This window comes from Ixodes scapularis, unplaced genomic scaffold (genome assembly GCF_016920785.2).
Source record: "Ixodes scapularis isolate PalLabHiFi unplaced genomic scaffold, ASM1692078v2 ptg000854l_1__unscaffolded, whole genome shotgun sequence".
In the NCBI taxonomy this organism is placed as follows: Eukaryota; Metazoa; Arthropoda; class Arachnida; order Ixodida; family Ixodidae; genus Ixodes; species Ixodes scapularis.
Genome location: NW_024610056.1, coordinates 83,525 through 144,761, shown reverse-complemented (window position 1 = coordinate 144,761; position 61,237 = coordinate 83,525). Strand labels below are relative to the sequence as shown.

The window sequence follows — 61,237 nt, the reverse complement described above, 5'->3', positions numbered from 1 at the left end:
TGCAATCTGTTGACCAATTACAATTAGGCGAGTCGCGTAGGTTGATAATAAGCCAGCACTGATCAGTGATGAGGAGCTGTTGTGCACGGTATTGTGTAAATCGTCTAAGGACGAAAAAAAGACGTACCTTCTCCCCATCTCCCGTCGCTAGTGGACGCTGGATTAAGCTCGTTCCTAAACCGCGAGGGGAAAAGACGCTGATCCAGAGGCACGAACAGCTTCACGCACATTGCACTCGCTGAACACATACACACGGCGTTGGTTCTTGGTCGGTATCCAAGCGTGCGAAGGCACAGAGACACGGCACTTCGGCGTGCCAAGGATGCTTTGAACACGCCGCCAGCCCTTCCTTTCGACGCGTTGTGCCTTTTTCCTGCGACACTGCACTTTCGTAAAATTTTCCACGTGTTCACAACGGAAAGTCTCAACAATACACAGAGTCTTCAAAAAACTTCTTCGGCGAATGACGACGAACGAGTAGAAAACGTGTCTACAGCACGCTGGAAAACCGCAGCAAAGGCTAGCAAAAACGGCAAATCGTATCCCAAGCGAGTGAAGCCCGGTGGCTTCACTTGCGCTGCAGCGAACAAGCGGGGAAGCGCGATCCAGCAATTGTCATAGAGATCAGTGGTGCACGCCATAGAGATCATACATACTAACTCTAGAGGAAAAGGTCCGCCATTTTCCCATACATTCTGGCTGCCGCAAGCGGCGGATCATGCAGGCAGACCCTCGGGGTCCCAAACACGGTTACATCATCAGAGCAGTTTCGTGAACTTCAACAATCCACGAACTTAGCGGTAGAAAGATATTCGCGTTCCTTTCGAAGCTTTCTTTTTGCATAGCGCGCAGATGTACGGCCTCGCGTTAACGCTAAACTGGTGGGGCGCGGGTGGGCGCGGTTGAGGAATACGAAACTGCGCAACCACCAGATTTCCGAGATTTCGACAGAAGGGAAGTTAATGCAGCGTAATGACTTTATTGCTTTTTATAAGCGTTATAATAGCTCAGAATTTAGTTTACAACGTTAAATTATCACTGTTTATATTGCTGAGAGTTTTCACTCTTCGCGTTTACCACTGATCTCTATGACAATTGCTGGATCGCGCTTCCCCGCTTGTTCGCTGCAGCGCAAGTGAAGCCACCGGACTTCACTCGCTTGGGATACGATTTGCCGTCTTTGCTAGCCTTTGCTGCGGTTTTCCAGCGTGCTGTGGACACGTTTTCTACTCGTTCGTCTTCATTCGCCGAAGAAGTTTTTTGAAGCCTCTGTGTATTGTTGAGACTTGCCGTTGTGAACACGTGGAAAATTTTACGAAAGTGCAGTGTCGCAGGAAAAAGGCACAACGCGTCGAAAGGAAGGGCTGGCGGTGTGTTCAAAGCTTCCTTGGCACGCCGAAGTGCCGTGTGTCTGTGCCTTCGCGCGCTTGGATACTGACCAAGAACCGACGCCGTGTGTATGTGTTTAGCGAGTGCAATGTGCGTGAAGCTGTTCGTGCCTCTGGATCAGCGTCTTTTCCCCTCGCGGTTTAGGAACGAGCTTAATCCAGCGTCCACTAGCGACGGAAGATGTGGTGAAGGTACGTCTTTTTTTCGTCCTTAGACGATTTACACAATACCGTGCACAACAGCTCCTCATCACTGATCAGTGCTGGCTTTATATCAACCTACTTAATTGCACTTGACGTTTGAGCGCGGCTCGCCTAGTTGTAATTGGTCAACAGATTGCACACGACCATATCGGCCGCGCTTCAAAGATTTTCATTCTCGCAGTCTTGTACTTTTGCTTTCGAAAACCCCCCTGGCTCCACAACGTTGTCCTATTCGTGCTCCCACGGAATCTATTAGAGTAGATTTGGGACATAGCCATGGTTAAAGGGACACTGACAGGGTATTTATGCTCGCCGAGGTTTTTAGTTGTAGGTGACATATGAGAGCTCAACTACCCAGAACAGAATTTGCGGCTCGAAATTCGGTTTCTTTCCGCCCGAAAACCGCCGATCAAGAATTGGCCGGTTCGAGTCTCGCTCACTCTCTTTTTCGCGGTCACGGGCCGTTTTCTAAGGTATCGATGCGACCACCAAATTTAATCAAAGTCATGGGTCACTGAAGGCACACACTCAATATTAAAAATAGAAAAAAATATGTAGGTTTAGAAAGAGTTATATACGTAAAAACAGGGGACGGGACAACACATCTTTCAACTTTCAACAAACAAATGAATTTATTGCCGGACGCTTCGCCTTCGGAGCTCCACTATAGGAGAGGGAAAGTTAAAAGGAGGGGGAAGGGGAAGGAGGGTGGGGGGGGGGGGGGGGCCAAGACAAGGACTTGGGAGAAACCGTGGGAAAGGACAGCGGAAAGGAGAGGAAGGAAGGAAGCATCCCGATTTCCCTCTCAGGAGCAAGGGGCGCTCGCCCGGCCCGCCAAGGCCGTCAACTCCGGTCTCAGGAATGTAACCTCTCTCTCGGACAGCGACAACGAGGCCGAGGAAATGTTCTTCGGCGCCTCTTTTATGGCGAACGCCTCCACGATCTCGCGCCCGTAGCGGTTCTTGTTGGCCCCCAGAACACGCGCGGGCGGGAACTCGGGGGCGCATGGAGCGCAAACCTTGAGGTGATGGACCATTGGGTGTTGGGAGTCCTCGTCGTTTTTTTCTATTTCTCTCTCATGTTCGCGCAGGCGGTCGTTGAGGCAGCGGCCCGTCTGTCCGATGTACTCTGCCCCGCACGAGAAGGGCACTGAATACACCCGTCCGACCGCGCAGGGAACAAAGGGGGCCGCATGCCTCTTGGCGCAGCTGATCTTGGGAGGAGGGGGAGTGTTTACCAGGCGGCACATGGCGCTCAACTTGAAGGGGCACGAAAAAGCAACGTCCATGTCGAAACGTCGAGCCACTGTTTTTAGTCGGTGGGCGGTGTTGTGGAAATATGGGATGGTTGTATACCTCTGCCGGGCAGGCTTCCGAGCGGCGGTTTTTTCAACTATTAGTTTTCTGAGCGTGGAGGCCAGCAGGTCGCGCGGGTATCCGGCGTTTGTGAGGCGGCTGAGCCGGCTGAGCTGTCCCTCCAGGCTAGATGAGGAGAGGTGTTGACAGGACTTTCTGCGGGTGGAGGAGATGAGACTTTTTGCGATGCCTGCTTTTACTGTCTTTGAATGGTGGCTAGTAAATGGTAGCACCGGCTTCTGCGTCCGCTGCTGGAAGCGCCAGCAAGTGCCTCCCTGGGTGGCCACAAGGCGTAAGTCCAGGAACTGGAGACCCTCCGCCGAGGGGTCCTCCCTGGTGAAGCTCAGGCCATTTGCGTTATCCGTGAAGGCTTTCTGGATGGCGGCTGTGGGCGCGCCGGAGTCGTGGAGCACCAGATAGTCATCCACATATCTGAACACCTGGGTTCCTGGAGCGACGCTGTCCAGTTGCTCCTTCACGGCCTGATCCACGAAGGAAAGGTAGACTTCGCTGAGCGAAGGTGCCAGGCAGGACCCGATGCAGACACCCGATTTTTGTAAATATATTTTCCCGTCATGCTCCACCATGGTCGACCGAAGATATACCCTGATTAATTGCAGGAACGCGCTGAGGGGGATGCCGGAAGAGTTTTGGAATTTGACGATGCCCTGTGTGGTGATGGCTTTTTCTACCGCATCCAGGAGGATGTTGAAGTCGAGGCTGTAGTACATGTCGGTGATGTCTAGGGAGAAGAAGGTGGTACCTGGGCCTGATGTGTGGAGAAGCTGGAGGGCTGGGAGGAGTTCCTGAGAGCTGCCCACGCGGAAAGGCTGGTCCAGGGGGACGGCTGCCAGGTGCTTCTGCAGGTAGAGAGCCAGAGGCTTCTGCCAGCATCCATTTTCTGATACGATGCTCCTCAGCGGGATCTCCGGCTTGTGGGTCTTGGCGGTGAAAAAAACTTTTAGATACTGGTTCGCAGGGGCTGACACTCTCGTGAGAAGCGACGAAAGGTTGTTCGACCTGCAGATGTCTTTGACTTCCGAACGGAGGGTGCCGGACGGTCTTTTGTTAACGAGGACGAAGTTTTTCTTGATGGCGAGTTCAACCTTTTCACCGAAGTTAGACTCGTTCATAACCACAAACACTCCCGTCTTGTCTGCCTCCAAATGCCTCAGGTCAGACCCCCTGAGTTCATTCACCACTTGGGGGAATTCTGGTTTGGTTGGGTGGGCTGCTCCATGCATGCACACCAAACGGGAACCAACGCCGAGGAACTCTTGTCGGGCCGGCTCCGGAATTCTCGACGCGATCTGGTGTACCGCTGCGAGCTGATCCACTCTTGACGGTGTGACAGGGGGAGCGAATTTGGGTCCCTTTGAAAGCAGTGCCTCGGCTTGCGGTGATAGTTTCGAGCCCGAGAGATTCAGCGGAGGCTGAAGCTTGGGACACTGGTTCGCTCGTTTTTCTGTGGATGCAGTCGCAATTACGACCTTCCAAGATGAATCCAGGAGGTCTTGTCCTGACTTGGTTAGAAATATGTACGAAGGGTGAACTGTAAAGCGGGCACCGAAGATGCCCGTCATGAGACCGGGAAGTGACCTCTGCATGACAAGGATTTCCTGCGAGAGCTCACTGCGTGCTATCTGCATGACTCTGTAGTTGGCAGTCCAGCTGGCAGAGTTGAATCCAAATACCTGGTGGACGGCGGGGTGAGGGATGGTCTTCCTGAGGTAGAGTCCAAAGGATCGCAGGCGCAGGCGAAGCAGATACAGTCTCGAGATGAAGAGGGCGGCACGGAGAAAGGGGCCTGGCTGGAAACCCGAAGGTCCGACGCACGGCAGTTGGGGACGTGACAAACACATAGCTCTCGTAAATAATAAACTTCTTAGTGAGCGCGTTGGTAATGATGTAGGTTTAGAAAGTCAGGACAAGACCTCCTGGATTCATCTTGGAAGGTCGTAATTGCGACTGCATCCACAGAAAAACGAGTGAACCAGTGTCCCAAGCTTCAGCCTCCGCTGAATCTCTCGGGCTCGAAACTATCACCGCAAGCCGAGGCACTGCTCTCAAAGGGACCCAAATTCGCTCCCCCTGTCACACCGTCAAGAGTGGATCAGCTCGCAGCGGTACACCAGATCGCGTCGAGAATTCCGGAGCCGGCCCGACAAGAGTTCCTCGGCGTTGGTTCCCGTTTGGTGTGCATGCATGGAGCAGCCCACCCAACCAAACCAGAATTCCCCCAAGTGGTGAATGAACTCAGGGGGTCTGACCTGAGGCTTTTGGAGGCAGACAAGACGGGAGTGTTTGTGGTTATGAACGAGTCTAACTTCGGTGAAAAGGTTGAACTCGCCATCAAGAAAAACTTCGTCCTCGTTAACAAAAGACCGTCCGGCACCCTCCGTTCGGAAGTCAAAGACATCTGCAGGTCGAACAACCTTTCGTCGCTTCTCACGAGAGTGTCAGCCCCTGCGAACCAGTATCTAAAAGTTTTTTTCACCGCCAAGACCCACAAGCCGGAGATCCCGCTGAGGAGCATCGTATCAGAAAATGGATGCTGGCAGAAGCCTCTGGCTCTCTACCTGCAGAAGCACCTGGCAGCCGTCCCCCTGGACCAGCCTTTCCGCGTGGGCAGCTCTCAGGAACTCCTCCCAGCCCTCCAGCTTCTCCACACATCAGGCCCAGGTACCACCTTCTTCTCCCTAGACATCACCGACATGTACTACAGCCTCGACTTCAACATCCTCCTGGATGCGGTAGAAAAAGCCATCACCACACAGGGCATCGTCAAATTTCAAAACTCTTCCGGCATCCCCCTCAGCGCGTTCCTGCAATTAATCAGGGTATATCTTCGGTCGACCATGGTGGAGCATGACGGGAAAATATATTTACAAAAATCGGGTGTCTGCATCGGGTCCTGCCTGGCACCTTCGCTCAGCGAAGTCTACCTTTCCTTCGTGGATCAGGCCGTGAAAGAGCAACTGGACAGCGTCGCTCCAGGAACCCAGGTGTTCAGATATGTGGATGACTATCTGGTGCTCCACGACTCCGGCGCGCCCACAGCCGCCATCCAGAAAGCCTTCACGGATAACGCAAATGGCCTGAGCTTCACTAGGGAGGACCCCTCGGCGGAGGGTCTCCAGTTCCTGGACGTACGCCTTGTGGCCACCCAGGGAGGCACTTGCTGGCGCTTCCAGCAGCGGACGCAGAAGCCGGTGCTACCATTTACTAGCCACCATTCAAAGACAGTAAAAGCAGGCATCGCAAAAAGTCTCATCTCCTCCACCCGCAGAAAGTCCTGTCAACACCTCTCCTCATCTAGCCTGGAGGGACAGCTCAGCCGCCTCACAAACGCCGGATACCCGCGCGACCTGCTGGCCTCCACGCTCAGAAAACTAATAGTTGAAAAAACCGCCGCTCGGAAGCCTGCCCGGCAGAGGTATACAACCATCCCATATTTCCACAACACCGCCCACCGACTAAAAACAGTGGCTCGACGTTTCGACATGGACGTTGCTTTTTCGTGCCCCTTCAAGTTGAGCGCCATATGCCGCCTGGTAAACACTCCCCCTCCTCCCAAGATCAGCTGCGCCAAGAGGCATGCGGCCCCCTTTGTTCCCTGCGCGGTCGGACGGGTGTATTCAGTGCCCTTCTCGTGCGGGGCAGAGTACATCGGACAGACGGGCCGCTGCCTCAACGACCGCCTGCGCGAACATGAGAGAGAAATAGAAAAAAACGACGAGGACTCCCAACACCCAATGGTCCATCACCTCAAGGTTTGCGCTCCATGCGCCCCCGAGTTCCCGTCCGCGCGTGTTCTGGGGGCCAACAAGAACCGCTACGGGCGCGAGATCGTGGAGGCGTTCGCCATAAAAGAGGCGCCGAAGAACATTTCCTCGGCCTCGTTGTCGCTGTCCGAGAGAGAGGTTACATTCCTGAGACCGGAGTTGACGGCCTTGGCGGGCCGGGCGAGCGCCCCTTGCTCCTGAGAGGGAAATCGGGATGCTTCCTTCCTTCCTCTCCTTTCCGCTGTCCTTTCCCACAGTTTTCTCCCAAGTCCTTGTCTTGGCCCCCCCCCCCCCCCCACCCTCCTTCCCCTTCCCCCTCCTTTTAACTTTCCCTCTCCTATAGTGGAGCTCCGAAGGCGAAGCGTCCGGCAATAAATTCATTTGTTTGTTGAAAGTTGAAAGATGTGTTGTCCCGTCCCCTGTTTTTACGTATATAACTCTTTCTAAACCTACATCATTACCAACGCGCTCACTAAGAAGTTTAAGAAAAAAATATGAAACCCATTTTTTGTGGCTTCTAAAAAGCTGTAAATACGTTGATTGAAAAAAAAAAAAAAGATCCACAGACAACCGGAAGCATTCTGTGCGTTCGTCGTTTCGCGTATCGTGGGACTCGCGGGGACGGCGATGGCAGCGGACGACGGGCGTGGGACCTCTATTTCAGAACTGTCGTTCGCGGTACCGGCGAATTCTGTCTACCGTTAAAAGAGAAATTTGGGACTGATGAAAAGAATTGGTATTCATCCCGTACGACACGCCCGGCCGCCAAGCCGATTTCCACGAAGACGTCGCCGAGCCGTCGCTCCATTCTGGGGGCTGAAGACAACGCTCGCGCAAACGTCAAGCACGACGTGTCTACTTCGAGTTGAATATGCACACGTACGATTTCTTTACTAGGTGCGAATGTCCCCAAAGCGTGGTGCTTCCCGACTTCGACCCGGGAGTGCTTTTGCTAGAGAAAATGGACAGCAAACTTTCCAACTTACAGTTTACCGGCTGAATTATTACTAAGGAAAGAGATCCACCAGAAACGAGTAGCCCCAGTAGCTCAGTGGGAAAGACGTCGACTTCACACGCGGTAGGGCCGGGTTCGATCCCCCGTGAATTTTTTTTTTTTTTCAAACATTTTTTGATGTTTACATATCTTTTTCTTTTTTTTTTTTACAATCATCACTGAAGAAACGAACAAAAAAATAACAAACAAATGTTGTGGACGATACTTCGCTGAATTAAACGGTATGGGATTTTCGTTTTGACACCTGCGAACTCAATGTAATCACTTTCCACAAAATGCAAGGAGCATATAAATCGGGTAGCGTCCGCTTTCCGAGGTGCCCGTAAATGTTCTACAGGAATTGCAGCCAGCCATTGGTCCCGATCCCGTTGATCTTTCGGAAACTCTGTCGCACAATGCCACTTTGTTTCGGATGCAGGACATGTGAGCCAGCTCTTCACGCAACATCTTGGGTTTATTCTTTTCGGAGCCGATCATGGAAATTCACCACGGGCACTCACTACTCATCTCCGACTCCTCAATGTACAAAACAACTCATCTTGGAGTACAGAACAACGAGCGGAACAAACATAACTGCAAAAGAATCGCACGGCAAGCAGTTCCCGCACGCCGCATCGCACGCCGCATGTCGTGTCGTCTGCTACCGGAGAGAAAAAAAAAAAAAAAACAAAAAAAACGCAGGGTCGGGTGTAGCCACGTGACTTCCGCCAGTCGCTCTCTTCTCTCCACTTCTCCGACCACCGTCGGGTTTCGGTTTCGAGCAGTTGCGTCTTTTGGCTTTAATAAAGAAATACGCTACTCTGTTGCAAAATATTAATTGGGTAGTCCTCCGACACCATAATGAAGCGCCTGGCAAAAAATAAAAAAAAAATTTTGGGGGGTGTCAGTGTCCCTTTAATATAGTACATAAGAACACGTACAGATCTCCCCCTTTTATTGATAGCAACTCACCGGAACAGCTGGACGATCCAGAACTCCGTGGCCGATATATATACATGATCTAAAGGCTTCTACGCGCGACACACGTTCATAACTTTGGCGCGGCGTCAATTCTTGACCGGTATCCAAGCGTGCGAAGGCACAAAGATGCATCACTCGGCGTGCCAAGGAAGCTTTGATCACGCCGCGACACCGGCGACACTTGTTTTCGACGAGTTGTACCTTTTGATACGGCTTCACGCACATTGCACTCGCAAAACACATCCACACGGCGTCGATTCTTGGTCGGTATCCAAGCGTGCGAAGGCACAGAGACACAGCACTTCGGCGTGCCAAGGAAGCTTTGAAGACGCCGCCAGCCCTTCCTTTCGACGCGTTGTGCCTTTTTCCTGCGACACTGCACTTTCGTAAAATTTTCCACGTGTTCACGACGGCAAGTCTCAACAATACACAGAGTCTTCAAAAAGCTTCTTCGGCGAATGACGACGAACGAGTAGAAAACGTGTCCACAGCACGCTGGAAAACCGTAGCAAAGGCTAGCAAAAACGGCAAATCGTATCCCAAGCGAGTGAAGTCCGGCGGCTTCACTTGCGGGAGCGGCAAGCGCGATCCAGCAATTGTCATTGAGATCAGTGGCGTTTACCATGGCAACGTTGCTTTCTTTCTCTCGTGTTCTGTCGCTCTCTTTCGCGATCGTTCACTCGGGACCCCGGGTGTCGGCGCACGGGATTTGCCACTCCTCCTCACCCACCTTTACCCCCTTGGTGCACTCACGTCATTCACAAGGCATAGAGATCATGCACAAGGTAAAGAGCGGACTAGGGGTGTCGCGAACTTTTGTCGAACCAGAATTTTTGGTCGAACTTTCGGGGTTCGACTGGGTAGAACCCCGAAACCGGTCGAACCCGTCGAACCGGTTCGACTGGGTCGAACCGGTTCGACGAACCTTCGACTTTTCACCAAATTCGTACCGGTTCGACTTTGTTTGTGGACAGTGTGGCCAGACCTTGATACAAGCATGTAATAAAAAACAGTTAAAGGAAAAAAAAAAGAAGGAAAGGGAAAAGGAAAAGTTTTTCTTTCCGGAGAAGTGGATGGTTTGCGCCTGTTCGTAGGAGTGATTGAGGGGGCGTCCCTTTGCCTGTTGTCTTTGGTTTTTTTTTTTTTTCTGGTGTGTTGTGTCTTTGAAAGGGGCATGTTGAGTGTTTGGGTGACCTTGTGGTTGTGAGTATATAAGGATGTGGGACTAAATAAATCTTTTAGAGGGAGGAAGTGGCCGAGTGGGCTAACGCGTCTCAGCTCGGAGCGTGGAGCGAAAGCTTGCGCTGGGAATTTCCTGGGTTCAATCCCCGCCGCCCCCGCCCGTTTCGATCTGGATGAGTTTCGTACCGGCACGCGTTCGTGTGATCACTACTGCGTGATGCACGTTAAAAATCCCAGGTTAGCGGTTGTACCGCACTGGCTAAATTTCTCATCTACAGCTAAGAGACCGATTACCCGTTGAGGCGCATCTCCATCAAGGCTGTATAAACATAAAGAGCAAGCCAATTTTTTTAAATCTTTTAGCTGCGTTTGAGACGTTCTCTTCTTCACTTGTCTCTGTCCCTTCTACTTTTAAGTTTCTGTTTCTACCCCAGTCTCGGGTTAAGTTCCATCATGGCAAGCATGTCTAGGCAAGCATGTCTAATCAATGAAGAAGTTAATAACTTAATTTTTAGTACTGTATTAACTGAAATAGCCAAACAGCGCTGCACTTAATTCATCTCTTAGCCATTAGCATCCAATCCGAAGCCAACGGGCCAGCCTGTCGCGCATGCGCACACGAGTCGAACCTCAATAGAAGGTTCGTCGAACTTTCCACTAAAAGTTCGAAAAAGTCGAACCTGGTCGAACGGCACCATTTTGTTCGACCGCAGCGCCCTCTCCACATATCCGGGAAGTTCCGCAGGGTTCGGCGGGGTAAAACGAGGGAGAGGGCACGCGCCCGACTCCGGTAGCAGACGACAAATCGGGACGTTGCCGTTCTCCATCTTTGGGCTGTATCGCCGGGCAGTACGGAACATCGAACTCTCGCTCGTGGCTGCCGTTGTGAAGTGGTTTCCGTTCTTATACCCTAGTTACACGGGCGCTTTGAACTGTCGTTGAGTTCAATCACAGTTATCGGCCCCAACTGTGATTGAACTAAACTGAACTGAGATGGTGCTACACGGCTCTCTAGAACCCAGCTGAAGCTAAAACGAAACTAGTTCTAGTGGCACGTGATCAGTCTAATTATTAAAGTAATCTACTCGGAGAAACATATTTAATTTACTATAAGTATATCGTACGTTATGTTCAATACCTTGTTGCTTTTTAGCGGCGTTTACATCAGTGCCAAAGCAGATTCAGGGCTAAGTTGCGCATATTTTACGCTAGGTGGAGCTAGCTACCACCCACTACGATGGCTGCACCCATTACTATTTGTCCATTCACACAGCTTGTCCCGCCGCCATCTTCGCTCGTTTGGTTATGGTGGCTGGAGAGTTTGGTGGCTTGCCGGCTAGCCGGGATCGTTGTTTTAGCGGCAGCTGGGACGCCTAAAGCTATTCCTTCCCGGATATTTTGCTGCTACGATTCTTTTTAGACGCCTCCACCTGCATTCCGAAAAACAGTAAGTGCCTTGGAAACGATGGTCGGCGGCAGCGGTCCCGCGGACAGGCGCCATTTTACCTCAGTTGGGCAAGTCCGTTCAGTTGAACTGAGGTAGGGGAGCTCAGTTGAACTCAACTGTCATTAGCGGCTCGATGACAGTTGGCGCCGCCGTGTAACTCCGGCCGATCGCGATTGAGTCAACTGTCGGCTCCCGTGTAACTAGGGTATTAGAATAGTTGTGGCTACTCCAAAATCAGCCTATAGCTCTCTGTTGTTCTATTTCGCTAAATGATCAACTATCATATCTATTTTCCGTTACTTAAATAGCAGTTCAGTCAGCCGGCAGTACTACCCTCAACTACTGCGTGTATTGCGGCAGGAGAGCACGTTTTATTTATTGTTTCAGACTTCCACTCATATTCGCTAAAGGGCCTACACTAGTACGAACTTAGTATAGTAAAAAAGGTACAGCCACCGGATACACTTTTCGCTGGAGAGGCACGCCGGCCGGCCACTCTGACACAGTTTTCCCTATTTTTTTTTTATTTGCACGCAGATAACAGCGCAAATGGACTCTGTTAGTCTTTTTTATCTAGCATAGTATTACACGACAACTGGCATATCAAAATCTGCGCATCTGCGCTTGAAAATTCCAAAATGACGCGATTTTAAACAGAGTTTGCACGCCAGCCGGACGCTAGCTACGCCCACTCGGCGGAGGAGACGAGATGCGGGGTGAGAGGAGGAGTGCATTTTTTTCTCTTTTACCCTCTCTGCTATGACCCTAATGGTGTTTCACCTTATGATGTACCGCAGCAAAGGCTACAAGCGCGAGCTCCTTCCTATGGGGGGCATCTCGGCGGCACAAGCTCTCGTGACTTAAAGGGCAACTCCGCTTCTTTTCCAGTAGTGCAAAACTATACAGTTCTCTTTGTTATCATCTACAAAACCCCCATGGCAAATATTACGACGGAATTCCGCCTAGAAGTTCATCAAAATCGCTGTCAAAGTTTGACAAGCACGAATCCGCTGGTTTTGGTTGAGACGTGCGGGCCAGACAACACTGCCCGGCTGCATTTCCGCTTCCTCCAAATTCCTTCTCCCGGCACGTCCGCGACGTCATCAAACATGCACAGCTTCTTTTTTTTTTTTTTTTTCCGGGGAGAGCACATGTGGCGCCAGCGCCGTGAAAGACGTGAGTGACGCGCTCGGCCGGCCCGGATAAGCCGATCGCCTCGTTGAGCGCGGCTTGTGTTACATCGCATACTTTTGAACACCAAGTAAAAGGAGGAGAGGGAAGCTGCTTTTGTAAGAATTTTGAGCGACAGGTTAATCTTCTATAATCTTCTGGGAGGAGAATAGCGACGCCTGTGCTAATCCAGGAGGCACAAAGGAGGATCCTGATAAGAGGGAAGCTTCTTCTTCCCCTTTGTCCGGAAGTGCTCTTTTTAGCCTCGACCGCAAGGAGCAAAAGCGAACAATAATCTCGAACCCAGACGCTCACGGGGAGGGGGGGCTGCGTCGGCCTGCGTCGCCGCTTCCCGTTGAGGGCTTCTTCGCTGGTGTGCCACACTACCGTTTCGCCGGCATTGGTCCTGTTTACCGCGGTATGTGAGTATAGTGCCCGTAATGTGAGAGCCGTGTGTCCATACGCCACTTTGCCGCTCTGTGTTTCCATCTAGCCGAGCCAGAAAACATCTCGCGACGAGTTGACCGCGCCGCGAGTGACGAAGAAGCAAACATGGCGACGGTTTGTGCGATTGCTTTGGTGGCTCCGGTGTTGAGTGTCTTCAACGTCCTCGTGAGAAGGTTCCCCTGCCCTTCAAAGTTATTGCAAGCACCACGAAAGATGTGGAATCGTCGTCTCAACTACAAATAAGCAGGCCTTCACGAGCAACAACGGTGCCGAGCAGACGCTCGGCACAGTTGTGTCAGGCTCACGCAGCCAGCGGCACAGTTGTGTTGGTTGTGTCGTCAGATGTTCAACAACGCCGAGGTATTTTCATTTATCATTTGGCATGGCTTCAAGAGTGGGAAATTAATCTATTTCGCGGATTGTTAACGCCGAGGCGAGTGCCCTCCGTTGCAGTGCCGTCGTCGCACAAAGTGCAGAGAAAACCGGGTGGCGATGGCGGCGGTGCTCTTTGATCTTGCACCGTCGGGTTCATGAAGTCCGGAGTAAACATACGTACGTGCGTCTGCTGGATCGGCGTTTTGGACTTCCTCAAAACTCTTTCTCACGCGCATTTTCCTTGTGAAGCTTAGTAGCTCATTACACCTCATCGTCGACTGCGCTCATTTGACTACGACGGACGAGCCTGCGTGATGTGAATTTCACTGCCTAAGATCCTTGGTGTGCTGTAACGAGGGCTAATAAAATATCACCGCGAACTTCTGAACAAACGAGTCGAAGTTTCGTCTGCTATCATAACTGATCGCCTGTCACAATATTAATCAGTAGCGTTCTAGACTCCGCCCCCACAGGCACCGTGCTTCGTTGCCCGATAGTAAAGGTCTCCTGGTACCTCGTAGAATTCCAGCTCCCACTTCCAAGTAAGTACCATCCTTTAGAACTGGCAATTAATAGTTTCGAACCCAGACGCGCGCACTGTGTGTTTGTGTGTGTGTGTGTGTGGGGGGGGGGGGGGGACGCGTGCTAACATACTCGGAGCCCTCGTTTACGCCGCTTCGCAGCGGCAGACAAGGCGCCACATTAAAAAAGAAAGCTAATCCGAGCTGTCTATGTAACTAGACCCATTCGCTAGTCATTCGATGAAACGTCGTGGTCTCGTTTTCATTGGCTAAAACGGCGTTCGATCAAGTGAACGCCTCCCACTTATTTCGGCTCGGCAGAGCCGCGCTGCCGCAGAAAGGCAAGCAGATCGCGAAAATCGGTCTCGAACGTGCCACGAATGTAATGTCGTATACAAGAAGCCAACAATCAAGCATTTGAAAGCTACAAGAGAGCGGTAGCGAAATATTTACTACGCAATGAACCCGGACTGAAACGCGGATGTCAAGGGTCAGCAGACACCGAGAACATTTAAAGGGCAACTCCGCTTAATTTCAAAAATTTTGAGATAGTGGCCGATTTTGCTTTTTGAAGCACTCAAAAACAATCCCCGATATTTTGTTTCGCGAAAAATAAAATATTTTTGTGTAATTTTACTCTAGCCATGATCACAAACCGAAACCGAAACGGTGGCAAAGCCGGACAACATTGTATATTCGGCATCACTAAGCATGTACACCCACGTGATATACAAGGGGAAGAAGGAGCTCCCCTCTTATCAAAATCCTCCTTTGTGCCTCCTGGATTAGCACAGGCGTCGGTATTCTCCTCCCAGAAGATTATAGAAGATTAACCTGTCACTCAAAATTCTTACAAAAGCAGCTTCCCTCTCCTCCTTTTACTTGGTGTTCAAAAGTATGCGATGTAACACAAGCCGCGCTCAACGAGGCGATCGGTGCCGGGCCGGCCGAGCGCGTCACTCACGTCTTTCACGGCGCTGGCGCCACCCGTGCTCTCCACGGGAAAAAAAACAAAATTGGGGAAAAAAAAAAAAAAAAAATAAGCTGTACATGTTTGATGACGTCGCGGACGTGCCGGGAGAAGGAATTCGGAGGAAGCGGAAATGCAGCCGGGCAGTGTTGTCTGGCCCACACGTCTCATCCAAAACCGGCGGATTCGTGCTTGTCAAACTTTGACAGCGACTTTAATGAACTTCTAGGCGGAATTCCGTCGTAATATTTGCCATGGGGGTTTTGTAGATGATAACAAAGAGAACTGTATAGTTTTGCACTACTGGAAAAGAAGCGGAGTTGCCCTTTAAGACAAGAAAGGTTTTCTCTTGTTTTCTTGACCGAGATAGGTTCTCGAATGTTCACGAGTTACGACATCTTATCTGTTGAAGAACGGGCCGCGGAGGCTTCTGGTGAAGACATCTTTCACGATGTGCCGGTGCATTCGGACGGCCTGCCGCATCCAGCTCCCCAAAGCAACGCCGCCAACGCAGCCCCCCCCCCCCCCCCCCCTCCTTCCTGCCAGTTCTCTCCGCGTGGTGGCGCGAGCGTAGATAAACATGGCGGCGCCCTGGAATTGGCGCGGACACTGGTCTATATCACGTGGTTGTACATGCTTAGTGATGCCGAATATACAATGTTGTCCGGCTTTGCCACCGTTTCGGTTTCGGTTTGTGATCATGGCTAGAGTAAAATTACACGAAGAATATTTTATTTTTCGTGAAACAAAGGATTGGGGATTGTTTTTGAGTGCTTCAAAAAGCAAAATCGGCCACTATCTCAAATTTTTTGAAATTAAGCGGAGTTGCCCTTTAAGAGCAGCTGCCAATGCTATGAGCTCGTGCTTCTAGCCTTCGCTGCGGTACAACATAAGGTGAAACGAAGTATAGAGCGGACACCGTGGGGCGGACACTGCCATAGGCCCCAGCGACCCAGATAGACTAGGGAGGCTAATAGCCCCTTCCCTGGCAAATAGCGAGCGCTCGGCGCGCGCTCGCCGAGCGGATTCTTGTTTCCCTCGCGAGATGAGAGCAATCTCTCCGTGTGCCGCTTGTAGATCTGGAGCCTGTGGGGCGCTCGCCGAGCGCTCCGTGGAAAAGTGGCGGAGCGCGTCGAGCGGTCCGAAGTAGTTCTCCGCGCAGCCTTTTTCGGAGGAATACGATCTGTAGTCGCCACTCGTAAAGTTTCAGTTTCGTTATCGACATTCCCGCGGGGAAGTGAAGGAGTTTCGCGGTTTTGCTGGTTGGGCTTCCTTGGTGTGCTTGTTTTCGTTCCCCTCGTCATGACCGACTCGCCCGAGCATACTGCGGTGATGACATCGTTGCAGTTAATTTCAGGAGGTCTAATAGAACGCAGCGACAGCGACGAAGATACCAGCTTAGCTCCAGGTCGAGTGACGACGTGGCAGCCGTTCTCGGCGAACTGTTTGCCGGGTCGTTTGGCTGGCCAGCGGTGAGGCCCAAGATACCGCTTTACGTCGAAGGCGTTGTGCGCGCCAATTCGGATGAAGAGCTAGGTATATGTCGTTTGTTCGTTTTGTGGTCTCTGTAATGTTATTGGAATAATTAGAAGACAACACGCCAAATACTCCGCAGATGGAAGTCGCCTTCGGAGATGACGATCGCTTTACGGCATACGTGTTTGGTATTGCTTAAAAGGATACTGAACCAAAGAATTTAGTGCCCATAATAAGTGGCGCACGTTCTTTCCACGAGCCAGCAGCCACCGGTGTGCGCGAGCATACGCGTCAAAGACCTCCATTCGCGCTTTAGAGGACAGTGAAATGCATGGGCTTCGGGCGAAAGGGGAATAAAGACAGGCTTTTCATCCCTATAGGTGAAAGCTACGTGCTTGTTAGACCAATTAGACGCTTACCTTTTACACCAGACACTACTGTGTAGGTGAAAAACTTGTCTTTATTCTCCTTTGGCCCAAAGCCCATACATTTAACCGCGAATGGAGGTCTTTGACGTCATTTTTGTTGCGTGCGCTCGCGCACATCGGCGGCTGCTGGCTCGTGGAAAGAACGTGCGCCACTTATTATGGAAACTAAATTCCTTGGTTCAGTGTCCCTTTAGTAGCATCCTACGGCTCGTAGAAGTACTTCTAGTTGTCTTAATCGGGCTTATATAACTGTAAGGAAAAATAAATTGCGTCTTAACGTCGTGGTCACCGTTAGTCAAGTATATAGTAAACAATCAATATTCTGTCAAAGCACAAAGTTCCGATCAGAACTTCATGCTTTCAGCAAGATAGTAATGGGAACCGCAACTGTTCAAAAGCGAGAACAGACGCTCTGGAAGCGGTGGCGCTGGGAGCGCTACGCTCGATTCGCTCCGCAGAGTGCCACTGGGATGGATCAGTGAACAAAAGGTAAGGGCGCAAACGAGCTGGTGGTGGTTAAACATTTCGACAAAAACCCCGAGACTGGGACAAAAAGGGACTGTTGCGATAGGCCTTGGCGAAGGTCACGTCCTTCCTTCGCCTTCCCTTCTTTTCCACCCGGCGGGGTTTGGCCTTCGCATTTAGGATCGGCGACCGGCCGTCTGAGCCGTTGTTGACAGAACACGTCGCCCGGCGCCGCGTGGACGCCGCCACACCTGGGAGCGGAGCTGAGCCGGATTCTTCTCTCTGGCTGCGGGGGTCAGTCCATCCAGGAACCAGCTGCCCTAACGGGGGAGGATTCCGGGGGACGACGCCGGCGGTGGGACTTCCGGCCGAGTACGTTCGGCTCAAGTTTTCGTCCGGCGCCACTTGCGGATTATCCCGCTAAACCTTTCCCGAGCCACGACGCCGCATAATGAGGGGATCATCTCCATCACGGTCAGCGTCTCACGAGCTGACGGCGGACCCTTCGTCACCAACTCCTGGCGCGGCTTATCGAGGTCAAGAATGCCCCGGCGCCGGATCGGGAAGCCCGTCCGACGCTGCAGTGTGTGCGTGTATGTGTGTGCGCGCTCGGGAGGATGAGTGGGGGCGGGGCCTGAACGTGACGTTCGTTGGCAGTTCGGCCATCATTGGCTGCCAACCGCTGGAACATAACAGCGACTGTATAAAAAGAGCAAACGAGAGGCCGCGAGGTGTGCGTCTCAGCTCGGAGCGTGGAGCGAAAGCTTGCGCTGGGAACCTCTTGGGTTCGATCCCCGCCGCCCCCGCCCGTTTCGATCTGGATGAGTTTCGTACCGGCACGCGTTCGTGTGATCACTACTGCGTGATGCACGTTAAAAATCCCAGGTTAGCGGTTGTACCGCACTGGCTAAATTTCTCATCTACAGCTAAGAGACCGATTACCCGTTGAGGCGCATCTCCATCAAGGCTTATAAACATAAAGAGCAAGCCAATTTTTTTTCCGCGAGGTGTGCTCTCCGACGAACAAGAAACTTCTGTACATATGTAATTAAACAGAGTTTATCGCGAGACACCCTCCCGTCTCCTGATGTCCCTGCCTGGAGTCGGCCTGCGGTTCCTGTCCTCGCCTGGCCCTGCCTGAGGCTGCCTGGGGAACTCCTCGGTCGCCACAACTGGTGGCAGCGGCGGGATGACGTGCCTGCTCATGGTTCCTGGTACGGGTGAGTGCTTTGCAATTTTCCCTTGATTTGCCAGACCTTTTGCTCAGTGTTAGGTACGCGAGTAGAAGGCTGCCCTTTCGGCTCAGAAAACGCGAAGTTCAAGCTGACTGAGTTAGATAGGGGAGGGAGATTGCGACACTCGGGATCATGGAAGTCAGTAAGCTACGCATTCCTGAGTTGGTGGCGGTATGCGAGGAGCTTGGTATAAGCGTGGGGCAGGCAAAGCGAAGGAAGCCGATCATGGAGCTACTTCGCGAAAAAGAAGTGTTCAGGAAGCTTGGGAGCTGATTCGGGAGCGGGACGAAAGAGCGAAGGCTGAAAAGCAGGAGCGGGACGAAAGAGCGAAGGCTGAAAAGCGGGAGCGGGACGAAAGAGCGAAGGCTGAAAAGCAGGAGCGGGACGAAAAGCGCGAACGTGAACGCGAGAAGCGGGTTCGTGAATTGGCGGAGAAAAGGCTCGAGATTCAAACGTTGATGCAGGAAGTTCGGTCTCAAAGAAGAACGGTAGTAGTAGAGGTCACAGACTCGAAGTACCTAGCAGCGACATTTCCTCACTGGTTCACGTACCAGGGTGATCCGAAGCCACGAGAAAAAGACCTTGTGTCCAGGAGGGAAAGAGCGGTTGCACTAAGCGGAGCTAGAACGCGGCAGGTAGCGGCAGAGACGGTGGGTCAGAAAGAAAAGGTTGAAGAGGAGGAGGACAAAACATATTTATTAATCGTTTTACGCTGTGGGGTGGATCCTCAATTCAGGTACCCATGTGCCGTCCTGGCTCGATCGGCCCTCTCCACTAGCAAGAGCTGATCTTGAGGGAGGGAGCTGGACAGCAGTGTCTCCCACTGCTCGGGGGTAGGGGAAGGAAAAGGGGGTGACATGTCTGGGTTATTGTCGCACTCCCATATGATGTGTCTCAGGGTGCCGGGTTGGTTGCAGAATTGACATTGGGCATCGAATTGTGTGGGGAATAGCAGGTGCATCCTAATTGGATGGGGAAATGTGTTAGTCTGTAGTAATCTGAGTGTGGTTTCCTGACTTCTCGTGAGGGAAGGGTGTGGTGCGGGTAATGTTCTTCTGTTGAGCCTGTAATGTTGTGTAATTTCTTGATAGGTCGTGAGGGGTGTGGGTTCCAGTGTCTCCTCCGTGGCCTGGTGGGCGAGGTCTCGGGCCGTGAGATGGGCGTGTTCGTTGCCTCTCATGGAGGAGTGGGCTGGGGTCCACACAATGTCGACCTGCCTGTCCGGTGCCTTGTTTTCTAGGATACGTAGCGTGACAGGTGCCACCCAGCCCGACTGGAAGCTACGGCATGCCTCTTGCGAATCCGTGATTATTGTGGAGGTTTTCGTTTGTGTGAGGGCGAGGGCGATAGCAAGCTCTTCTGTTTCTTTAGCCGTTCCCCGTGGGACGGAGGCACTGGTCAGGTACTTCTGCCCGTCTGTCACCACCGCCACCATGGCTCGTTTGCCGTTGTAGTTGGCTGCGTCGGTATACGTCGTCGTGGGTATTCTGGAGTATGTCTCATTTAGTGCTCTTGCTCTTGCTGCTCTGCGGCCCTGATGGTGGTTCGGGTGCATGTTTCGAGGGATTCGGTAAACAAAGATGTGTTGGCGCCACGATTCCGGGAGTGCCAGCGGCAGGGTCTGGTCCCGTGGAACCTGCTTGAGTTTAATCAGCAAGTTGCGGCCGGTTTGAGTGTGAGCGAGTCGTGTCCTTTGACTTGACAAGTGGCCCTCAATGAGTTCCCCCACGGTGTTATGTAGCCCCATACGAAGTAGCTTGTCCGTAGATGCGTTCACGGGTAATCCGATTGCCTGTTTCAGCGTCTTGCGTATGAGCACGTCGAGCTTGTCTTGTTCCGCTTTACTCAGGGTGACGTAGGGAGCAGCGTAAGTTATGCGCGAGAGGACGAAGGCTTGAACTAACCTGACCGTATCGCTCTCTCTCATGCCTCTGTGTCGGTTCGTGACTCTGCGTATCATATGCATGACTTGCTCAGAGGTTTTACTGAGCTGTTGCACCATTGCGTCGTTCTTGCCGTCCGCTTGAATTAGCAAGCCCAAGATCCTGAGGGACTTGCTTGGCTTGATGTCGTGCCCTTCGAGAGTGACGTGGATGTTGTCGTCGTCCTCCTTGGTTCGCCGTCTCCTCACCACGAGAAGCTCGGATTTCTGTGGCGAGCAGGACAGTCCGCAGCTTTTTGCGTATTGATTCACCGTCTCGGCGGCGAGCTGGAGCGTGTCCTGCAAGCCTCCGAGGGAGTCGGTGCTCGTCCAAAGGGTGACATCGTCCGCGTAGAGGGCATGGTTTAAGTTCGGTATTCGTCCCAACTGCTCAGGGAGGCTCAGGAGCGCGATGTTGAATAACAGGGGGGACAGGACCGAACCGTGGGGAGTCCCTTTGCATCCCAAGTTGATGGGTGCTTTGGAGGTAATGTCCCCGATCTTAAGTATGGCTGTGCGGTTAGAGAGAAAGTCACTTATGTAGTTATATGTCCTTTCCCCGCAGCCTGTCTTGACTAAGTTTCGGAGGATCGCCTCGTGTGCTACGTTGTCGAACGCTCCCTTCAGATCTAGAGCGAGGATGGCTCTCGGGGAGTTACGTGTGGCTGGGACAAGGATGTCCTCTTTAAGTTGAATAAGCACGTCCTGGGTACCGAGGTGTTTCCTGAATCCAAACATCGTGTCCGGCATTTGTTGCGTTGCATCGAGGTGGTTCTGAAGTCTCTTCAGTATGATTCTCTCCATGATTTTGCCAATACAGGATGTAAGAGAGATTGGTCTTAGGTTCTCAATATGTGGCGATTTGCCGGGCTTTGGGATGAAGTGTACCTTCGCCATCTTCCATTGGTCCGGGATTTTTCCTGTCGTCCAGAAGCTGTTAAAGTGGCTGAGCAGGGTATCCGTGGTGCGGTCGTCTAAGTTGAAAAGGAGCTTATTAGTGATTTTGTCTGGACCCGGGGCACTGTTCCGCCTACTATCCGCTATTGCGTCTCGTAGCTCGTACAGTTGGATATCTTTGTCTAGTTCTTGATTGGGCGATCCGTCATACGAAGGGGAGGAATAGACTCCCCCCGTCGGGAGGTACTTCCTTGCCAGGTCCTTCAGGAGTTCTTCGCTGCTACCCGTGTAGGCATTGAGTGTGCGCGTCATGTTTCTGTTAGACTCTCCTCTACTTTTCAGGGGGTCGATTAAGTGCCGAAGCAGATGCCATGTTTTCTTTGTGGTCAGGGTGCCTTGTAGGCCGTCGCATTCTTGTAGCCAATTCTCCTTGCATAGCGCAGCTGCGTATTCAGCAGCCTGTTGGTTTATGAGAGCTATGCGCTTCTTGAGCTTTCTGTTGTGTCTTTGCCGTTTCCATCTTCTTGTGAGGCTGCGTCGTGCTTCCCAAAGATGAAGTAGTTTAGGATCTACATACGGTGTTCTGTATGAGGTGGCAATAGTCTGAGTGTGCGTTTCGGAATCTTTTAAGGCCTCTTGGATCAGTTCTTCGTAGGAGAGATTTTGATCGAGGTCTTGCGAGTTTCTGTCCTTGCGGAAATTATCCCAGTTGGTTATGCGGGCTGAACCGATGTGGGCCTTGTAGCTTTTGTCCTTAATTAAAATATGGATTATGTCATGGTCCGATCCTAGGTTATCCTGTGTATTAGTCCAGGTAATGTCCAGAGTTCCTGCCAATAAAGTAAGGTCGGGGCTCGTGTCTCTGGATACGCTGGTGCCCGTTCGGGTAGGCGTTTGGGGGTCATTGAGCAGGGTTAGATGGTCCTGTTCGATGGATTCGACTATTGCTTTTCCTTTTTTGGAGTTGTGAGTGTATCCCCATAGTCGGTGTGGGGCGTTAAAGTCCCCCACGATTAAAAGGGGTGAGTCCTTTGCTATTAATAGGGCTTCCCGAATAACTTCTCGTATTCCTGGTTGCTTCCGCGATGGCCGGCAATACATATTGAGTATGAACAGATTAGATTTTTTCTTCGTTGACTTCGAGATAATTTCTACGAGCGTGTGCTCGCAGTACTTCTGCGTCGTGAGATGTTGCATTGCCGCAATGCAACCTTTTATGAGAATGGCTGTGGATTTTTCGGTTGGGTCAGCATAGGTGATGTATCCTGGAAGATGAGGGCTTCTATTTGTTTCTTGTAAGGCAACTATTTCTGGCTGAGGGTCTAGGGAGGAGACGTATTGCTGGAGTGCTCCCTGCTTGTCTTTTATACCTCGGCAGTTCCACTGGAGAGCCACCGTACCGTTCGTGTTATTGTTTGGGCGAGTCGTCATATTGCTTGGTTAGGTCCTTGCTTTCCACCAGGGATTCTCGTTCGTACGGGGTGGGTCTACGGCCACTGCGTGAGTTTACTGTTTCAAGGCGTTCGATGCGGATGGTGTGGCGCTCTATTTCTTGCTTAAGAGACTGTACATCTTGTTTTAGGTCACGCATATCTTGCTTTAGGGGCTGCACATCTTGGTGTACTGTTTGTATATCTTGTCGTAGGGCATTGTATTGTGCATCCAGGCGTGTGGTAAGCGGCTCCAATATGGATCTTATGGTTGCCTGAAACCACTGGGGTTGAGCGACTTGTGAGGCATCTGGCGTATGGACCTCGCTCGTCGCGGGAGCCTGGGGTGTTGTTTTTTGTGCGTCGTTATTTGGGGATGGTGGTGGTGGAACCACATCCATTTGTGTTTACTCCCTCTCTGGGCGGTTTGGTTTCTTGCGTTTGTCTGTAGTGTTCCTCATCTGGGCTTTCTCTATTGTTTCTAGTCTAGCTTGGAGTACTGCTATTTGTGCTTTGAGTTGTGTGCATTCCGGACACGGTACGGGTATGGGTGAGGGTGTGGGTTGGACTGGTGCTGGGGGTTTAGGAGTACTGGGAGCAGTGGGAGACACAATTTGTGTCCAGCTGACTTGCTTGTTGTTGCTCTCGCGGGGCCGGGGTTCCCTGCTCCGGGAGGTAGACTGGGACCTTGGGCCCGAGCTGTTACGCCGCCTTCGAGTCGGGGTCCTGGAGCAGTCTCTGGGCCGCCCGCGTTGCGGTGTCGGGTCCCTCCGCACGGCTCGCTCTCTCGTCTGCCTCGCGAGCGCTCTCCGTCGGAGAACGTAGGGCTCAGAAAACCGCTTGGGACAGCCCCGAGCTGCCGTGAGGTGAAGTCCGTCGCAGAGGGTGCACAGAGGTTCGCATGTGTGGCCCTCGTGAGGGTCTCTGAGGCCGCACTGGTGGCACACATTGACTTTTGGTTGTGGACATGCCGTGGATCGATGTCCGGCTTCGTGGCATACGGTGCACGCGGGAATTGTCTTTTTGTACAGCGAGACAGGGTACTCCCCGCCGAATAATGTCACGAAGAAGGGTACCTTTAGCCCCGCAAAGGTGAGTATTACCATCTTGGATTGGCCCAGTCTGCGGCAGGTGTAGATTTCGAACTGGCTTTGGTCGGAATTCGCGAGGATTTCGGCGTCGGAGAAGCGCAGCGGCACTCCCCGAACGAGTCCCTTGGATGAGACATCGGGCGCCAGGCCATACAGGGTGACCATATGAATGGTGTTGCCGATCTTGAGTTGTTTCAAGTTTCCTAGGGCCTTGGCTGCATCTGAAGAGGGTGTGCTGATTGTGGCCGTATTTTGCGTGGCATCCACGCGAACCCTAAGATTGGCTTGGCGCCACGTGAAGTTGATCGAATTCAACAGAGCCAGGGAAACCTCGGCTATGTCCAGATTTGCAAGCTTGAGGCCGTCTTGTGGGCGCAGAACTAATTTAAAATCATCGCGGGGAAGTGGATTGGGCCTGGGGGCGGCTTTGCGTACTGGCAGGGGAGTTGGAGGTTTGGGCACGGCGGCTGGGCCTACCTCATCGTTGAGCTTGCGCTGGCGTCGCTTCTGTGCCTTGGTGACAACATCGATCCAAGTTGAGTCATGTTCTGAGGAGAGCTCTGAGTATTCACCTTCGTTGGAATCGTGGTTCATCGCGATATCCTCTTCGTCGTTTGAGTTTGGGCTAGGGGAGTCCGCGACGCGGCCCCCGTCGGCGGCGGACGAGCCCGACGTTGGGAGTAATCTTGAGAAGTTGGTCACAGAAATGTTTCCAGGCATACACTACAATGAGCTGAGTCGGCTGGTAGCGTTGAAGTCTGGCTGGAATCCGATTTTCCTCACAAATAGTTGAAATACTGCGGAGCTCATGCGGAATGCGTCCACTCCGCCGTGAGTCTTCGTCTTTCTCCCTTGAAGATGAAGAGTTCAATTTAACCGACGACCAGGGTCTTCGTGCCGACGGGACTACGGACGCCGTTCCGCACAACGCCGACTCCAGACCTGAAGCGCTGGAAGTTGGAGGGGATCCCGCCAAAGGAAGAGAAGAGGCCTCTCAAGCATCTGACGTCTGCTTCCTGGGGGACGAAGACAAGGCCAGCATGGTGATGCCGCCGCGGAAGTCTATCCAACTCGAGGAAAGCAACGTGGAGAAGTCAGCGGATGGGGAGGCGGAGCAGGAAGTGGGTCGTCCTGGCCGTCCCCCGTGGAACTCCGAGACCAAGCCGGGGCTGGATGAGCGAGACCAGAGTCAGGGGTGCTCAGAAAAAGCGTCCTGTTCGAGCCGTCCTTCTGGAAAGAAGGAACAGAAGAGGAAGCAGCGCAGGGTCAGTGTTTTCCGTCCTGCTCCGAACGATTCTGATCAGCAACGTCAACAGAGGCGCGACGAGTCGAGCCAGAAGCAGAAGTCGTCCAGGCCGGAAAGGGGAAGCGCGGAGGCACCCATCCCAAGGATCCATCAGCCGGCGGCGGCTGCAAGAGAAAGGGATCCAAGGGGAGCGCGGAGAAAACCAGGCTGGATGAGGAAAATCCGGAGCAGGGTCCCTCGAAAACCTCGTCTCCATCGCAGAACGACATCGGGTGTCCGTCCAGACGGAAAAGACATAGGAGGAAGAGGCAGCCCGAGATCAGCGTTCTCCGTCCTGGTGCGGACATTTCTGATGAAGGGCAGTTTTGGAAATCTGGCGAAGGCGAGTCTCGCAGAAGGGAGCTGTCGTCGAGACTGGGACACAGAAATCCTGCGGATATTCATCCCAAGGAAGTATTTACGGACAGCGGCTGCGAAAGCAAGGGGCTTGGCTGCGACAAGGAAGAGTTAAGTCTGGGCAAGCGAGAGGATCCGAAGCGCAGGCGGTCCGAGAGGTCATCCCGATTATGGCACGGCAAGTCTGATGGCGACAATTCAGGCGCCGACATGAGCGGGCCGTTCACTCAAAAAAGACACAAGAAGAGAAGGCTGCGCAGGGTCGGTGCCTTCCAATCCGGCCCGGCCCCATCCAATCAACAACGTCACCAGAAGCTGAAGAGGAGCAACTCCAGAAAGAGAAAGCCGTCGTCTGGGCTGGGAGACGGAAATCGTGAAGATATCCACCCCAAGAAAGCACCAACCGACAGCGGCTGGAGGAGCAAGGAGCACAGCGGTGACGCTAGGAAGCCAAAGCTGAAAAAGCAAAAAGGTTCGAAGCAGCGGCGCTCAGTGCGCGCAACTCCAGAAAGTTTTCTTCGAGGCCGGAAGAAAGCAAACGCCAGAACACCTATCACAAGGAGCCATCGATCCAGACCAGAAGTGCGAGCAACGGGCCTGGAGGCGACATCAGCAAATCTAGACTAGATGCGGAAATGACGAGACAGAGCCGCTCGGACGAGAAGAACGAGGGCTGCGAAGAGTCACGCAGCGTAAGGAAGCCGAGAGTCAAGCCGTCACATTTGTCTCCTGCTTCCACGACGAGAAGAGATGATCAACAGAATGCAGGAACCTTGCTGGACAAATCCTCAATCTCGTCCAAGTACCTCGGGTCCTATGAGTACGTGCTCGCCTCGCAGCTTGTTCTTCAGCGGGAGATTAAGTCAGATGCGGAAATCAAGTCAGAACTTTCCGACTGTGACTTTGAGGAAACTTTCGAGTCTGGGGACCAGCGCTTTTCTGGTGAGAGTGGCACCGAGAACAAACTGGTTGTAGGTTAGAGCGCAAGTTCTCGCCAGTGAAAGCAGACGAGGCAGAGGCCGCCAGAAAAGGGGAAGGCTTAATTTGAATGTCTTTTCCTGAAGTCGGCTTAGCAAGTGGTATGAACAGCTTTTCTTTTTTTTCGGGAGTCTGAGTTTTGCGTGTTGTTCGGCTTCAGTTCGTTGTGTCGGAGGTAGAGTTCTTTTAAAGCGGTTTTATCCTCGGTATAGTTTGCCTTATGGAGGAGGCGCTTGAATTTAATAGGTATATATCCTATGTAAGTTACGTAACGGTACGTAATGTGTTCTTTTCACGGGAGTCCGTTTTCGCGTTTTGTTGAGCCGCAGTGCGATGTGTTAGCAAGCTCTAAAGTTTATTTCGCTTCACGGTAGTAAGCCTTCGAGGCGAGGTAAAAAGGGGCACAGCTAAAAGAGGAACGCTGATTATCTAAGCCGGGGCTTCTAAGACGTGAACGAGCTCCATGATCGGATTGTACAAATTTGTAAAGTTTTTTTGTGTGTTTCAATTCCTTGGAAAGGGTCATCTTGATTTTGTGATTGTGTTTTTATGGCAAAGCACGCTACCATAACTTTTGTTTCTGTTTGCCTGGTTTGGGGTATGGTTTACTTTAAAGGGCTTATTGACAGCCTGAGCTCGAGTGTCGAGTGAGGGAGATTTTAGGTAGTAGGTGGAAGGGGGTTGCCTTTATTTTTTTTTGGTCTGGCGGATCGGGGGAGGAAAGCGAAGCACTTGTCGCTACTGGGATCGTGACTTGCTGTGTTTGTCTCGCCCACGCCTTCCTCTTGTGACCTGAGTTGAGGTCCCCCACTCCAGAGATTTGGACCCGACCCTCGCCTACGTCTCAAGGCAGGAGATGATCACCGGACCCTCTCCCAAGAAAGCGAGGCACTCATCGAGTTAGCGCAGCAGTGTGGGACTGCTGCCCTCCTGATGAGCTCAGTGGCGGCGGAGGTGTTGTTGCGATAGGCCTTGGCGAAGGTCACGTCCTTCCTTCGCCTTCCCTTCTTTTCCACCCGGCGGGGTTTGGCCTTCGCATTTAGGATCGGCGACCGGCCGTCTGAGCCGTTGTTGACAGAACACGTCGCCCGGCGCCGCGTGGACGCCGCCACACCTGGGAGCGGAGCTGAGCCGGACTCTTCTCTCTGGCTGCGGGGGTCAGTCCATCCAGGAACCAGCTGCCCTAACGGGGGAGGATTCCGGGGGACGACGCCGGCGGTAGGACTTCCGGCCGAGTACGTTCGGCTCAAGTTTTCGTCCGGCGCCACTTGCGGATTATCCCGCTAAACCTTTCCCGAGCCACGACGCCGCATAATGAGGGGATCATCCCCATCACGGTCAGCGTCTCACGAGCTGACGGCGGACCCTTCGTCACCAACTCCTGGCGCGGCTTATCGAGGTCAAGAATGCCCCGGCGCCGGATCGGGAAGCCCGTCCGACGCTGCAGTGTGTGCGTGTATGTGTGTGCGCGCTCGGGAGGATGAGTGGGGGCGGGGCCTGAACGTGACGTTCGTTGGCAGTTCGGCCATCATTGGCTGCCAACCGCTGGAACATAACAGCGACTGTATAAAAAGAGCAAACGAGAGGCCGCGAGGTGTGCTCTCCGACGAACAAGAAACTGCTGTACTTATGTAATATAAACAGAGTTTATCGCGAGACACCCTCCCGTCTCCTGATGTCCCTGCCTGGAGTCGGCCTGCGGTTCCTGTCCTCGCCTGGCCCTGCCTGAGGCTGCCTGGGGAACTCCTCGGTCGCAACAGGACGGACAAACACAAAGTCTCAAAATTTGAGACTTTGTGTTTGTCCGTCACCGATCGCTCACGGAGGCCGACCGCTCGACGACCGCTAGCGCAGAGCGCTCGGCATTTGCCAGGGGAAGACCAGTGACAGGTAGCGCTCCTAGCGGGCGGCATTAAGCATAATCTGATTCCGGTTCCGGTTAAGTTAGTTTCGGTTTCAGTTTGGGCGTTTTCTTTTCTCCGTTTTTTTTTTTTTTATTAATTTGGGAAAATGCAAGAGAGGTTAGCCAGAAAATGCATTCCGGCTGACTACTCAGCATGGGAAGGGGAAAAGGAAGAAAGATAGCACTAGAAAGGCATATGTTATGGGTTGCTATACAAAAGTCAAAGTTCCGGTGTAGAACAATCAAGGTACAGCACGAGACTTGTACAGTAACAGGAGAGGACACTCATACATCACCGCACAGGAAGGTTCTTATCACAATGTATGTTCAACACATTCAGTCTTAGCATAAATCGTAGAAATAATGAACAGATTCCTTATACAGTCTGTACATTGAAAAGGTGAACGAATGTGTGTTCATATTCTGTCGAGGTCAGCTCACGTTTCGTTCTTGTATTTATTTTTGTTATGTCACAAGATTATTTACAATCGATATCTTACAAGATTATTTACAGTCGGCATGTTACAAGATTAAAGTCGGTGTGTTACAAGATTATTTATAATCGGTCAATCAAATTGGTCATGTGAAGAAATGTTATTATAGCATCTAACACCCTTCGTTGATGCGGTTGTTGTTCCCAGGCACCTAAGACCTTCTCAAAACTGTATGGTTCGCTGGTAAGTTGTTGGATTCTGGTCAATAGTGTCAAGCGCTCTTCATTATATTTGGGACAACTAGAAAAAATATGGTTTAGATCTTCTTCCACGAGACACTGCTGGCAATTCGGGCTTGAGATCTGTCCATACTTATATCTTTGTTTATTCGTGTAGGCGACGTTCAAGCGGATGCGGTGGTAGAGTGTTTCTATGTTTCTTGGTAAATTTCGTGGAGATATATTTCGGAGGCACGGGTCGATTTTAAAAAGTGGCTTGTAGTGGTATGTTGAGGATATCCAGAGCTTCTTGAATTCCTCCTTTCCAAACAAACTAATATGGGATCGAGCGTCAGTTTTTGTAAATGGGACGACCTCCGCAGTATCCATATAATGTCCTCTAGCAGCAGCAGCATCTGCGGTCTCATTTCCAGTTACCCCTATGTTGCCTTGGTATCCACTGTAACACTACATGATGTCCATTTCTTTTGATAGTTCCATAAGTAAAAAACTTCAAAACACAACTGTGGATTTGATGAAGTGGCAGGTGAATGCCTTAATGATTGCAGAGCAGCGCGTGAATCAGTCAGAATGACCCATTTTTGTGAGTCCGTTTGCGAGTTATAATAAACTGGAGTGCCATCTTTATTCCGTGCAATTCCGCAGTTGTTGAAGGAACACTATGGGAAAGTTTGTAACTACGAGTTGTCTTGAGTACAGGAATTACTATTGCAGAGGATGATGTGCCGGTATACGAAGATCCGTCCGCGTATACGTGTATGTAGTCGAAATACGTGTAGTGAATATGGCTTAGTGTGTGTTGCAGCTTAACGGTTTGCGGTTGTACTGTTTTTTGGGTGAGGCCTGGTACATTAATATGAATTTCTGGCATTGGTATTGTCCAGGCAGGACAAGATGATGTTGCATAATATTTAGTCGAAACTGGTATGTCTGAACACAGCGCTTCGATGGCTTTACCGTATCCCGAAGCTGGTCTTTGTGGTTCAAATTTACGAGAAAATGCCTTTTGTTTCCTGATTTATGTCTTAAATGCACTCGTAGTGTCTCTTGCGTACGCATGATTGCCAGGGGAAGTGTTCCTGCTTCTGCTGTTGTACCATTAACTGATGTTCCCTCAGGCACACCAAGACAAATTTTTAAGGATTTGTTTATTTCCGCTTGCAGACTTTTGGTGTTCGTGATCGAGATGTCTTGTAGGACAGGCAAGCTATACCTGAGAAGGGAATTGATCAAGGTGTTCTGGAGTTTCAACATGGATGAGCATGACTTGCCCCATGTTTTCCCTGTCAGACAGCGAAGTACATTGCACGCGGAACCAAGCTTCGACTTAAGGTATTTTATATGCGGAGTCCAAGTTATGTTTTTATCAAGCATATAACCGAGAAACTTGTGTGTTGGCTCCTATGGGATGGTATTCCCAGCCAAGACCAGAGGGAAACGTTTTATAGACATTCGTGTGAAAGCCATTGCCACTGTTTTCTCTGGAGATAAGCACATGCCACGTTCTCGTAGGAATCGGCTAACGTCGGCAAGAGCCTGTTGAAGTCTTCTTTGACTGACAAATCGATTTGAATGTGTTGACCAGATACATATGTCGTCTGCGTAGATTGATAGATGTATTTGCTTCGAAAGTTTCCGTCGCAAAGACATTAGTGTGATATTAAAGAGCGTAGGACTTAGGACGCCTCCTTGTGGAACCCCTCGTTCTATGATATGGTCTTTTGTGTTTCCTTCAATTGTTTGCATGAATATAGTTCGCTGTGTTAGATACTCTTTCACCCAGTTAAAGATTTTCCCGCCGAATCCATGCTCAGCCATTGCAGTCAGAATTGCTTCATGTGTGATGGAATCAAATGCCTTTTGAATGTCTAAAAATATGGCGAGAGTCTTTTCCCCATTGGCAATGCCTTGCTCAAACGAACTAACGAGATCGATCACACTGTCTGTTGTGGAACGTCCTGCGCGAAACCCTGACATTTCTTCTGGATATAAGTTTGAGTTTTCGATATACCATGTCATTCGGGTCGGAATCATACGCTCGATTATCTTACATACGCAACTGGTGAGCACGATTAGTCGAAACGATTCTAGTTCGAAGGAAGATCGTCCAGGTTTTAGAACAGGGATAACTTTGCCCCGCTTCCAGTCAGGTGGAAGCACACCGTTAGCGAATGATTCGTTATAGTATTCGAGGAGTCTGCGTCTTGAGTGTTCATTCAATCGTGTGAGTGCAGAGTACGTTACGGCATGTGGACCAGGGGATGACCTTTTTTTGGAGTCCTGCAAGGCGTGACCAAGTTCCTCAAGAGTAAAAGGCATGTCAAGGGCTATCTCTTTTGCCGTCACCGAAACAACTGCTGGATGTTTTTGAGTGCTGGGGTAGGAGGAGTTCTGGGCAATGAGACTGCAAATCGCCTCAGCAATCTCTATATCGGCACAACCTTGGCGCAATGCAAGGGCTCTGAATGGGTATATCTGTTGAGGAGGTGTTCTGATCCCACGTATAACTTTCCAGAGCAGAGAGAGGTGTTTTTTTTTTTTTTTTTTTGCATCCTGAGACGCGCAAAGTTCTCTCCATCGACGCCTGCTGAGTGTATCGAGATAGTTACGTACCTTCTTTTGCGTCCTTCGTACATTGCGATAATCTTCCGGGTCCTTTGTTCGTCTGGCTTTTCTTTCTGCTTGCCTGCTTATTGCACGCAGCCTTTCATATTCCACATGAATCTCTGTGCGATTGAAGGGCAGCGTTATTTTTCGTGTTGCTAACTTGATGCATTGTGATATAGACGGTATCAACTCAGCATTCGTGGTTGCTGCCGTAATGCAATCTTTTGCGAGCATAGAAAACTTGTCCCAATCCGTGACGGATATCGCATGCCGTTTCCTGTTGGTATCAAACCCGCGGACAAATGTTAGAACCGGTAGATGGTCACTCCCCCTTGCTTCCAGATCAGTTGACCAAGCAACACGTTTTATATAGCTAGCTGAGACAAACATCCAAATCAAGAACGCTACTCACAGATTCCCCGTGGTGAAATGTCGGACTTCCATCATTCAACAATACTAAATTCAAGCCACCTGTCACACCATTAATAAGGCGTCCTCGCTGGTCGTTTTTGGCGCTGCCCCAAAACTCATAGTGGGCATTGAAGTCTCCACACAACAAATGTGGGGAGGGAGTACTTTGTACAATAGACTCGAGTCGTTTGGAGTCGAAAGGTGCCCGTGTCTCGATGTAAGCGGAGATGATTGTAATACGACGCGATTTGTTTTTAATAGTTGCACAAACGTATTCATTAGTATCATTGGGGGCTACATCAACTACGTCATAAATAAGATCTTTTCGTACACCTAATAACGCGCCGCTAATCCCGCATGCCTTTCTTGAGGCTATAAATGTATAGCCCGAAATTTTGAAATTTGAATAATCACTAATGTTAGGTTCTGTAATTGCAAATACAGGAAAGCGGTATTTCCAAACAAGTTGTTTAAAATCAAAGTTTTGACCGGAGGCCATTTGCATTCCACTGAAACACAGTCGTTGAGCTCAAACTATCTTGAAAACATTCTACTTTATCCAATTAATAATAAAAGGAGTGAGCAGATCAAGACCTTTCTGGATTATTGTGGCCCATTCTGACTTTTGAGTATTCAGGAAACGGCGCATCATGTCAACAAACATTCTGAGTGCTGAGCTGCAGAAGGATTCGTCGGTTTTTGCAAAATTAGGTTCCGAGGTGTCTGATGTCCTCGATGTTGTATTTTGACGTACTTGGGAATGTTCTTTTTCTGCTGTTATCTCTGGTACTAGTTTTCTCACCGACGGTGAATTCTCTGATTTCTTAGCGTCGTTCTCTAAAGTAGGCGACTGCCGAAAGTTGGTGGCTTTCAGAGATTCACTGTATGTGCGGTTCACAACGATGGGCCGCGACTGACCCGGGTTGGTTGGTTTTTCTTTCCCTGTGGGCGTTGATGTAAGCTGAGGAAAGTCATCTAGATTGCTGAGTTGAGGTTGTCGCTGGTAGGCAGTATCCTGTCGGACAAGAGTTTGGACGGTATCAGAGGCTGTGGTGTGTCCTTGTTTGCGAACTTCTGCTAGCCTTTTTTGTTCCTCTCGTTTCGGGCATGCTTGAGCTAGAGCGTCGTGGCAGCTGCCGCAGTTGACACAGTTTGGCTCCTCTGACTGACAGCTGCTTCGGTCGTGCTTTCCTCCACACCGGCTGCACATTTTTTCTCGAAAACACGTGACAGATTTGTGCCCATAGCGGCCACAGTTCGCACACTGTAAGGGACGCTCCTCGAAGGGAAATACTCTGTAACGGACGTGAGATAGAAGAGCATATTCTGGCAGCTTTGTGAAAGCAAATTGCACCTTCACGATACTAGACTTGCCAAGTCTGCGAGCGTATAAAACCGGCTTCGATTGAGCACTGAGTCCTCCTTGAAGTTGAGCGTCAGTGACCTCTGGATCTACCCCCTTGATGACACCAACTGCAGCTGAGCGTGGGCTAGGCTCGTAAGCCTTCACGCCCACGTTACACAGGGAAGTAACCTTGAGCAAGGTTTTTGTAGCCTGCGCATTGCGTGTATCGACGGCAATCAAATTAAGGCGTGTGTTAGGGCGAATCATTATGATACATTCCTGACACAGCTGCTGAAGTGTCTCCGAAAGTTTTAGGCTATTGATCTTTGTCAGGGGGGTTTCGGGATCTACTGGAACAAAAATAACTGTCAAACCTGTTTCTTCGTTAGAAGCTGAAAGCTGACTATTTTCCCGTGTTAGGTAACTGTCTAGGAGAGGACACTTGCGTTTGCGTGATGAGACGACCGTGAAGTTGGCCTCGTCGGTGCTTGGGGCTTCATTCATAGATTCAGTGATGTCCTCGGGCTCGTGTTGTGCAGGAGTGATGTCAGGAGACTGTGAGTAGTTGGTGACGTTGTAATCAGGAACTATTGTTTCTTGAGTGGTGGTCGGAGTCGATGAGTAAGAGTGGTCCATCGCCTGGTCTGGTGAGGCGGAAGTCCTCTGATCTTCATGGTGGCTTTGTTCCATCGCTGTTCGCTTTCGGGTCCTTGGCGGTTGGGTTCGTAGGTGCTCCTTCTTAGCCGGGAGAGCTTGCAAATTAAGGAGCAGAATTGAATGTCTAGGAAAATAATTGAGGACAAGGTTGCTGGAACGTCTGCGTTCTTGTCTGCTTCTTCGTCCTTCTTCCTTCTTTTCTCCGGTTCTCCGGTGCTCTTCTCTCTCTTTTTCCTCCCCGCCTCGCTCATCGCTCGGCTCTCGGGAGCTCCTCAACCCCCAAAGCCGCTGTTTCTTTTTTTTTTTTTTTAATATTGACGCATGACGCACTTTTACTTCAAATTTTACGACAGAGTCCATGAAAAATGTGTCAAACAATCTATAAACTTACTTCACAAAGCAGAGGTGTATTTCTTCTTCTTTTTTCTATTGTAAAGCATTGAAGTTACACAATCGCCACATTGACTTCTGGCTGGTGGAGCGATTTGGGGTCAGCAACAGTAAGTGGTTTAAAACATTTAATTGGACCATATTCGTGTATACATAATTTATTTCAGAAGCTCTGTATGTTTTATACGAAACAGATACAAAAATAAAAGAATATGAAGGAGTTCGGTATATAGTACACTTCGTAATAGATTCTTAGCGGAACCAAATTAACAAACACATTCCACAGAAAACATGCTGAATGATCCATTCACTTTCACGCCGACTCGGATACCGGAAATAAGTGCAGAAATAAATAAGACATCGCTATCATTACGTATCATAAGAGTATAATAAGAGTGCGAAGCACACACCGGATAGTACAAATTCCCGATTTTCGGTAAATATAAAAAACACCAATTCGCATAGCCTCAAACTCACTGCGGGCGAGCCATCACCAAACAATGAGAACTCTATTCAAAATCTGACAAGATTCAGCGTCCAGAAATTGTTCAGTAAACAAGTATGGCTTCAGAAAAAGCGGCCAAAAAGCTATGGACAGTGGATACAAAAGTGGATACATTTTCTTTCGAATATTTTTAGCCCCTATACACTATTTTCTATATGAATTCTGCAGAAAATGGTTTAATATTTTTGTTAGGGAGTCGTTATACACATTTGCTGGAAAAAGGGAAAACAAAGGTTTGGAGAGCAAGGTGTACCGTTCAATTAATAAGCACATTCTGTTTCTGGTTTGGCAACCACCTCCGTTAATACACTATTAACAGTCAAACCTGTCCAGTTACTTACTAGCCACTGAAGACTGCAACCGAACTTTGTCCAAATTCTGGTTAAGAAATCAAACATGCCAACACAAGCGTATTCTGCAAAACAATTTTAAAAACCTTTTCTGGCACTCTTTTGACCAAAGGCTAAAACCACCCAGACCTCAAAGTGAGCGATACAAAACGGCACATACTCCTGGAACATGTGCCACACTCTCTATTATGGGAAGAAAGTGATGTTCTATTTGCAGAATGAAATTAAAGGCAGCCTGTGATGGTACTACTAAGTTCCCGAAGAGTTTTCCAGGCACGTGATATGCTTTACGAACAAGAAAGTACTGGTTAGGCCTGGTCAAGTTATCAGACTCATTCGATAGCAGCTGAAAACAGCCACAGCTGTGTTGTCTGTTCAAGCAAAAGCTTGACCCAATAGCCCCAAACGTAATAAGTGGACGAGCCATCAATTATGTTAGACCTGATGTCTGATGCCAGCTCAGAAATATCCTCTAGTGGCGGGAAATTATCAATTGGAAAACATTTCACATTGTCTGAAATTGAACTTTCACTCGTGGAAATGGAGCGTGCTGGTTAAGTTACGGTGTTTGTGGAGAATAACATAGAGGACGAAAACAGGACGACACGTGTCGTCCTGTTTTCGTCCTCTATGTTATTCTCCACAAACACCGTGAACTTTCATGGTGCGAAGATATTGGCTACTCCTTGAGGAGGTCAGCCTTGTCATCCTCTACGTTTCCATTGTCCGACAGTTTGAACAGTTTCTTTATCCCTAGGTGTTTTAGCCCTGAGGTGAACCGATGCACATTTGGGTTTATGTTGCAGCCCAGCATTTGTCTTATAGCTCCAGAAAGTTTCTTAAGTGTGTCTTGCTGCAGGCGTCGTGTAAGTAAGAACTTGAAGTCATGGCTGTTTGAAAGCTGATCCCAGGGCATGAGGACACTTTTTATAGTAACTTGCCACCCTATGATGGCTTGTGGCTGCCTCCTAGTTTGGAACTTTTATGCTGAAATCCATCCGAGTTGCTGGAGGAGGAAATCAAGTATTTCAGATTCTCCCTTCAGAATGACATGACGCAACTTCTGCCCGGTCTTCTTGAATTTTGAGCTATTTAGACAATCAAAAAGTATGCACATTTTATCACAGAAATAGGCTGTAGCCATGGCTGCCTCAGGAAGCTCCTTGGCATAAAAAAGGGACATGATTGCAAGAAATAGTGAGGCACTCAGAACCTGTTGGGCAGAACTTACTTCCATGTTACAGAAATGTTCTTGAAAAATGCGTCTCTCAGTAAGTTTCGGAGCCCATTGCAAGCTCATCTCATGGGTAGAGCGATAAAGTTCAAAATATGGGACCACTCAGCGACCTCATTGGTAATGCGAAGTTTGTGTGCTTGGAGATTGCTCTTGGCTGTTTTGGGGAAGTGCGGAACATCGAAGTTAAAGTAAACATGTTCGTTGTCCACTTAAAAAAATGGCTTATCAACACACACACCGAGCTTACGTTTGAAGCCCCCTAATTACACACCACAGCCTTTACCGTGAAGCCAACATACTTAAGCTCCCGAATGGGAGAAACGAGGAGACTGCGTTTAACAGAAGACGTTGTTGGAGTGTGCCCCACAGTGTATGCAAGGGGCTAAACCCACCTCCTGGGAATTCCCGAGAACTCAACAACCAAGGCTCTATCTGCAATGCTGGAGGTTCTTTCAACACCGTCATCGGTAAATCCATGGACGATTTCCCGTGCAGGGTCGTAAGTTAAATTCGTTTTTAAAACATCCTCATCGAAAATCAGCATGCACACACGTTCAAGCGCAGCCCGATAGCCCGGCGGAAACCACCGCGCGAGAAGCTCAAACCGATCGGCTCCACAAATTCATGGCGAGCATGCGAGCACGCGGGCGGTCATGCGTCACCTTGATTGATGCAAAGTCGACCGAACCTGATGCAGCAGAAAGCACAGACGGACGGCACGCACGGCACAGACGAACGACGCACGGACGAGCAGAGGCCAAGCAGAATGATGAAGAGGCCAGAGGCGACGGCGTGCAGGCTGGCAGACCATGGCCAGAGCCGTATAGACCTTTTCATCTCAGTAGTTACCCGACCGGCGGATAGAGGGCGCTGACGCCCTCGCCACCATTGGGTGGCTTCACTTTGATTGGTTTCGGTTTCAGCGTGGTCGTGGCTGTGTTTATGTGTTCTGTCAGTTTTGCACAATTTCGTGATACAAATGTACCCGTTATAGCACACAACTAATAAAACTGTGGTACTGAGACAATTTGAGAACTACGAAGTGATTTCGGATCATATTCGCGGACTTTTTTACGAACACTTTACGATGCATAGGGTCATGTTCGTCGTTAATTTCGATCAGGCTCGGCAACGAAACGACTATGATGCACAAGGAGGATTCCAATCGTCTACGGCCGTACCCACTGACCCTCTTGAATGGTGAAAAGTACATAAAGTCGCCAGTTCACTGCTCGCTCCGATTTTCGGGGACGCCAACTTTTTCTGAACTTTATAAAGACTCGAAATGTATGCTATAATAATGCAGATATACTAAAGAATCAGTGATATTGTCTCAGACTGTTTTCTTTAAAGAAATTAAGTACTCCATAAATATTTCGATAGTCCATCCTAGGTCGGGTGAAAAATTCCTTTAGCTATTGACCCTACTAAAGTACTTATTAACAGCATTTTACAACGTCGGCATTCGAAAATTAGATATTTGTTTTACTGGCATTTGATTACAACGTGCTTGGCACCTGAGATGAGTGACAGGCCCATCAATTGAAGTCTGAAATTTTTTCTTTCAATAAATTTTACCAAATAAAATTAAAAGGTCCGAGAGAAGTGATCTCCCGTACGTTTGGCTGAAGTCGAATGCTAGGCACGACTTCATGAGCCTGTATAGACAGATCTCCATTGAAACTGATGCGATCTAGAATCAACAACACTGAAGTCGGGTGATTTCTACATAGATGCTTATTTTCGGCATAACATAATGTGAGCCCTAGGCACTCTCAAGTTGCCCGTGATAGATTTTTTTTTCACAGGGGTCTTTGTGCTAAAATAATTAGAATAAATAAGTTAAACGTTTTGTTAAAAAAATGTCAACACCCTTTAATGACTGCAGATATGGGACCGAACATGGTGTAATTCCTCTAAACTCATAAATAAATCAAGCAAACGTTTATATTGCAAAAACCATTAAGAACGTATAGGAGATTTAGGTGTAATGTCGTGAACAAACAAATTGCTTGATGGGGACGTCACCATTTTCCCGAACATCATATAAAATGTGAGTTAAAGGTTCGTCAATTATAAATCTTATATATCCTATCAGTGGCGGATCCAAGGGGGGGGGGGCGGTGGGGGCGATCGCCCCCCCCCCCAAACGCCTCGCCAGGCAACCCCCCCCCCCCCTCCGGGGTCCTTCGTCAGCTCGAAGAAAAAACATAAGCAATAAACACGAGGGACAAAAGATTAAAACCGCGGTGGGTGGACGCGCCTGCTGGGCGCTTCCTAGGTGGGGTTTATCTCCGTCAAGGTCACATTACGTCTTCCCGACAGGGACGGCGCCAGGAGTTTCGAAGTGAAGAGACAGTGGGGAGGCGCAGCAAATATCAGGGTCCTCGACTGCAGGCACTCTTCCAAAGAAGGCCAGCACGTCGAGCACGCGTGGGGAAAATACCTTCAACATATCTAGCCCCCTATCTCTCTCTTTGTCTGTCTCCCTCGCTCTCTTTGGGGGTTGTCTGCGAAAAATTTGTGCCCTGAAAGCTCCCAAACGCAGACGCCAAGCAGCCTTCCTCAAGGGTACGATCCTATACACAGCGGATTATCCTCCCTCTCTAGCGGCCGCCTTTTCATCACTTTTTGTTTGATGGTTTCTTCTTGGTTCTGGGCTTGTCTTTTAGCATGTCTTTTGGCATGTGCGGAGGGGACGTACCAGGAGGAGACGTTCCAGGGGGGAAGGAGGGGGGGGGATGCAGCTTGTACAACCAGGTGACCAATTGCTTTTCTTCTCAACTAAGAGAGGAAGCAAATGCTTTGGGTACAGTGTAGTCTGTGTCTGAGCTTCTCCGCTTTCGTCCTCACCTCCATCCCTCACTGAGGATCAGCGCCGCAGCGCGGAATACAGAAAGAAGCCGACGAGCGCCAGAAGGGGGAGATGTTTCCTCTAATGGGCTTTTTACTGCCTGCGGTACGACTTCTCGTGGCGGGAAGCTAATAAAAGAAACATAAACGGTACGAGCACTCTAAAGGCTGGAGGATGCTTACACGGGGTCCTCAAGCCGACGCCGTAGGCATTTATTTGTATACAACGCCGTTTCAACTTAGGGTGGCGGACATATTTTAGGAAAGGCGCTACTACTTGGAGTCGTCTTTACTTTTCGAGTTAAACGCGGCTTCTGTGGATTGACGGCAGAGCTTTCGCGCGGCTTTGCAGGAGCGAATATCTGTGTGTCGAACGGAACAGAGGCGGGGCTTGCTGGTTTGCAACTGCGGCTTCGAATTCCCTACCTAGGGACTTGGGAGAAACGAGCCTTTTTCAAAGATGCGACTATACATAAATTAAATAGACAGTGCCTGTGCCCGTTCGAGTGAACACAGACTCCCAAACATCCATGCTGCAGTCGTGATTGGCCTTTAGCCCAGTTGAGATTCGCCGACCGGACAACCGCGCTGCCCCATCATATCTCTGCACCTGTCCTCTCGACCTTGAGGAATGAGCTAACTACCCAGAAACAAGTAAGCGTTCCTTTCATACAGAAAATATCCAGACGAAGTGCAATTGAATATAATTTGGAAGGATCCATTGCTGGTTTAAGGTCTTTTCTAAGTTTCGATTCATTTCGAATGCAACGGCATCTCGAAATGAATCGAAACTTTTCTTAGATATTTGCCTAACGTTTAATCTAGAGCAACTCGTAACGCAGCCAACAAGGGTAACTGAATCATCATCTTCGATTCTAGACTTAGTCCTCACGTCGCACAGCGAAATCATAAACGATGTAAACATCATTAATGGCCTCAGCGATCACAAGTGCATACACTGCTCTTTGAACATTAAAAACAACGCAGCTGTTGAATCCTATCGAAAAATTAGAATATATGGAAAAGCAAACACTGACTTGATCAACCTCGGCCTGAAGTCTTTTATGAAGTCATGTATGCCCAACTTTTTTTATCGTTCTGTACAAGATAATTGGATGCTTTTTAAAGAAACGTTACTTTGTTTAATTGACCGTCATATACCACTAATACAGTTTCGAGAGAACGAGTCAGCCCCTTGGTACACCCGAGAGCTTAAAACGCTCTGTAACCGGAAAAAGAGATTGTACCGACGTGCCCGACGTCTAGACACAGATCAGGCTTGGTCTTGTTTCTCAGATGCTTTCGCACTGTACAAGTCGACTGTCGCGAAAGCTAAAACACAATTTTATCAGAGCGATCTTGCCGTTATTCTCAAAAGTAACCTTCAGAAATTTTGGAAGATAATAAACCCCCACTATCGTAAACCGGTTTCATTGGTAAATGACAACGGAACTAATCTCTCTGATGATGATGCTGTTGAAAAGTTTTGCGATGCATTCTCCGCTGTGTTTAACAGTAGCGTCATCACATCTTTGCCAGATAATGTAACCATGTCGTTTCCACGAATGCATCCAATTACTTTCACGGAAAACGGCATTAGCAAGTTGATAGATGCACTTAAGATCTCATCGTCACCAGGGGCTGACGACAAAAACAGTAAAATACTAAAGATTACTAAACCATTGTCAACTGTTTTTCTAACCTTTCTGTTTCAACAGTCCATAGATACTGGTGCTATTCCTGACGACTGGAGGGAAGGTAAGGTCGTTCCGGTCCACAAAGGCGGCGATGCGCACTCCCCTCTAAATTATCGACCCATATCATTAACTTCTGTTTGTTGTAAACTCATGGAACATGTCATTCATTCCCAAGTTATACATTTTCTAGAACAAAACAATTTCTTTTTTCCTAATCAACATGGCTTTAGAAAACATCGTTCTTGTGAAACACAGCTTGCCGCTTTCAGCCATGACATTCATATTTCCCTAGAAACCTCTCCTCAGGTTGATGCTATCTTTCTCGATTTTTCCAAAGCTTTTGATCGTGTTTCCCATAAACTCCTACTAAAAAAACTGTCCGCACTTTCCCTTGATTCTTCCGTTCTAGCATGGATTGAAAATTTTCTCTCTTACCGAACCCAGCATGTGCACATCAACAACTGCCGTTCCCGAAGCGCTCCTGTAACCTCTGGCATACCGCAAGGATCTGTTCTTGGACCCCTGCTTTTTCTTGTATATATTAATGATCTCCCCCTTTCGTTGTCCTCTACGGTCCGCCTGTTTGCCGATGACTGCGTAATCTACAGGCCCATAGCTATAACACAAATGATTCACTTAATCTGCAGACTGATCTTGACCGAATCAATGAATGGTGTTCAAAGTGGCAAATGCTCTTAAATGCTTCCAAATCTAAATCCCTCTCTTTTTTTCGAACCCGTCAACACCTTCAAGCTTTTTACTCTATTGGTAACCTCAATGTTGATGCCGTCTCAACTTACAAATATCTTGGCGTTCACTTCACTCACGACCTCTCCTGGAAGACTCATATTAACAACATCATTTCCGATTCAAACCGCACTCTTGGTTTTTTACGCCGCAATCTTCGTCTCGCGTCCTCATCTGTCAAACGCCTCGCATACGTCACATTAGTACGCCCAAAGTTAGAATATGCATCAGCAGTCTGGGACGCTCATCTTAAATTCCTTACATCGGACATAGAATCACTTCAGAACCGTGCAGCTCGCTTTATAACGTCTCAGTACTCCAGGTTTGTCAGCGTAACTGAACTTAAACAAAACTTATCTTTGACTCCTTTATGTTCACGCAGGCGTATTGCTAAACTATGTCTTTTTCACAGGTTTTACTACGATGACCAGCTACATAGCTCATTCATCTTGCCACCTTATCGCATATCTCCTCGTGTTGATCACCCTGCAAAAGTTGGCCTTCTCTTTACCCGAAACACAGCATTATTTAAGGGGGCACACCCCCTAGGGGGGTCAACTTTTGAACCCTTGTCTTAAAATTAACGAAATTTACAGGGTAGGCTGGTGGTCATGCTAGAGGGTGTATAACAAAATTTCAGGTCTGTCGATTAAATGAGAAGGAAATAAGAGTAGCTTCTATCAGCAACACGCCTACGTTGTTTAGTTAATCTATCGTCAGAAAACTATTGCGATATTCAAGATTTTTATTTTCTAGTTATGTAGCAGAATGCCTAGAGGGTGCGGCTATGGAACGTTTTTTATAAAAAGTAATTAATTTTTATAAACTTTCTCTTCTGCAAAATTGGTCAACTTTTTGGTCTTCTGTGCCTTCGACAAAATGTCAACATTTTTTACACAAGACACCCGTAAAGTGACAAAAAAGTTCCATAGCCGCACTCCTTATTAAATTTCAGTCAGGAAAAGGGAAGAATGAGCTTTCCCTCTTTTGCCATTATCAAACGATAGATTGACTAAAATGGAATTTATACCAAAATGTGGAACGGAGAAAAATGTGTTCAAAGTGCTCCAAACCCTACCTTTTCTATAGCTTTGGTGGACAGAAAATAATTTATAAAAAATTAACTATACAGTGAAAATTAATGAAACCTTTTGGGAATTCTCTCTAGATGTTGGTGGATGTAAAGATGTCATTTTTCAAAATCAACTTTTTTTGCAGAAATTTTTTTTTCTGGGCAGTGTCTCCCCTTAAATCTTTTTTCCCGGCGACATCTGTGCACTGGAACGGCCTGCCTGAAATCATCGTCTCCACCCAAGACATCGGCTCATTCCGCGAATTGTTATCATCACATCTCCTATAACCCCACTCCCTTATGTAATACCCTAACTCCAGGGTTCTTAAGGTATTTAAATAAATAAATAAATAAATTAAAAGTTATAATTGCCGAATTGCAACATCCTTTCAAAAATATTCAACAATCATTCGCTTTCGTTCTCTTGAGTTGCATCCAGAACACGTGAAAACACGAGTTTGTGTTGGCAGTGCCGCATGTGATGCGCTCTGGACATTCCAAATATACGGCGAACAACCGACGAACTTGCCTGGCAGCGTTCGTTTCGCTCGCTGCGTCAACAGTGTTTTGACGCCGCGAGCAGCGTCGAAGCCGCCGGGCCATTTTTGTAGCTTGTTTGCAACGTACTCGCTCCATTGAAGCAACCGGCGACAATGAAAAGTATGTTTTAAAACCACGTTCTGCATTTTGGCAGTGAATATAAAGTTCTAACTACTATGCCAAGCTTATGCTCTCAAAGAACAGCCGAGTTTTAGATTAAAACGTTTTTCGCATTGTCATTAGCTGCATGAGCTTCCTTCGTATAGTTGGCAAAGGTTGGCTCTCCGTACATGCTCTGCTGGTGAAACGAGAATATAAAAAGTATTCAAGCAAAAGGAACCCAAAAGTTGTAGCCCCGCCGGGGATATCTGAGCCATCAAGTTACACTGTCTGCAATTGTGCCGCTATAGCCGCTATAGCACCAAACATTCATCCCCAGTAGTTAAACTTCTTTTTCTATTTCTAACGCGAATGGAGTAATCCCGTCTCCTATAAACTACAAAATTCCTTGCGTTATGGTGTTCACAAAGGATAGTGCCACCACAATTCTCTAGATACTTACCTCTAGCGTGGTCACCCGAAAGGTTTTAATTCAAAGAGTTCATCCCCGACAGGTGACCCGATACAAAAGCTCTCAAGATCTATATTATGTTATCAGAGTTTAGTAAAAACGATAACTCCACAAAAAATATAAACACTCCCCCCCCCCCCCCCGCCGTTTTACACCGAGGAACCGCCCCCCCTAAAATGGAGGGCTGGATCCGCCCCTGTATCCTATATAATCAACAGCAACTAGGAGCAGTCTAAATTTGTTACGAAGGCATGGCAGGATACTTTTATTAAACACACGTAGCTTTATATGCTGAGTATCTTGGTCACATTCCTTAAGATCCTAAGCGTGCGGTTATACATATACATTGTACTATACTTATTTCGAATATGCCACCACTATCACTAGCAAACTTCAGTTTTCATAAATGATTGGGCTCAACATGCGCCAGGGTAGTCGCTCATTCCTGTACCTCCTCCCTCCTCACACGTATCCGGTACGCCGGCGGTTGAAATAGTACTAATCTGTTACAAAATTAACTGCAGATGCCCTCGTGCACATTATTATGGCATGCAAATAAGTTGTAAATGTAAGCATCGGGCAGCGATTTACAATAAGGCGCGAAACGCGGTAAAAAAAAAAAAAAAACGACGAAAACGCGAATGCAACGCCTTCGGCAAGGCGCGGAGGGGAGAGTGGAGGACGAGTTGAAGCCACCTTATGGCGGCCGCGTCACGTGATTCCAAGATGGCAGCGCCCATGCGACGGAGGCTGAAAAGGTCTATATTGGGAGAGTTTGGCCAGTGGGTGTGGCGACGAAGTTGCTGGAGAAGAGAAAAGTAAATGTAAGGTGGTAAATGAGAGGGAGGAGAGCGCCGAAGGAGTGAGATAGAAAGAGGGGAGCAGAGCGGAGACGACCGCCATTTTTTCGCAACGCTGTCGGAGACTGGGCGGAGAAGAGCATTGCTGAGGCTACGCGTCGTCTGCTACGGGCCGACTTCTTTTTCGCCTAAATAAAAGATTGCGGCCATACGTCAAGAAAACTTCATTTATTAGCTTTGTAACCCACCAAGTAATAACAGTATATCATTTTCTTGCCAGAGCTAGCGATATGAAAGGAAATAATCGAGATTTAGATGCCGATCCCATGCATTTCGCCAGGAGAATGAACGAAAATGGCGGCCCTCCCCGCTCAGCTGGGAGCAGCCTGGAGTTCACGCGCATGCGCTCATGCCTCTCGCTCTGCGCCGCGTGCTGATTGGCTCACTCGGGAGCAGAGCGTTACGGTGGAGAGATCATAGACTGACCAAACTCTCCCCATATATGACACTGGCCATGGCAGGCGCCATTCATCACGTGGTTTTTTGCACTGCTGATCTCAATGACAATTGCTGGATCGCGTTTGCCCGCTCTGCGAATGCGGTCACTGGCGGCCATCTTTAGGTAGAGTTATATTACCTCTAGCCAAGGTACAGCTCCTGCAGCCACTGTAATCCATCCATGGCAGACAGCGTTTTGGCAGGTGTGGTGGCAGGCTGCCGTCAAAATAGGGTGGATGATATTTCGTGCTTGATTGAAATTGTTTGACGAAACATGTTTTTGAAACCCAGCGTGAGCGGTAGCGCGATCTTTGAGGACCCGGTGAAAGTTTCACGAAATCGCAGCACCGGGGGAAAAGCAGCACAGCTCGCATCGAAAGTCGTATCAAAATTAGCATCAAAAGCAGACGCCTTTACGGAGTCCGCTTTCGATGCGAGCTGCGCTGCTTTCCCCCGGTGCTGCGCTTTCGTAGAACTTTCTCCGGGTCCTCAGAGATGAGGCTACCGTTCACGCCGGGTTTCAAGAGTCTGCGTCGTCGAACACTTGAATCAAGCACGAAATATCTCCCACGGTACAGTGTACTAGATCCACGGCTCTTTTATGGCACCCGGCCGCCATTGCGCTGTCCGCCATATTACAATGATGGCTAGAGATGATATAACTCTACCTAAAGATGGCCGCCAGTGACCGCATTCCGGTCCATACGGTCCATAGGAGGAGCTGGTCAAACCAGCAAATAGACATAGAGATCAGTGGGTTTTTGTGACGTTTTTGATTAAAACTATTTTGTCGTTTAAGTACCTTAAATAACTCTAAAGCATAACAATTTAAAAATAAATTAATACTTCTCACAGAAATAGCTCTAAATATTTTTACCAAATTACAAAGAAGCGTCACGTAACGAAAACGCACTATCTGGGAAGCGAATCGGCTTCTGTGTCCCCCTCTTTACGTTTACTATATTACTCTATGCGCACGTGGGAATACAAGCGCATGTTTTCATCGCCGCAAGAGATCGATGCCGTACGTGCTGTTCGGTACAGACACATTTCGTGCCCATAATTACTGTCATAGTGGCGCACACCACACAAGTGAGTATGTTTGATTCGATTATCTCCAACCAGTGTCCACCGAGGTATTGCTATCGGAACAGGGGAAAAAATCTGAAACTTCTGGTTAATGCTATGCTATCCGATTTAGTAAGTGTTTGTTTCCCAACAATGAAGTTGCGTTGGACACTCCTGTGTTGTGTTTCTTTTTCATCAAATAAAGTTCACGTATACAAAACTTACAGCTGAGAACAGAGAAACGACAGTGCGACGTTGTCACGAGCAGCATTCATCTCGCTCCTTACAGGTACAGACATACACAGGTCTAGAGAAGGAGACGAAACTTTTCCTTGCCTGAATATGTTTATTGTGCGTTGAGCCACATTATGTATAATATACAGCGTTTCGCTACATTTTACCGATCACCGCGAAACCGCACAGAAATTGAGACAGTGCATTGGTTAGGCCTACGTCAACCACACCGATCAGCTCAGCTGGACCACCCTAACCTGGCCGCGTGCCAGGGTTCACAATGACAGTTTAGTACATACCATAGGTTGAAATAAACAAGACGAAATATCGTTATATGCAGTAACAGTACCTAAAAAAAGCACAACTGACCGTAGTCGCGAGGTGTACGACGGCAAGGCTCATGCTGCCGCCTGCAACCAGCGACGAATCTCCGAATCTGCCGAATATTCGTCGCGGGAAGTTCGGAAAGTTCGGAATCTGTCCGATCCCAATCTCCGGGAGAGGACAGCAGTGAAGGACACAGAAGCCGATTCGCGGCCCGATAGTGCGTTTAATGCCCTCCGCTAACTCTTTCCGTGAGAAGTATTCATTTTTGAAATTGTTATGCTTTAAAATTATGCAAAGTACTTAAAACGACTAAATAGTTTTACTTTCATACGTCACAAAACCGTGAGGAATGGTGGCGCCTGCCACGGCCTGCCGTGTGCCTGCACTCTTAGAATAAAGGGTATGAATAGTCCTCCCTTAGGGGAGGAAGGGTCTTGTAACCTATGTTCCTTTAGAAAGGGAGAAACTTTCGTCCCTGAAGCAGGGGAGTAAAGTTCCTCCGTCGCTTGCATCTCAATATGGCGGCCCCGAATCGAGAAAATCGAGCCAAATAAGGCTTGACGAGGACGCTACGTCTCTCGTACGGGACGAGAGGAGCAGCGAATAAAAGCGTAACTCGAGCTTTCCGCGAACTGTGTCTATTTCCGAAGCCAGATTCCCCTACAGGTACAGAAACTTGCGTTTCGAAAGCAGTTACTCAGTCTTCTCGTCGACAGCACTGCGATGTTAAACGGAGACAACCGATACCCAGTTACTTCGCGTACTTTGCGTCTTACCTTTGGTGTTCCTCGAGTCACAATTCCTTCGTCAACCGCACATCACGGAGAAGGGCAAACTCAATCCGCGAAACCAAAAGCCGCTCTCGAAAGAACAAACGCGAAGCCGCTGTTTTTCGCGTAGCGTGAAAGAAGGTTAAATCACTAGCCACCAGATGGCGGGGTCAAGCAGAGCAATTGCAAGTAGCTAGGCTAGGTAGCGCTAGATACCGCCAAATTCATGTTCTAAAAAAAAAAAAAAATATTCTCTTTTCAGGCTACTACTTCGCTTGGGGATCCTCTAGGTTACACACATTACGCTTATTACAAGCATTAGGTGAACATACATTGAGCACATACACGGCGCACACAGATATCAATACAACTGAACACCACACTAACCCGAACACTACGCCATGCTCTGCGTTTCCGTCTTTTATACTGGTCGTTTTGAACGTACGGAACTTTTCGGTGACTCCCTAAGCAATAAAAAATATTCCCAGCATGTTGATTTTTTCCCAGCAATGTCATACCTCTGAGAGTATTTTGAATGGCTCAGGGGATGAATCTCTTATTAAAAAGTAAACGCTCGATCATGCCGTAATTATTTGAAAGCCAATAAATCAAGCCGCTCTAATGCGGTTTGAAGCGATGAGTTTGTTTCCCCACACGGCACGCCGTAGCCTGTATTTCTATTGGTTTTTCTATTTGTGCTGTTCGCGCAAAGCTGCAATTGCCGTCTTGAAATAATCTCTGTAGAGCGGATATTCACTCAGCTGGAAGTGATGCTTCACGGGCTGAGAAATCGCTTTTCGATCAACTTGAATGCAGTCAAAGCCGCGACTTGCGGCAGGTGTTACGGAGCTACGCAGTGTCGAGCCCGAAAACGCCTAGCGCTCATCCCAGCGCGCCATGGAGGGCAGTTTCTCCAGGAACCGTAGTATATTTAAACAGCCAAATAAATGGTAGCTTGCCGCTTTTTTTTTCGATTTTACCTACTATTGTTTTTTAATGCCGAAATTCCACACTGTAAATATACGTACTTTCCGTCACGATTTCGTACTGTATGGAGCTACGCCGTGGCGAGCCCGAAAACTTCTAGCGCTCATCCCAGCGCGCCATGGAGGGCAGTTTCTCCAGGAACCGTAGTATATTTAAACAGCCAAATAAATGGTACACTCTAAGAAAAAATGACTACCCTGGGTGGTCAAATGGCGCTTTGGAGGCTTTGACTACCCCAAAAGGCGAGTTACTACCCCAAACCGCGGTGGAATGACCGCCTTTCTGCAGGTGACGACAGGGGTGTAGTCACTTTCGAATCCGATATTCACGTGCAGGCAGTCGTAAATGATATTAGTAACTTGGATAACTGCTGGAAGACTATAAATGATATGCTTCCTTAGCTTTCGTGATCTTTTAAGATCCGCCAAGATCACATATGTTGTGCAATTCGCGTAAATTGGTGGAATAAACATTTTGTCAGCGCGCGCAGCAACACTGGTCTCGACAGCCGTGGACCGTGGTGGGGTGTAGCGTGTAGCTGTGGCACCATAACAACAACAAGCGGCGTGGGTGTTTGCTGAACTGAGGTGAGGATATCTTTCTGACCTATTTTATTGCAAAGAATATTTTAAAAAAATGATTAGTTTTATATCTGATCGTGTTGAACCATTGAACACTGGGACCGAGGATCGGCAGGGTAAACATGCTCAGAGGTATGTGACTGTGTCGCCCGTACTGTTTTCATCAATCTCGGACTGGTTGAATGTCTGAGCTGCACCCGTCGTGGTTGTATCTCCTGGCTGTACGTACGTAGTGCGCGAACTTTCCAATTCAGTAGCAGGTTGAGATTCAGTGGCAGCGTAGTAATTGGCTTTTACTAGATTGTTGTGTCGTCACGAGCGCTATTTGTGCTTTTACAAGCGCCAGCGCGAGCCCGAACTTCCACCTCTTTCACCGTTTGCGTTCTTCTGGTTTGATGTTCTGCTCTATGATTTATTAAACCTAAATCTAAAGGTCAATCGCCTCTGCCTCGTCACCCATCAGGACACCCCATAGCGCTGCCGCTCTACCGGCCCTTCCTGGATGGCTCCTGCTGCCAAGTAACAGCCGGATCGTCGAACCTCCATCATCGTCGCCTCTCCACCAGAGGATCACTACATTTTGATGCGTCAGCTACCACTATATTTCGGCGCGTCAGCTACCGCTATATTTTGTTGCGTTGGCCGAGCCTGTCGGCCCGTCCCGTTTTTTCGACTGTTTAACTCTTTTCTGGGCACAAAAAGAGCCGCCGCGGTTTTTCACAACGTTCTTGCGCTCGTGCTCCTTCAGATTTTTTTTTTTTTTTTTTTTAAGGGGCAATATATAAGCTTTCGAGGTTCTTTGCAGTGTTCCAACACTTGTGTTCCTTCAGTTCTTTTAGGACAGTAAATAAGCCCCTGATGTTCTTCACATTGTTCCAACGCCCGTGATTGTTCAGTTTACCAGTCTGCCTTGCAAGACGGGGCCTTTCAAACCTTCTGATCTTTTCTCCTTGGCCGGTCGCTCTGCTGTACCTGGTTTTGGACTTTACGAAATTTCATTGCATTGAGACGCGCTGCCCTATACTCCGTTCACCCTTAAGCTGAGACAGACCCATATATGTAGAAAGTTTGGCCATTCGTTGGGAAGTATAGGAGACAAATGAGGAAGTGCCATTGGCCGAAAGCAGGCTGGGCGTGTTCCAGGGCGTCTTCACAAATTCGAATGTGGCCAATCAGAAGCCGGAAATAATACCCTGGCGGTCGTTGCGAGAAACAAAATTCATAAGTGCGTCGGAGTAACTCTCGGTGACTGAAAATGTGGTACATGTGATGTTTCAATCACGGTCATCCAAAATTATGGTGAAAGAGTGCGACTGGCGGAATGATCGACATAATCCGTGCGCCGAAGACCGGCAATCTATCGTCTGAGCGGTCACACTCTCCCCGAGCAAAACAGAGTTGAGCGGCACATTTGTTTCTTACATCTTTCTGCATGATCATGATTGTAACATCCTGTGCACCCTATTTTAAACCATGAAGGGTCACTATACATTTCACATTTACGTGCTTATTAAAACCATACACCAACATATACCTATGGTTAAAACAGTTTCTCGCTACTACCGCTAGGGACTCTTTTAGGCTTCTGGTTGGTCAAGAGAGAATGTCAAGCTTACTTTCTGCTTCCGGTGCATGCCCAGGCTCTGCCTGCGCCTAGCACTGACCAAACACTCTCTAAACACGGCTCTGAGCTGAGACTGCAGTGGGAACTGCTTGCCCGCCGAACTAATCAGCCGCCTCCCTTTCATCACCTGACCCAGTCTTCGGTCTATGGATATGAGCGGGAGCGTGATCACGTGGCGAAAGAGGGATGTATAACTGGTCCATTGAAGACGTAGCTTTCACCACAGTTTCAGCTTAGGGATGAATGGAATATAGTCAGTGCGCAGGATGGCCACCCAGCTCCGGCCCCCCAAGAAGTTGGTGTTTACAATATGGCCGCTGTCTTCATTGGCCTCTTCGCTTTAAACCATATGCTGAAGAACGAGCGTGCACCAGCATGCGACACAAAGCTTTATCGATGGCTGCCCGTACGCGGACGAGCTAGCATCTTCTCCGTTCTAGACGGGCGCTTTCGGTGAATCGCAGTGCTGTGAAATTAATTGTTTCTCTTTCGATTTTTCTTCTAAGAAAACGTTTTTATCATAAATGCCTGTGACCACAACAGCCGCCATTAAGTCAACATTTTTCTCTGATTGCGGCTATCTCAATTATGACAAACTTTCCTCGGATATGAAGTTTTTCCAGTATCATTTCTCATTGATCACTTGTGTGTATTAGAAGATAAGTGTTGTGTTCTGGTATTTTTATTATTGTAGTCTTCCTATAGCTACTGTTAAAAAAATATTAAGAATGGGAGAGCAGTAGTTTTTCGTTCTTCTTTAATGAGGTACGGAAGCAACATTTTAGCGACTTCACATGGTCTGCTTCATGACAGCAGCTCACAAACAGCAGTCTTTTGTCTATAAATGAAAAAAAAGCAATTTTAAAACAAATAAAAAAAATGTCCTAATACCACCTGGTAGTTGAGGTCTGAGCTTTGTTGGAATGTCTCACGTCACGGGCCCATCAGGAGCTACACCACGGTGTGGCGTGTCCGATGGAGGCGAGCGGGAGCGAGCGACGCTTGGCGCACGTATCAGGTCTAGTGCACCGTACCTCGGGCATTCCGACTTGTCAGAATTGTAACGCGCTGACGATAAAGCTGGCGCCACCTAGTGACGGCGATCGTAATTACTATACCTTTGGCCTCGTATGGGCCCGTGACGTTGCGAGCGTGACGTTACGGGTAAATATCCCGAGATTTGCGTGCCGGCTCGATGGCTGTTTTTGAAGCGCTCGCCAGAATCTGTCGGTTGGAACAAAAAATATAGCCATCTGCTAAAAATACAAGCGTGCCATTATCATTTACAGATATCGTGGATCATATTTCACTTATTTCGAAGTGTTCTGGAAATATTCCAAGTTTTGATTCTGTACCCCCTTAAAGTCTTTCTTGGGGTTTTGTTTAAAAAAAAATTAAGGAAAGGAGAATCTAATAATTGGCTTTTACTAGTTTGTTACATCGTCACAGACACTATTTGCACTATTACGAGTGCAATTTCAAGTCCGAGCTTGCACCTCTTTGCCATTCTTGTTCTTCAGTTCTGATGTTCTGCTCTATAATTAATGAAATCTAAACCTAAAAGTCAATCACCTCTGCTTTGTCGTTGGCAGGGTTCGCGCTGACTGTGAACCCCGCCACTGCTCATCTCCCATCAGGGTACCCCATCACCTGGCCGCTCTACCAGCGCTTTTTGGATGTCTCCTGCTGCCAAGGAGCAGCCTGATGATTGAACCACCGAACCTCCAACATTGTTGCCTCTCCAACAAAAAACTACTACAGGTAGGCTGGCCCACTTGTGGGGAAGCTGTGTCCAGAGCTGATCTGCCTGGTGTTGGTGCTGTCCTCTTGAGGTGCCTACTGTTGTCATTCGTATACCATCAAGTGAGCAGACAATTTGAGGAATCCACCATAGGCCTAAACTGCGCGCCCACACAATCTGTCCCACACCAAAAGGATGGTTGCCTCCCATGTGCGGGGACGAGTCCAAATGCATATAGACAAAAATCAATCAAGGATCTGATGTGGTAGCCAAATAACAGTTAAGAAGAATACTTCCTATCTTTTGCTGAGGTTCTGCAGCAGTGGAACTTCAACAACAGCGGGGAAGTGCTTGCAAGCCTGGTTCCAAGACTGTGAGGTTGAACCTCATAAATTCCCCCTTGTCTCCACATATTGCATGCTCGGATAACCTGATGAACTGCGGGTGATACAAAGGGGTGGTGGGGTGATGTACATGACTGTTGTAAAAACTGTTTGAAAACAGTACTATTAATCTGGGTTTGTTGTCGTCAAACACAAGTGTCCTTGGCTGTCCAAATCGATCAAAGATGTCGCACTGGGCTTCACTGTGGTCTCGGCCGATGCTTCTATCTGCTTTGTGTCGATCAGTATCACGTAACTCTCCAGCTGTACGGCATAATATAAGCCATGTTCATCGTTGCTTGGTATCCAATCAGCGGACCCTAACCTGCACCAGGGGCATTTAACAGGACTGGGCACATGTTTCGCACCTCCTTGCATGGTCTTAAATGTCTTTGTCAACACCGGGGTTCCAGAAGATGGTTTGTGCCAAGCTCTTCATGACTGACCTGCCTGGGGCCCAATGTCGCACTTTGTGGACTCCCACGGCGGCTAGGAACAAGGAAGTGATGTCAACAACGCAGCAAGCACAGATTAAGCGTTGATTGGTGAAAGTCGCTGATGACGAATTTCCGCAGAAGAAAACAAAGCTCACTTTTTCTTTGTTTTCTTCTGCGGAAATTCGTCATCAGCAACTCTCACCAATCAACATCCAATCTGCGTTTGCTGCGTGTTTGACGTCACTTCCCCTCTCCCTAGTCGCCGTGGGAGTCCGAAAAGCGCAACATAGGGCCCCAGGATAGGCGTCATGGAGCATAGCCTCCTGTATACTGATAATGCCTGCTCAATTGCCAGTTGCCAGCTATCACTACAAGGGTGTGTCGCCTTCCTATACAAGGCAGAAAATGTGAATGAAAATAAGCCTCTCGTGCGTTCTTGTATTCTTGGTGCTGTTTTTGGCATTTGTCGTGGTACCTGTGGGCAAGAACTTGCCGGGGCTGTCATTTCACGAGACCCCAAGCAACACTCGGGATCATGGAAAGTGACTAAAGCTTATTTTGAGGGAAGACTGCGTCCCAAATCCAACCTCCTATATACTTAATAGTGTGTGGTAGGCACCTTTTTGTGACGTACATGAAGGAAGGCTTGTCTGGTCCTCCTTCGTGGATTCTGTTGAGGTTCCACTCAAAGCCCAGCTTGGCTCAGGCTTCTCTGGTGTCAAAGCTGGATGAGCCCATGTACCCTTCCAGGTCCTGTTTTGGTGCTGCTTGACTGGCTGTTACTGTTTACCTACGCACATCTTTCTCGCACTGCTTGAGGTATATAGTGACGGGCGCCTGACAACAGGCACAGTGCGTCATTATGAAACGTGAGCCCTGGCACAGCTAACACCTTCCACAGTGCTTATGTGACTTCGTAGCGGTTGTTACCCCAGAGGACCCTGACTGTTGCAATTCCTCTTCACCTTCTGAACTTTAAAACAAAACCAATTATGCAGCAAAACCAAAGCATGCACTACCTTTCAGCATTTTAGCACCGCTTCTCGGCATCATTGTCGTTGTTGCAATGCTTTGTTTGTTTGTAGTTGAGATGGTGATATCACAACACCTTCCTTGTCACTCATGGTGCTTGCAGTAGCTTCGCAGAACACAAAAACATTCAAACTGCATACACCTGACACTGCAGTGAAATTACCAAAATATGAGGTTGCAATTTCTGCTTGCGTCGGCCAGCTCCCCACAATGCGACATCGGGACGTGCCATGTCACAGTGTCATAGGACGGCAGCTACGATTCATGCAGTGGGAACCATCATACAATGCCTGTCTTTGTTGTGCACGTGTTTCACATCTACTTTGCCAACTGATGCAATGAAAAGAGTTTTTGTTGAAGGCTACTGAGTTGGCAGGTTACAACCGCCTGAGCATTCAGCTAATTGGTGATTTCACTTGGCTACTCGTTTCAGTGGAATGTGTAATCTTGATTCTGTTTGTCCATAATCTATTTATTGGCTGGTTTGTTCGAAAGTAACTCAGTCGGTCTATCTAAGGAAGCCTCAAGAAGAAGCTTTGCTAAGGCAGCACTAGCCTTGACAATTTTTTTTTGTTGAGACCGAGATAAGGCCACCTGATTTTATTTTGAGCAAGCCAGCACACTGCAGAGGAAGAATGACCCAGATTTAGCATGGAGTTATAGGTTTCACATGAGCACATTCCATTTGTAGCTGAAAAAGAGATGTCACTTAATTAGAGAGACAAGTGAAATAAAAGCATTCTTAGGTATTTCGGTTAAGAAAGCTGTGCATACTTTAGCTCAGCTTTCAGTATTTTGGGTACATTTTGCTTTGTAGCTTTGAGTTTATCTATGATAACTATTAGTTCACTTAAAGCATGTAAAATACATTGGTTTTGACAGACAACTGCACTTGGGCATCTATCATATGTCTGAGCTGAGCCTTCATTTTTTTTTCAGCTGAAGTGTATCTCTCGCTTGGCTTGATCAGTATCTACTTCATGTACTGAATGCCTTTTTACAGGGTTGCGTTGCCACAGGAGACTTGTGCGCTTGTGGGTGTTCGGTGAGTGGTGTCACCAATCACCATGAGCCCCGAGCCCAGCATGGGTTCAGACCCCCTGCAAGCCTGGCTGTGCTAGGTGTCCCCGTGTCTGATGAAACTGGGGTCTTGGCAGTTGAGCCAAGCCCGGGCTAGGTTTCCTTCAAAGGCCACCCAGGTTAGGCAACACACCACCCCAGCCCACGCCCTGCACAAACAGGTGTCCTGCGTTGGCTCGCCTAGGACGATTCGGTCAGTCGCTTTGCTTCACCACTCCTTTCCTCTGACGTTCTTCTCCATCCCTGTTTTCAACCTCTCATCTTTCTGATGTAACAGAATTCTTTGAAGGTGAAGAGGAATTATATAGCCCATGGGTGTTGAAAACCACCAGGGTGTGACATGACGACGCCAGGTACTTTACTATGAAAATATCTCACCCCATGAGAATCCAATGGCCTGGACACAAAGAGGCTTTGCATGGTTGGAACGACTGAATGTGCAGCAGCCTCAGGGTTTTTGCCTTTGAATAGACCAATCTCACCAGCCAGTTTCATTAAGCCGCCGCTGCCACAATTCGTCAAAGAAACTTAATCTGCATGTGGGAGAACCCCGCTGGAGCTTTGCACGTGACGAGACGACACGAGCTGTCTCGTGCACTGCCTCCTGTGAACTAAAGTTATAGCGGAATCACGCATGCGTGGATTGCTTAGTGAGATCCGCCTATTGGGACAGTTGATGGCAACAATAGACGACTGTTCCCGTCTATGGTTGTGGACACCTGGAGCACTAGTCGAGACAGCTGCCTCTGCTGTCTCGGCAAACCCGGTATCTCGGCGTGCCCATGGCAGCCCTCTCCCTTGGTGCGGCATGACTGCTGTACAGTGTGGACGGTGTGATCCTCATGCATTCTCTCAGATGCGTGGTGTCTACACCGTTAGGAGAGCAACATTTGGCAGTGTGGGTGCGCCGGCGTAAATGAATGGAGACAAATATATTTTTCCTGGTGAAGCATTTGGTGACACTGTCAACTGGCATGCTTGCAGCCAGGCTAGCAATGGCCGTGGTAAGGTGACTCGTATCCCAAATGTCCCAAGATGTCTCTGTCACATTTCAATGACTGCATTAGATGTGCTTGCAAGAATGGGACATTTACAATAAAAATATAGCAATTCACTCAAGATAGATATTAAACATATTTTTTTTAATGAACCTGTATATGCTTGTAGTTTAATTTCATTATCACTGCAGGATCAGAAGGTTAATTGACAACAAAATTTGATTGCTTTATTTTTTTCTAGTTTTGTAATTTATGGTTCTAGGTGCATCAGCAAAAAACATAGGCATAGTTGCAAGCGATCACTCCGAAAGTTTGGGTCTATGCAGCATGAACTAATTGTATTTTTGGATAGTGATCATACCAGAAATAGCATGTTGCTATTTCAGCGGTTGCTGCTCGTGAACTCAGGAGACTGGAATTGCAGCTATTGCTACTTCAAGATGTAACGAGATTTCATCTGCTCGTCAGACCATGGCCAGGCGGTGGAATGGATCCTCAATTCTTTGGGGGGCGTGCTTGTTGGTTTAGATTGTGAAACTTCCAGAATTCTGTTCGCCTTGCAATGTCAAAATGTTGAAAAAGATTTTTCGTGTGAAGCCAGCCTAAAACAAATCTGTTTGCTACATTGTTACAGGTTTGTCACCCTGTTTTTTTTTATAGTGATTTAGAACTGTAGTGGGAAACACCAGTGCCCACCGCCGAGCACAGCACCTCATGTGGCAAGCACCAGCAAAAAGATGCGAAAGAGGGTTAGCAGATAAGGCCCACCATGTAATCGATGCCACCAGCCCGACAACCCACAGGACCACGTATTGTATGCAACGAATCAGTTGTCGTCGTTAACCTGTCTCGACCACGACATGCCGGCAGCGGTGGGATCCAGTGTTGCCCATGAGAAGAACAAAGGCTATATCAAAATCATAGGAGACGAGTGAACATTGCAGTATGCGCTTCTGCTATTTGTATTGCAGCCAACAACAGCTTGTCAGCTACCCTTGAATAGACCCTTTTCAAAAGTGTGCAGCAGCTGTACTATGTTCACCCTGCCGGACCAATCAGCCGCCTCCCTCTTATCACCCAGTGATGTAATTGCTGCGCCAATTGTGCCAAACTGTGCCTAAGTGCTTATTCTGCTACACTTGCTACATTTGATCAAAATGTGAGGAATTTGCACCAACATTGCACCAGAACTTAAGTTCAATTAAGTAATACTGAAAATATAACAGCTGCAGGCCTCGCTGCCGGGGCGAATCGTTAGTGTAGGCTCGTGCGGGTTTTCAGGACTTTCGATAATCGTCTCAAATAACATACTATTCTGACAGTGCTTAGAAGTTTCACAACAAGTCTCGTGTTCGTGGTCTGTTCTGGTGGGTTAGTTAGCTTTGTTAAGTGCGCTTCTCACCGCGTGGTGTAATGCAGTGAAGCAACAATTGCAAATTAGGCGTCGCTATGTTGCGTGTCTTGCTTCGCCGCAGCACACCTGCATACTAAGGGGAAAGGTAGTCCTCCAGAGCGAGACGGGGTGCAAGAAGGTATATATGGACTCTTGTAGGTTTATTTTTTATGGTTTTTTTTTGTCTGAATTAAGAGTTGCAGTTTTGTTACAACCCCCCTTAGAACTTGAAGGACACATAAATCTAGGCGCTCAAAATGATTGTATTTTAACATTTTTTTAGTGGGATTTCGTACCTAAAATCATCATCCACAGCCGTTTGCGCTGTTCTTCATCAGTCGTTGTCTTGTTACCGTGTCTGGTGCTTCCGCAAGCAACTAAACAGCTGGTGTTTGTTCTCCTAATATTTGCCATCTCTCCTCACATTTGCAGTGATATAAATGAAAATGAAGTGTGCGGTTGTGCTCCAAGAGCTCTTTTTGCTTCTCCAGAATGAACTTTTGGCTGCTCAAACAGCTGCTCCAAAATGGCTATGACCAATCACATCACTGCTTTTATCACCTGACCCAACCCTTTGCGCGTGGGTATGGCCGGGAGCGTGATGATGTGGCAAAAGAGAGGCGTATGACTAATCTAACGAGGACGTAGCTTCCACCACAGTCTCAGCTTAGAGGTGAATGGAGTATGGTAGCTGCAGCACCAATTATCGAAGTCTGCCATTATTTGGGCACACACTGTGGCTGATGTTGCTTGATGTTACAGAGAAAATTGCCTCATCTCAATTAAGCTTATGCGAAATTGCTTGGTAGTCTGACAATACTGAGAGCGTCACTGTTTTAATGTTAGCAAGCGTTGTCGGTACTGAAGCACGGTGGAGGGCAGTGTGTGATGGTGCGGCAGCTGTGTTTTCCGCCTTCTGACCATGGAACGGGGACGAACAGTTTAAACAACCTTCCGCAACTGTCTGATGAAACTTTCGGAGGCCTGTGCACACGCTGGCGACAACCCGCAGTGTGTAAGCTTGTACAGCAAAGGCGAAGGACTTGCTCCGCTGCTTCGACGAGGTTGTTGCCAGCGTGCACAGGCCTCCTAGAGCTTCATCAGACAGTTGCGGTAGGTTGCTTAAACTGTTTGTCCACATTTCATGGTCAGAAGGCAGAAAACAGCTGCTGAGCCATCGTACACTGCCCGTACGGCTCTCTCTGACGCCTCCACCGTGCTTTGGTACCGACGACGCTTGCCAACATTAAAATGGCGACGCTCTCAGTGTTGTCAGATCACCAAAAAATTTTTCATGAGGTCTATTGAGCCTCTTTGACTGGTTGCCATCTTTTTTTTTAAACATGGCATATATCGAAAGCTTTTGGTGCAGTGATTCGTTCCAGTTTGGATGCAAAAGTAACCGGAATGAATTTCTGAAAGGAGGGCTGTTTGTAGTACCAGCTTCCGCCGCTAGCAGCGCTTTGCAGCACCTCTTCCGAGCGAGTTTGCCGACTGGCATTGTCTGCTGCAAATATTTTTTCCAAGCACTTCAAAATCTTTTTTTTTTTCAATGTCTGATATGAAAGAACAACATGGGGCTGTGAATTATTGCTTTAGGTAAAACTGTGCCAGAAACTCTTGTAATGCTTCAGAGAGCTTACAAGGAAGATGCTAATAAGAAATTGCAAGTGGTTTTCTCGCTTTAAGACTGGTGATTTTTTGATCGATGAGCCACCTCGTTCTGGGCGACCTTTAACCTCCTCAACTGAAGAAGAACACAAAAATATTTGGGCATTGATCACTCAGAGTTTGTTCCTCTTGGTGAATCTGTTAACCAGGTGTTTTACCGGAGAATTTTGCGACACTTGCGAAACTCAGTAAAGCAGAAATGCCCCGATAGGAGGGAAAGAGGGAATGATAGTTCCATCACAACAATGCCTCAGCAGACACTGTCCTGGCATGACACCGCTTCTCAACCTCCCATATTCTCAGGACCTCGCCCCGTGTGACTTTTTTCTGTTCACCCGTATGAAAAGTCTTGAAAGGAAATCATTTTATGGATGTGGAAGGTCCTTCAAGTCAGACATTGCAAAAAAACAAGGAATGATTTTGAAGCGCTTGGGGAAAAAATTCACAACATGCCGCTAGATCCTTAGCAGACGCCGCCGGTCAGCAAACTAACTTGGGAAGGGTGCTGCAAGAGGTGGATGCTGGTACTACGAATGCCCGGCCTCCTGAAATTCATTCCGGTTATTTTTGGGTACCCACTCATACTTTCTTTTATTGTTGAAACTTTGGTTTTATGGCGCAGTATCTTGCTTGGTGTAAACCATATCCCTTTTTGTGTTATACATATTTTCAGGTATTTTTTTTTTAAATGGTGAAGTGACTGTGATGTTGCATATTTTGATGACTTAATATGTTTGTAATGCATACATAACATTGTTTTTTGGTTAAACGTTCCCTGTTTCCATGTAAGTTTTCTGGTTTGTTTCACATTCAAAGGGTTGTTTCTGGCTTTTGAAAGTATCATTACTATAACTATTATAGTTCGATAGTCCGGTGCTGGAAAAAGACTCCTTTTCAGATTTCCATTTCCACAATGTGTCAAAAGTACATACAAGGTTGTTTTAGGAGTTTTATTTATTTTTTAGAGGAAAATATTTTCAATATAAAATTGTATAATCAGGTTTGGAAAATAAAAGAATACAAACAATTGCCACCTGAGCACTTTGTCTTCATTATAGCCACTTTATATATATATATATATATATATACATACAATTGAAAACGAGCGTGTTGGTTAATAGATACAAAACTTGAAAGTATAAAACAGAGAGGACGAGTATAAAACAGAGAGGACGAGTATTGAAGTGACTGTAGACCATGGCGTGCTGGCGAACAAGAAGTGCTTTATTCCTGAGCGCAGCGTTTTTATCACAGACATGACGTCACGAGCCGGCGGCGCTTCCGCGATGACTCAGTCGCGATAACTCAATCCGCACGCTACAACATTTCCTTCCCCCTCACGCAAAAAATGTTCATTTCCTAAAGCCCTCGGGTTTAAAACGGTCAGGCGGCTTGCATGCGCGAGAAGTTCGTCGAAGGGGTTGCTTCTCCGCTGTCGTAGACGGAACCGGCGTTGCTGCAGTAGGTGTCGCCGGTCCTTCCCGGGCGGAGTCTGCGGGTGGCGCTGGTGCTGTTGCGTCAGGCGTCGGCGTCGTACCAGCCGCGTCTGGAGGTGGCGCCGCTAGCGTCGGTGCCTTCGCACTGGGTGGTGCTGACGGCACCTGGGCTGGAAAGCTCGTGGGTGGCGGTATCGATGGATCGTCATCCACAGTCGTACGGCCCGGTCTCACGAT

At 48.5% G+C, this 61,237-nt stretch overlaps 3 protein-coding genes across 3 annotated transcripts; 2 read left to right on the top strand and 1 right to left on the bottom strand.

Moving 5' to 3' along the window:
• Positions 1–2,362: 2,362 nt before the first annotated feature.
• On the bottom strand, positions 2,363–4,832 carry LOC115330777. The gene has a single exon (XM_040218952.2). It carries the CDS (start codon positions 4,807–4,809, stop codon positions 2,398–2,400), a length of 2,412 nt encoding a protein of 803 aa, XP_040074886.2. The 5' UTR covers positions 4,810–4,832; the 3' UTR covers positions 2,363–2,397.
• A 40-nt stretch (positions 4,833–4,872) lies between these two features.
• Positions 4,873–6,968, top strand: LOC115320759 (the record flags this gene model as incomplete). Its single annotated transcript, XM_040218947.3, has 1 exon — positions 4,873–6,968. A coding segment is annotated over one exon (2,061 nt), but the record flags the coding sequence as incomplete, so codon positions are not given.
• A 16,946-nt stretch (positions 6,969–23,914) lies between these two features.
• LOC121834256 (RNA exonuclease 1 homolog) lies at positions 23,915–26,013 on the top strand. Its single transcript, XM_042288007.1, has one exon. The coding sequence runs from the start codon at positions 24,578–24,580 to the stop codon at positions 25,517–25,519; it is 942 nt and encodes a 313-aa protein (XP_042143941.1). The 5' UTR covers positions 23,915–24,577; the 3' UTR covers positions 25,520–26,013.
• Positions 26,014–61,237: the final 35,224 nt, after the last annotated feature.

Coding starts and splice junctions, on each gene's coding strand:
- LOC115330777 (XM_040218952.2), bottom strand. CDS start 4,809: ATGTGTTTGTCACGTCCCCAACTGCCGTGCGTCGGACCTTCGGGTTTC.
- LOC121834256 (XM_042288007.1), top strand. CDS start 24,578: ATGCGTCCACTCCGCCGTGAGTCTTCGTCTTTCTCCCTTGAAGATGAA.